Below are 72,089 nucleotides of genomic sequence, written 5' to 3'. Positions count from 1 at the left end.
CAATAGAATCATGATCAACAGAAGGCTAACATTATATAATTTAACTTATAGTATATTTCCAAAGATTATTTCAAATGTTTTCTTAAGTAACCAGGTATTCCTGGACATGAACTGTTCTATAGGTTAACATCTGTCAGCATCTGCAAAACATGGAGTTTGAGGTTTTAGAGGATTTGGTCTTCACCTATATTCTCTGCAACTTGTACTTTCTGGCAATCAAACTATGCCATAGCATTATTCTCTTTCTGTTTTCTCTGAGGGAAAAATGTGATGGTTAATTTTCTGTTTGGCCCCAAGATTCATTCTCTGCCCCACTCTGTGTCCTGCCTTGTTACCATGTGTGGACAGCATCCCCGGATGCCCTTGACCTCTGGCTATTGGTTGGTCAGTTAATGGGAGGTACTGGCAGAAGATGGGAGGGCGGGAGTAGGGGGTTGAGGTATTTACTTCCTCAGCAACTGGGCTTCTGTCTGGTCAGCAGCCGCCTCCCTCTGTGTGCACTGTCCCGAGGGTGGGCCCCTCTTCTGCAGGGCAGTTCTCTCTTACTCCAGTAACACTGTGGAGCCTGAGGGAGGTCAGGGTTCTCACTGGTGCTGGACTGTGTGCCTCACCTTCCTTCGTTGGTCCCTTAATCCTGGGACCCAAGTTATTTTTGCAAGTAACTCCTTCATTCAGTTTGCTTCAGTTAAACCCTTTTGGTGTACCATCTGTTTTCAGGGCCCCGTCTGTTACATGTGCATTTGGCTCACCCCAAAGATCAAAGTTAAAGATAAAAGGTAGGGTACCCTCCAAGACATCCTAGTTTACCCTCTCACAATATCATATCTGGTCCCTCTCTTGGTCTGTAACATGTCTCCAATGGTCCTGAACGGAGGCCATGACTGGGGACAGGCTTGCAGTGAGTCACTGAGCCTGTACTGAGCCAACGTGACTTAATGTGGTCCGTGGCTGGTTCCTGCCCAGAGCTAGACTGGGAGTGTGACAAAGTACCTCATGGAACTCCTGGCAGATTTCGCCGCAATATGATATATACAAAACCACAGCCTACAGTGGAATAGCTTGCCCTAAAACTCACTGGCTCCTCATATAGAACACGGATCTGAGAAGCAGGGTTTCAATTTATCATGGAGGAGTTTTAGCATATTTATTATTATTAATTTCTTCTTATATTATTATTATTGATCTATTATTATCCAGAAAGATCTTCACAAATAATTATAGCATCAATTTATACCTTGACTTCTTAAAGTAACTCTCCTAAAAAACAAACAAAACCCATTTCAAATTATCAAGAGAAATTGTCAATGATTTTAAGTTGGATCCTTAGGTGATTAGTTTTGTGCAAAGGTATTTTTAATAAGGGAATTTGTTTTTTCCCATAGAGAAGGAAACAACAATCAAAAGTAAAAAAAAACCAAAAAAGACCCTTAAATACTAGATTTACCTTTGGTGTGGTAGGGGAAAGTGAATACAGAAAAGTACATGGGGAGTTATAATCACCTGGGTTTTCATAATTAGAATAAATGTTAGCATTTTGTCATATTTACTTCAGGTCGATGTTTTAATTTTTTTTTTTTTTTTTTTTTTTTTTTTTTGCGGTACATGGGCCTCTCACTGTCGTGGCCTCTCGCGTCGCGGAGCACAGACTCCAGACGTGCAGGCTCAGAGGCCATGGCTCAAGGGCCCAGCCGCTCCACGGCATGTGGGATCTTCCCAGACCGGGGCATGAACCCACGTCCCCTGCATCGGCAGGCGGACTCCCAACCACTGCGCCACCAGGGAAGCCCTACATAGTAATTATTAATTTTAACTTCTATAATTTAAAATTCTGTTATTCTGTTACACAATTATATCACAATTTATGCATCTAATTTCCTGCTGATGAGCTTTTAGGTTTTTCCGAATTATGCTACTACAGACAGTGTTGCATGAACATTCTGTCACCTCTTGTTGTACATGTATTTTTCAAGGTTTATACCTAGTCCTGGCATTGGTGGATCATGGGAGTCTTCTCATTTTCAGCAAGAACTGATTATTTTCGTCAACTGATTTATGGGCATCGCCTCGGCTGAGCCCCCAGATTGCTGTTGGATGGATTTCTGAGGTTTCTCAGCAAAGACTGGCATTTATTAGAGTCACTGTGCCACTTCAGTTCTAAATGCATGCTCATAGACGCTGGGATGACTAGAATGAACAATTTGTAATCCCCTGCAAGAATGAGAGTAGGCAGATTTTGATAGTATTTTTGTGATGTAGTATTTCTGTGTCGTATTTGAAAATAATTTTAGAATGTCAGAAATATGAAGGTGTCATACCTCTTTCATTTATTCAAGAAATATCTCACCAAATATCAGAGTTAAACAACAACACTTTTATGCACCTTTGGCATAAAATCACTAAGCCTGGTCTAAATAAACCTCAGAAACAGATGGTGTGAAGTCCCTAAGAAGAGTGACTTTATATTGGAACAGAAGCACAACTGGTCAGAGGGCAGACAGTCATAAATGGTTTGACTCCCAAGACTTTTCCTGTTCTTTTGGTTCCTTTTGAACAATTTTGCTGAGTTTGGTTGCAAACAGGGAACTTCATCAAAGTCAGCTAGTTCCTTGGATCAGATTATGTAAGGTGTGCACAGTGGCACTTTTTAAAAAAAAATTTTATATTTTATTTTACTTAATTTTTATACAGCAGTTCTTATTAGTTATCCATTTTATACATATTAGTGTATACATGTCAATCCCAATCTCGCAATTCATCACACCACCACCACCTGCCGCTTTCCCCCTTGGTGTCCATACGTATGTTCTCTACATCCATGTCTCTATTTCTGCCCTGCAAACCGGTTCATGTGTACCATTTTTCTAGGTTCCACATATATGCATTAACATATGATATTTTTCTCTTTCTAACTTACTTCACTCTGTATGACAGTCTCTAGATCCATCCACGTCTCTACGAATGACCCAATTTCGTTCCTTTTTATGGTGGAGTAATATTCCATTGTATATATGTACCACATCTTCTTTATCCATTTGTCTGTTGATGGGCATTTAGGTTGCTTCCATGACCTGGCTATTGTAAATAGTGCTGCAATGAACATTGGGTGCATGTGTCGTTTTGAATTATGGTTTTATCTGGGTATATGCCCAGTAATGAGATTGCTGGGTCATATGGTAATTCTATTTTTAGTTTTTTAAGGAACCTCCATACTGTTCTCCATAGTGGCTGTATCAATTTACATTCCACAGTGACACTGTTTGTTTAGAAACCTCAGTACATAGTTAAATGGATATTAATGGAAGGTATTTATCTGCCTTTAGATGGCTTAGTGTTTTTTTCTTTTCCATTATGTTTTATTACAAGATATTGAATATAGTTCTTAGTGCTGTACAGTAGGACCTTGTTTATCCTTTCTATGTATAATAGTTTGCGTCTGCTAGTCCCAAACTCCTAAGCCACCCCTCCCCCACCCTTTCTCCCCCTTGGCAACTGCAAGCCTGTTCTCTATGTCTGTGAGTCTGTTTCTGTTTCATACATAAGTTCATTTGTGTCATATTTTATATTCCACATATAAGTGATATCATATGGTATTGGTCTTTCCCTTTCTGTCTGACTTCGCTCAGTATGACAATCTCTAGGTCCATCCATGTCACTGCAAATGGCATTATTTTTTTCTCTTTTTATGGCTGAATAATATTCCATTGTATACATGTACCACATCTTCTTTATCCATTCTTCTGTTGATGGACATTTATGTTGCTTCCATGTCTTGGCTATTATAAATAGTGCTGCTATGAACAGAAGGGTGCATTATCTTTTCAAATTATAGTTTTGTCCAGATACATGCAGATGGCTTAGTGTTCTGATTTTCTGACAAGAGGTTGGCATTATTTCTCTTCACTCCTGATCATGTTCTATACTAAGCAGCTGCACTAGATACAGTTTTTAAATGCAGTTAAGATTTTGTTTTATATATGCTGCAGTTCCTTTCTTGAACCACAGTGTAAGGCAAATGAAAGTCCCACTCCTTATTTCTGCTTGTGTTCTTTTTTTTTTTTTTTGCGGTACGCGGGCCTCTCACTGTTGTGGCCTCTCCCATTGCGGAGCACAGGCTCCAGACGTGCAGGCTCAGTGGCCATGGCTCACGGGCCCAGCTGCTCCGTGGCATGTGGGATCTTCCCGGACCAGGGCACGAACCTGTGTCCCCTGCATCGGCAGGCGGACTCTCAACCACTGCCCCACCAGGGAAGCCCTTGTGTTCTTATTTTAAAAGAAAAGCAACAGGGCTACTTTTAGATTGCAGTTTCTATTTTGAGTGGAAATATTTTCACTGTTTTGTTCCAGCCCTGAGAAAGAAACCAGATCGCCTCTAGTTCAGGGTTCTTGGTGAATCCTTCCAGATTTTGGGTCCCTGGCATGCATGACTGGGCCACTAGAATCTTCATGAGCAGTTAGCTTCTGGGAGTGAAATAGAGCTGCTGAGACATGTGAAGCAAAAGTCCAACATGGAAAATTATCCCACAAAGAAGTGACTTGTAACTTAAGATATGATGTCACCACCTAATTTTCCATAATTGCATTTGTGATTGACCCTGTATAAGGATTCTCTTTGATGTTTTTAAGGGTTCTGCTCTCTGTCTGTCTGTCTCGCTCTTTAAAAAGACTTTTCCTACTTTGTGAACAATGACTACAAATAAAAATTATTGATGATCACAAACTATAAAAGTGATCATGAAGAATGACATCTAGGAAGCTGCTGTATAACTCAATATTTGTGTTTCAGAGTCATTCTTTTTTTTTAAAATTTATTTTTATTTTATTTTATTTTTGGCTGCGTTGGATCTTCGTTGCTGCACGCGGGCTTTCTCTATGTGCGGTGAGTGGGGGCTACTCTTTGTTGTGGCGCGTGGCCTTCTCATTGCGGTGGCTTATCTTTGTCGCAGAGTATGGGCTCTAGGTGCGTGGGCTTCAGTAGTTGTGGTGTGTGGGCTCAGTAGTTGTGGCTCACGGGCTCTAGAGCACAGGCTCAGTAGTTGTGGTGCATGGGCTTAGTTGCTCTGCGGCATGTGGGATCTTTCTGGACCAGGGCTCGAACCCCTGTCCCCTGTGTTGGCAGGCAGATTCTTATCCACTGTGCCAGCAGGGAAGCCTGTCAGCATCATTCATGAAGGACTCATCATAAAAGCAAATTTCCCAGACACCAATAATAAAGACAAATCTTGAGGAAATCAAAATAAATAAACAAAAACTTATTTTTTTATAGAAAAATGTTTTATTGTGGTGAAATATGCATAACATAAAACTTGCCATCTTAAGCATTTTTATGTGCACGGTTCTGTGGTATTAAGTACATTTTACATTGTTCTGCAGCCATCACCATCATCCATCTCTAGCACTTTAAAAATATATATTTCTTTGTTTGGCTGTGCCAGGTCTTAGTTGTGGCATGCAGGATCTTCATTGCTGCGTGCAGGATCTTTAGTTGCGGCATGCAGGATCTAGTTCCCTGACCAGGGATTGACCCCCGGCCCCTGGCATTGGGAGTGTGGAGTCTTAACCATTGGACCACCAGGGAAGTTCCCATCTCTAGAACTTTTTCATCTTGCAAATCTGAAACTCTATCCATTGAACAATAACTCCCTACTCCTCCCCCTTCCAGCCCCTGGCAACCACCATTCTATTTTCTGTCTCTATGAATTTGACTATTCTAGTCAAATTTATATAAGTAGAATCATACAATATTTGTCCTTTGCTGACTCATTTCATTTAGCATGATGTCCTCAAAGTTCATCCATGTTGTACATGTATCAAAATATCCTTCCTTTTAAAGACTGATGTTACATTGGACGTATGGACCACATTTTGCTTATCTATGTATTTATCGATGGACACTTGAGTTGCTCCTACTTTTGACCACAGTAAATAATGCTGTTGTGAACATGGCGTACAAATATCTGTTGGAGTTCCTGCTTTCAAATATTTTGGGTATACACACAAAGTGGAAGTGGAAATGCTGGATCATATGGTAATTCTATGTTTAAGGTTTTGAGGAATCACCATACTGTTTTCCATAGTGGCTGCATCATTTTACATTCCAACAGTACACAAAGGTTCCAATCTCTCCACATCCTTGCCAACCCTTATTTTCTGTGTGTGTTTTGTGTGTGTGTGTGTTTCAATAATAGTAATTCTAATGAGTGTGAAGAGTCATGGAAATATTTAATGTCAACACATGTATAGGTATATTATCCTCTTGAAAGACATTTAGTTTTTCACTGTGGAAACAAAGCTATATCAATAAAATCTTTGTAGGTACATCTCTGTGGTTGTGATTGACTGTGAGCTTGTATTATACTACCAAAAGTTGAAGTACTGAATTAAAGGTATATATATTTACAGTGTTTACTGCCATTTATACTCTGAGAGTTTCTAATCCCCACTCACTGAACAAGACCAGATGTTACCAATAAAAAATTTTATTTTGCCAATATCATGGTCAATAAGTGATATCTCATTGCTCTTATTATATTCTTTAGTTTAAGAGAGAGAGAGTTAATATCTTTTCATCTTTTTACTTCAACCTTCAATCAAATGGATTAAATATTGCTGATGAGTGGTTTCCCAAGGAAAACTGGGGTTCTTTCACCAAGATAAGGATGAATATATACTGCATAGGCAAAAGCAACATATAGTTTTAATTTTCACATTCAGTTAATCTAGAATTTATTTTAATGGCTTCGTTTTTTTCAAATGGTTAGCTAGTTGTCCCAACATTATTCACAGAGTAGTCCCTCTTTTCCCCACTGATTTTAAATGCCATCTCTATTATATTTTAAATTGTACAGACGACTCTTTTTTGGAGTATGTATTTTGTTCTATTGATTTGTCTGTCAGTTCTTGTGCTCATAATATACTGTTTTAATTACTATAGCTTTATAATATATTTCAATTGCTGATAGGACAAGCCTGCTCGTTTTTCTTTTCTTCCCCAGAAACTTCTCGCTAGTCTTTTTTTTTTTTTTTTTTTTGTTGCGGTACGTGGGCCTCTCACTGTTGTGGTCTCTCCCGTTGCGGAGCACAGGCACCGGATGCACAGGCTCAGTGGCCATGACTCAGGGGCCCAGCCGCTCCGTCTTGCTAGTCTTACATATTTATTCTTCTAGAGAAGTAATTCTCAATCTTGGCAGCACATCATAATCACTCAAGGGGCTCAATAAACACTTTGTTCTACTCCCAGAGGTCCTGGTTTAATTGCTTTGGGGTTCATCCTGGGAACAGAGTTGTAAAATCCCCCCAGATGATTCTAATGTGTAGCCAAAGTTGAGTACCACTTTACAAGATGAAATTTAAGACTGCTTGATTCCATTTCTGTTATGGTATTGGTGTGTATTGTATTATAGATTAATTTAGAGGTAATTGACATCTTTATAATAGTATGTATTTCTATTTGATTCAGTTATGGTTATTTGGTTGGAAAAAAATCAGGTTTTGACTGACTTAAAGAAAAAAGGTAGGGCTTCCCTGGTGGCTCAGTGGTTGAGAGTCCGTCTGCTGATGCAGGGGACGTGGGTTCGTTCCCGGGTCCGGGAGGGTCCCACATGCCGCGGAGCGGCTGGGCCCGTGAGCCACCGCCGCTGGGCCTGCGCGTCCGGAGCCTGTGCTCCGCAACAGGAGAGGCCGCGGCAGTGAGAGGTCCGCGTACCGCTAAAAAAAAAAAAAAAAAAAAAACCAACATGATGAATTTCATTAATAGAATTCCTATGTTGAACCATTTTTAAAATGAACTCTACTTGGACTGGTACACTATTCTGTTAATCTAATGCTGGATTCTGCTTGGTAATGTTTTACATAAGATGTTTGCACCAATATTTATACTTAGGGTGTTTTTGTGATTGATTTGTGATTTTTTTGTGTGTGATTTTTCCCTATCTTTGTTTTCAGTATTAATGCTGGCTGTTAAAAATATTTGGAAAGCATGCATTCTTTTACTATGCTCTGGAATGTTCAAATAGCATAGATAGAAATGATTTTCTTGTTGATTTCAAGGAATTCACATGTGAAATCATATGGACCTGGAGCTTTCTAAAATGCTTTGTCAGGATTCTCCATTCATTCCACCATTATTCACTGGAATAAAATTTATTAATTCATATATTCCTAGAAAATTCTTAGTTGCCTTCAGGTTTTATATATATTAATAATGTTAAATGAAGTATCCACCTACAAATATTTTTAATTTCCTTTGTGCTTGTGCCTTTTTTTTTCCTTTTTGTCTTCCTAATTTCATGTATTTGGGATGAATCTAACTTAAATGTTCCCAGGATGTCCTTCTGAAGGACAGTTTTGGTGGATCCTTTGTGAATGAGGTTTCTTGCAGGGCTGTTTAAAATCTTACTATACACCATTCTCCTTCTTAATTTAGAAAAGTAACATGTAGTGTCTCATAAAATGTTGCTTTTTAATTTGTGAATCATTTTTAGTATTTATGAAAATGAGGTCTAGATATTCCTGACCAGTACTAAAACATGTAAGATACTGACTGTGACAATTAGTTTCCTTGCCTCTTTGTGGTTTCAAGGTCAGCACAAATGGGGAACAAAGCTGAACTGGATAAGTGAGGCCTCATGTTAAGAATTCATTCTTTGGATTATCAGGATAAGGCTTCACCTGTTTTGTTCCAGTGGTATAAAAACAAACTTTTCGGGCTTCCCTGGTGGCGCAGTGGTTGAGAGTCCGCCTGCCGATGCAGGGGACGCGGGTTCGTGCCCCGGTCCGGGAAGATCCCACCTGCCGCGGAGCCTGCGCGTCTGGAGCCTGTGCTCCGCATACGGGGGAGGCCAAAACAGTGAGAGGCCCGCGTACCACAAAAAACAAAAACAAATAAACAACAAAAAAAATTTTTCTTTTTTTTTTTTTTTTTAGGTACACTGGCCTCTCACCGCTGTGGCCTCTCCCGTTGTGGAGCACAGGCTCCGGACGCGCAGGCTCAGCGGCCATGGCTCACGGGCCCAGCCGCTCCGCGGCATGTGGGATCCTCCCGGACCGGGGCACGAGCCCGTGTCCCCTGCATCGGCAGGCGGACTCTCAACCACTGCGCCACCAGGGAAGCCCCAAACTTTTCTTTAAAAAAACTTTTATTGAAGTATAATTGATTTTCAACATTATAGTAGTTTCAGGTATATAACAGTGATTCAATATTTTTATAGATTATATTCCATTTAAAGTTATTATAAAATGTTGGCTATATTTCCTGTGCTGTACAATATATTCTTGTAACTTATTTTATACATAGTAGGTTTTGTACCTCTTAATCCCCTATGCCTATCAAAACTTTTTTAATTGAAATTTTTAGTGAGATCAAGTAGATTCATATGCAGTTGTAAGAAGTAATACAGAGTGATCCTGTGACTTTGTCCAGTTTCCCCAATGGTAATATTTTGCAAAACTATAGTATTTTCCATTGCATATATATATACCATATCTTCTTTATCCATTCATCTGTCGACGGACATTTAGGTTGTTTCCAAGTCTTGGCTATGATAAATACTGCTGCAATGAACATTGTGGTGCACATATTTTTTCGAATTATAGTTTTCTCTGCATATATGCCCAGGAGTGGGATTGCTGCATCATACGGTAACACTATTTTTAGTTTTTTAAAGAACCTCCATACTGTTCTCCATAGTGGCTGCACCAATTTACATTCCCACCAACAGTGTAGGAGGGTTCCTTTTTTCCCACACTCTCACTAGCATTTATTATTTGTAGACTTTTTGATGACAGCCATTCTGACGGGAGTGAGGTGATACCTCATTGTATGTTTGATATGCATTTCTCTAATAGCGATGTTGAGCAAATTTTCATGTGCCTGTTGGCCATCTGTATGTCTTCTTTGGAGAAATATCTAGATCTTCTGTATTTTTTGATGGGTTTGGGATTAATATATACACACTACTATATATAAAATAGATAAGCAACAAGGACCTACTATGTAGCACAGGGAACTATAGTTCGTATTTTGTAGTAACTCAGCTCAGCAAGTTTTGTGCTTCTTTTGGTATTGGGATTCCAGGTGCAATTATCTGGGTTCCTGGAAAACCCAGTTGTAGGATGAGAAGGAATCATTAGAGTAAATCCATTAGCCTAGCTTGATAAGGTTGTCTTGGTTCAACTGTCTACATAACAGGAAATTCTCATCTCCGAATGTCAGAACTTTCCAGATGGTCTTAATCAGAGCTCTCACTTCATAGGAGAAAGAACTTTGTTCCAACAGAGTTTAAGTGACTTGCCCAAGGTCAGTCAGCTGTTCTTCCCTGGGCCAATGCTACAGTCTTCTGGCTACTTGAATGAATGGCTCAGTCTTATATTTTGTCTTGCAAGTGGAGTCTAGCTGGATACAATCCTGAGCAGGACTCTGATGGGTCTATCTTGAGTCAGGTTCCCATCACTGGCAGGATCACTGACCACAGAAGGGTAGAGTACTCTGTGTTTCACCCAGCCCAGCTCACATGCCCACCTCTGGTTTGGGAGTACAATCAGTTCCCAGAGAAGGGGGGAAGATAAGTAGGACCAACAATGACCGTAAACAGTGTATGCATTAATCAGCATGAGTAAAGGTTTGGCTGTGGTCCAGAGTAAATATTTTGGATGATATGCACACTTGGTTTTCAGATGGGAATATTGTGGTTGGCGCTATAGATAAGAAAGCCGTGATCTGTAGAGGGGCTGTCTGGCTGCTCCTGTGGAGACTCACAGGGGGAATGGTATGTTCTTGGGCCCCTATGTCCCAGGCTTACTTCCTTCACCACACATTTTGCTCATCAGCTCAGGGGGGCATCAAACACACTCACCCAAGGTTACTGTGCAAACCAGTTACTTCATGATAAAGGAAATATCGCTGCACCAGTTGTACTTACGCTAACCAGAGGATGAATGATTCATCAGAATTGTCATAGGGTGAGCAGAGGATCAAGGAATCAAAAGGCAGGGAGGTGGCCCTAGTGGTGCTCAGTGAACTTTCTGTGCTTCTCAAACGGCACAAGCTGCTAGCAAGTAGCATCCCAGCCTCTTTCTCTCTTCAGGATCTCTGGCCTCGGCACAGTATGGTTTTAATATTGGCCATCCAGGCCTCTCGCCTTCTGAGATGGCCCACACTCTGTCTGTGGAGTTTCTCCCAAGGCTGTTCTCGCCTTTTGAGACGAACCACAATCTGTCTAGGGAATGTGTATCTCTCTAAATAAATCGACTTCTTACCTAAAAAAACAAAAAACAAAAAAACCCAAAAAACTACTGGCCACCTAATTCCTGCTTTGTGAGCTCTGCTTTTGTAGCTCCCATGCTGACGTTATCCTTTTGTCAACAACTTGGTTAGGTGAAGGCTTGATTTCACAAAAGCTTCAGAAGCAATGTAATCCTGATTTTCTTTCTGAAGATTATTCTCACTACATAATAATATTAGCGAACATTTACCGACTGCTTACTGGATAGCAGCACTTTTTTGCTTCTAAGGCTACATTAAATTTTTTAATTGAAAAAATTAAACATAATTTTTTATTCTTGACAAAAATAAATGTATATATATATATATATATATATTTTTTTTTTTTTGCGGTACGCGGGCCTCTCACTGTTGTGGCCTCTCCCGTTGCGGAGCACAGGCTCCAGACGTGCAGGCTCAGCGGCCATGGCTCACGGGCCCAGCTGCTCTGTGGCATGTGGGATCTTCCCGGACTGGGGCACGAACCCGTGTCCCCTGCATCGGCAGGCGGACTCTCAACCACTGCGCCACCAGGGAAGCCCCGAAATGTACATATTTTTAAAAGTTCAGTAGTTCTGTGGGCTTTGTTATCAAAATAGTCTGTTCTCTTCCTTCCCCATCCCTGTCCCCTATTCCTATACCCGAGATGAAAATAAAACGAACTAACATCACAGTGCTTAGGAAAAATTAGAAGTGATAGTCTTTCCTATTCATAAATATACCTTTATTTCTTTTTTACAAAAACAGATTTTGTTATATATCCTATTTTGTAAACCACTTAAAAAACTTTAAGAGTCACCCATGCTATGGGTTAGCTAAATTTAAGCTACTTCAAAATTGTCTATAAACGATTGAAAGTCAGGCTAAAACTGTCTCCTTCATCCAGATTTCATGATCGTATTTTTTTTTTATTACTTTTTATAACCTTTTGCTCTTAGAGGAGAAAATAATGTGTTATTCACTTGGGTTATGTTCCTTCAGAATTCCCATTCTGGCAATTGGTTTCTGGGAAAGGTTTCAGAGTCTTTTGTGGCCATGGTGATCTGCACTTTATGGGGGAGCCAGGAAGCCCTGCCAGATGGAGAGAATAGCAGAGTGAGTGATAGCTGTTCTCCTACAATATTCTCCTACTCTGCTTTTCCTTTTCCATTTACTTCTAATATCATTATGTTCATGACTCAGACCATAGACTGTGCAATGGACATTTGTCCAAAACAAGGGGAAAAAAAAGAGGAGAGCGGAGAATTGTGACCAAGCAGCCCATCTAGGGTATGCAGCCTGCCAACATAGTAGGCGTGAAAGAAAAGCAATTCTTTTAAATGAAGTTTGAGTCTGCAAAGGTAATTATGACCTTGTTGCATTTTGTTTATTGGTTCTATTTTTCACATAGACAAACCATATCCCAATTATTATCCTTTTGAGAGGGCAAAGGCTCTGTCTCATTCATCCCTTAGATCCCCATACCACCCCGTTCCATGTCTTTTACCTGGTAAACACTCAGTATATATTTGTTGTTGTTTGTGACGATAATCATGACAGGGTGCATGCACTACACAATATGGAACCTCAAAAAAAAGTCAGATTTGAATAATTCTCAGTTGATGTGATTGTATACAAAGAAAACTCAAAAGAGTTAACAGGTACTTATTAGATTTGGTCATAAAATACAGCCAGGTTGTTGAATTTATTTATAAGAGTAAACTGATTTCCTATAGATTTTGTCACCCTCCCCACCCTCCATTTTGATAAGCATTTTTGGGTGGACCAGAAAAGGACGTGTGCTCTGCCTTTCCCATCCACACTTTGGCAGAGAATCACCAACAGTGTGATAAAAGATGATCATTGTGTTAGCTGTGTGCGAGGAAAAGAAAATGTTGAAACAGATGATCCAGAAGAAAGGATGATACCCTTTCCCTTAAATGTTTTCTTTTCTCAAATGGATTTTAGATTGGAGCTGAGTCACAGCCCTGGAATAGAGAAATTTGATGTAGAACTTTAGGGCGGTCTCTAAGCTTGGAATATGAGAAGGTTTATAAGAGTCACTGCCCACAGGCAGAATCAGATAACCCTTGGGGAGAATAGCTTATTTTTCTGGTGGTCTATGGGGAAATCTCACCCTGTGTGGGGACAGATATACCAGTAAGGGCCTCTGGAGACTCTGTCTGGATGTTGCTTTGACTGCTCATGCACAAGACCTCCCCGAGCCCAGATAGTTCGAAACCTGTGCCTCTGTAGCGGCAGTGATTATAACCACAGCCAAGCACAAAGCCAACTGCATCGCCAGTGAGGCCATTAAAATATTGGGAAATAGATTTTAACATTTATGGAATCTCTGGCCTAATCCCCCAAATTACATATTTCCTCCAACTGGAAAATTTAGCATTTAAAAATTGAAAACAAAACCAAGGCTAGAAATGTAAAAAATTATATTTTTACACTTAATATAAATCCAAGAGTTTCTTTTTCTTTTTGCACCAGAACATAAATATTTTTTATACTTAATCATGTGAATTGAAGATTGTTCAATTTCAGCGCACCAATGAGGAATGAATGGGATTTATTGAATTCATGTTCTGTACTATACTTTTATACTGCTAGGGAAAGAACTGACAGGTTGAGAGAGTTATTAACTTCTCGTGTGTATTAAAACAACACTTGGGGCTTCCCTGGTGGCTCAGTGGTTAAGAATCCGCCTGCCAATGCAGGGGACAAGGGTTTGAGCCCTAGTCTGAGAAGATCCCACATGCTGCAAAGCAACTAAGACCATGCATCACAACTACTGAGCCTGTGCTCTAGAGCCTGCAAGCCACAACTACTGAGCCTGCGTGCTACAACTACTGAAACCCGCCTGCCTAGAGCCGGTGCTCCGCGACAAGAGAAGCCACCGCAATGAGAAGCCCGCACACTGCAACACAGACTTGCCCCCGCTCGCCGCAACTAGAGAAAGCCCAAACGCAGCAACAAACACCCAACGCAGCCAAAAATAAATTAAAAAAAACAAAAACACTTGAAAGCAAATGTCTTTAGATAAGACAAAAATAATCAGTATAGATTGTGATATTACTTTAGTTTAAATCCAGGTTGTCCTGAAGCTCAAACAGGTAAAGAGCAAGAATAGGATGAATGTTTTCACTGAAGTTGTGACTTCAAATATCGCGAAGTTCTCGGGAGGTTATCCAGTCTATTCCCAGTCTTAGCAGGATTATAGTCAAATCAGCTCAGGAAGATGGCAGTCCATTTTATTTCTAAAATTGTCCACTCAAATTCCACATGATAACTTTCTCTAAGCTCTTTCTATAACCTTACTTTTTCTTCAAGCCCTCAGGGGATATATACATACAATAATGGAATGCATAAGGCAATGTGCATATGTCCCCCGACCCACCACTGTGTCAAAGGGGGCAGAATTATCTTTTAGTATCTATGATGATTTGTACACAATACCCAGTCATATACCAATCCGTCTTCCTTCTCCATCCAACCTCACAAACATTCTGCCTAAGTAGCCCTTGTCCTTTTTACTTCTCGTTTCCCTTGACTGCCTCCTTTCTCTCCTGTCCAGAATTCCCCAGGAGGGTTTGTATAAGACACTTTAGTGCCCCAGGAGGAGGAAAAGCCACCCTGCCTCAGCCCACAGGGATGCTGTCAGCACCACGGACAGTGACACACAAAGCAAGTCTTTTCGTGAGGGTCCATCTTGCAGTATCTTTGTTTTGTTTTGTTTTGTTTTGTTTTGTGGTATGCGGACCTCTCACTGTTGTGGCCTCTCCCGTTGCGGAGCACAGGCTCCGGACGCGCAGGTCCAGCGGCCATGGCTCACGGGCCCAGCCGCTCCGCGGCATGTGGGATCTTCCCGGACCGGGGCACGAACCCGTGTCCCCCGCATCGGCAGGTGGACTCTCAACCACTGTGCCACCAGGGAAGCCCAGGAGATACACAAATTTAAATTATACTTACATACCGTTTTTCACATATCAGATAGACAAATGTCCAGATATTTGATAAAACTTTGGGTTGGCAAAGCACTCTTTATATTGTTGGTGGGATATGAATGGGTACGACATCTATGGAGGCCAATTTGGCAGTAACTGTCAAAAGTTGAAATGCACATCTGTTTTTTTTAACAGAGCAATTCATTTTAAAGAAATTAGCTTATAGACATACCTGGGTGCATGCAAAATTATGTCCATACAGTGTTAGTTATTGTACTTCTTTTTTTTTTTTTTTTTTTTTTTGTGGTACACGGGCCTCCCACTGCTGTGGCCTCTCCCGTTGCGGAGCACAGGCTCCGGACGCGCAGGCTCAGCGGCCATGGCTCACGGGCTTAGCCGCTCCACGGCATGTGGGATCTTCCCGGACCGGGGCACGAACCCGTGTCCCCTGCATTGGCAGGCGGACTCTCAACCAGTGCGCCACAAGGGAAGCCCTATTTTACTTCTTATAACAGCAAAAAAAGGAAATGACCTACATGTTCACCAATAGGGGACTGGTAAAATCTATTATGACCTATCCATGCCATGGAATACTGTGCAGCTATAAGAAGCAAAAATCTCTTTTTTAAAAAATTTATTTTTGGCTGCGTTGGTCTTTGTTGCTGCACGCCAGCTTCCTCTAGTCGCGATGAGCAGGGGCTACTCTTCATTGCAGTGCGCGGGCTTCTCATTGCAGTGGCTTCTCTTGTCGTGAAGCACAGGCTCTAGGTGCACCGGCTTCAGTAGTTGTGGTGCACGGGCTTAGTTGCTCCGCAGCATATGGGATCTTCCCAGACCAGGGATTGAACCCGTGTCCCCTGCACTGGCAGGTGGATTCTTAACCACTGTGCCACCAGGGAAGTCCCGCAAAAAACTCTTTATGTTCTGATATAGACAGATCTTTAACATGTATTATTAGAAAAAAGACAACTACAGGGATTTTACGTGTCAATTTGGCTGGGCCATGATGCCCAGATATTTGGTCAAACATTCCGGATGTTGCTGTCAGGGTGTTTTGTGGATAAGACTAACATTTAAATCAGTGGACCCTGAGTCAAGTAGATTGCCTTTCATAATATGAGCAAGCCTCATCCACTCAGCTGAGGGCCTTAAGGGCACAGAGACTGACCTCCCCTGAGCAAGAAGTAATTCTGCCAGCTGACAGCCTGGGAGTTGAACTGCAACATCAGCTCTTCCCTGGGTCTCCAGCCTGCCAGCCTAGCCTGCACATGTGGACCTCCGAATCATGTGAGCCAATTCCTTAAAATAAATCTCTTTTTCAGGACTTTGAATATATCTTGCCACTCCCTTCTGGCCTGCAAAGTTTCTGTAGCGAAGTCAGCTGATAGCCTTATGGGGGTTCCCTTGTAACTGACACTTTTTCTCTTGCTCCCTTTAGAATCTTCTCCTTAACTTTTGCCATTTTAATTTTTTAAATTAAGTTTTATTGGAGTATAGTTGCTTTACAGTGTTGTGTTAATTTCTGTTGTACAGCAAAGTGAATCAGTCATACGTATACATGTATCCCCTCTTTTTTAGATTTCCTTTCCATTTAGGTCACCACAGAACATTGAGTAGAGTTCCCTGTGCTGTACTGTAGGTTCTTATTAGTTATTTTATACGTAGTAGTGCATATATATCAATCCCGATCTCCCAATTCATCCCACCCCCTCGGTATCCTTGCCATTTTAATTTTGATATGTCTTAGTGTGGGTCTGTTTGGGTTCATCTTGTTTGGGACCCTCTGGGCTTCTTGTACCTGGATATCTGTTTCCTTTTTTAGGTTTGGGAAGTTTTCAGCCGTAATTTTACCAAATATTTATATTTTTGGTCCCCCTTTCTCTTTTGTCTCCTTCTGGAATCCCTATTATGCATAGGTTAGCACGCTTTATATTAGCCCATAGATCTTCTATGTTGCTTTCATTTGTCTTTCTGTCTGCTGTTCTAATTGGGTGATTTCCATTATTCTATCTTCCAGATCACTTACTCGTTCTTCTGCATTATTTAGTCTGCTATTCATTGCCTTTAGCTTGGTTTTATCTCGGCAATTGAGTTGTCTAATTTTGATTGGTTCCTCTTTATAGTTTCTAGTTCCTTGTTACAGTGATCTGAATTGCTATAAATCTTTCTCTTTATATACACACCCTATTGGTTCTGTTTCTTTGGAGAACCCTGACTAATACATTAACCACGCTCATTTTGGGGGGTATAACTAGCATTTGAAATTATATACTATTTTTCAAGTGAAACTACTTCATGACTTAATTCTGTATTAGGAGCAGAAGTTATTTTTGTTTTTTGTTTTTTGTTTTTTTTTTTTGCGGTTCGCGGGCCTCTTACTGTTGTGGCCTCTCCCGTTGCGGAGCACAGGCTCTGGACGCGCAGGCTCGGTGGCCATGGCTCACGGGCCCAGCCGCTCCGCGGCATGTGGGATCTTCCCGGACCGGGGCACGAACCCATGTCCCCTGCATCGGCAGGCGGACTCTCAACCACTGTGCCACCAGGGAAGCCCAGGAGCAGAAGTTTTGTCTGTATTAGTCTGTGAGCTTCAATTTCTTTATCTGTAAAATGAGAATGGGTTTGTGGAAATTGTTAGTCGCCCACTAAAATCCATTCTCCCCTTCTTCGTGGGCACATTATCCTACATTTCCCAGCCTCCTGGCAGTCAAAGTAGCCACATGACCGTGTTTTTTCCAGTGGAATGTGAGCGAAAGGGGTGTATGTATGCCCCTCTGAGCCTAGGTCTCAAAATAGTGGATGTGCTTCATTTGTGCCATCGTCCCCTTTCTGCGAGGGATGGATCTTTGACCGCTCAGCTCTGACCATAAAAATGCCTGAGGGAATGGCAGAGCTACACGATGGAAGGAACCAGAATCTCTCAGTGACTCTGTGGAAGAGAACTGTAGCACCATCCTGCATTATTTACCTCGACACTGTTATGTGAACCAGAAATACATTTCTTTGCTCTGAGGCACTGTCTCATTAGTCTGTTTGTTACAGTAGGTTGGCCTTTGCTGTAACTAACACAGATGTTCATAGCAACTGTCTTACCTACTTCATGGGATTTTTATGAGCATTAGGTAAAGAAAATGGTAAGGCTCTGCACAAATTTTTATCATACTTGATTATCCAACATTATGCTTCCTCCAGGCCTCCACAGCACCTCTGTAAAATGAGAACAGTAGACCTGATAATCTCTAGGAACTGCCCTGTGCTTTCCCTGACTGGAAAGAGATTACCTTGGGATAAATAACGGCATGAAAAATACAAAATGGCTAACAAGTTTTGTTAATTACCACCAACCACATCTGGCTCGTATTTAGGAACTAACAGCTAAAATAAGCAGTGGGAAATGAGTAGCCATTGAAAGCATCTGACACATTAGATAAACCTTAATTTTATAGCTGTTTCAGAAGCTAGTGGTGATCCCTAGCTATGCCCGGATAAGCTATAATATATTAAATATCCTTAGTTCTCTAGACTCTACCAGAAAACCTGTTTAGAGTGACAGGGTTTATACTCCCATGAGGGCACAAAATCCACTGACCACATTAGTTTGGTGAGAGCAAAGTATTACTCTTAGTTGTTTCTTACTTTACACGTGATAGAATAAGTCCACATTTGAAGCAGATATGAGCAGACATTAAAAAAAAAAAAAAGAGGAATGGAAAGAAAATGGTTGACTGCTTTAAAAGACCACATGTGGCCTCAGAGCTTTTGTTTAATTCTTGCATGAGGAGAAAATAGAATCTTTCCTGCCCCTTCATATCGGCAGAGCTAGGTCTGAGGTGCTTGATGAAGTGGTTTATGAGGCCTTGGGAAGGAAACATTTTCACAGTCTCATTGACACTGCTTTCATCTGGTTATCAAAACTTAGCTGGAAAGAAAAACCATTAACAGCTCCCGCTAGGAAAAGTGATTTATTAGGAAAAACCCCAGGAGACACTTTCAGATTTGAAGAGCATTGCCATGGACTGAAATCCAGCTATGAGCCTAGAATGATGAGAAAGGACATTCTGGAGAAAAGAGGTACAAATGTACAACTTGTAACAGCAGAGTATAACACAAGGGAGTTTCTTTGGAATCACACCACCTACTTACTCTAAATAAGAAAGTTTCCAAAACCATCTGTTTCCTTTTGACACTGGCAGCTGCTTCTCCCAGCAAGAGAGATTTTTAGGTTTTCTGGCCTAAACAGAAAACCAACAGGAATCATTTTGGGAGGAAAGAGGGATCGTCTTAGGTGTTTAATGAGAGAAAAGATCTGAGCTTGTTTGTAAAAAGAAGTAAATGTTAGTGGTTCAGGGCACATTTGGGAATTTTCATCATGCTAGTAAACGTCAAAGGGAAACACATTCTTCCTTTATTATTAGAACTTAGACTAATTTACCCAAATACAAAGTTGTCTTTGCCCAATGCGAAAGAGAAAAATAAAACTAAATGAAGTGACTAATTAAACAGAGGAAAGAAAATGAGACTGTATTTTACATATGGTTCATGAGGTTCTCTTTGGGCTGAGGAGGTTTAAGTGTTATAAGGATTTTATGCTGTGGGGAGTTGATGGGATGGATCTGTGACTGATGCGAGAAATGGGGATGAATGTGCAGCTCATTCACACGTCTCCAGTTTCTTGTTTACTGTCTTGGAGAAGATAAGGGTATGAGGTAAGATGTCATAGCAGAACTGAATCCCATAGCTCTGTATGAAGAATCACAAAGTCTGGAGTGAAATATACTTTCACTCGATCTTGTTCCTGTTGGTCTGATTTTTGTGCATTTGAGTCATTGTATTAGTCAGGGTTCTCCAGCAAAACAGAACCAAACAAATAGGATGCTTTTGTGTGTGTGCATACATTACATATTATGAGGAATTGGTTCACATAATTATGGAGGCTGAGAAGTGTCAAGGTCTGCAAGCTGGAGACCCAAGAGACCCAAAAGTACAGCTCTAGTCTGAGTCTGAAGACAGGAGACTGATGTCCCAGCACAAAGACAGTCAGGCAGAGAGAATGAATTGTCTCTTACTCTGCCTTTTGTTCTTTTAAGGCCCCAGTGGATTGGATGAGGTTCACCCATATTGGAGAGGGCCATCTGCTCTACTTAGCCCATCAGTTCAAATGCCAATCTTATCTGGAAGTGCTTTTACAGATATACTGAGAATAATGTTTAACCAAATATCCAGGCACCCCATAACCCAGTCAAGATGACACACAAAATTAACCATCACAGTCACATTATGCAAATACTGAATTTAGGAACTCAGTACATACTTTGTTGATGACACAGCACCTTCCATCCTCCTCTAAATTACTCCTTTATGAAACTGGCATCATTACCAGACTAGCAGAAACAATGGCAGTTCTGGACAGATCAGTCTTTCATTTATGTGTCCTCCTGGAATTGAAATGTTTTATGGATTCTGCCTGGATAGTAAGCCCCTTTATATCATTGTGATCCTTTTCTCCCTACCCTCACCACAGCTGATTGGACCTGGGTAGGAAGCAAATCCCTAGGCTGACCAGCAATCCATGACCTGACATGATGAGTTGAGTCAATCAATATGTTTCCCTAGAGAATGTGAAACAAATTCTGAAAACACTTCCCGCAATTAGCAGCAGACCTGAGGGTTAAGTAATGCCATAATGTAGGACCTGGGTCAAGCAAACAAAGGTATGTGAAAGAGCATAAAAGAATGAGGGAGCCAGCCTATAAAAAAGTAGAGGTCAGGGGCTTTCCTGGTGGTAGAGTGGTTAAGAATCCGCCTGCCAACACAGGGGACACGGGTTTGAGCCCTGGTCCATCCCACATGCCATGGAGCACCTGAGCCCTTACGCCACAACTACTGAGCCTACACTCTAGAGCCCATGAGCCACAACTACTGAAACCGGCACGCCTAGAGCCCGTGCTCTGCAACAAGAGAAGCCACCGCAATGAGAAGCTTGCTCAATGCAACGAAGAGTAGTCCCTGCTCGCCGCAACTAGAGAAAGCCTGCGTGCAGTAACGCAGCCAAAAAAAAAAAAAAAGAATAAATTTACTTAAAAAAAAAGAGGTCAGATAATTGCAGAGAGAAGCAGAGCTGTTGAGAAGGTCCTGCCCTCAGAAGTTTTTTGCTTTCTAGGATTTCCAGTTCCAGTTCCCAGCCATGTGGTTCCTCATGTTAACCTGTTTCTCTTGAGGCAGATCATGTAGGTCTCCTCCATACTTTGCACAGACGAGCTCCCCTTTATTTCTCATTGCTTGTATGAGGGCCTGTATGAAGATTTTACTCAGTTGTGTTCCCTCAACTTTCCTTTTACAAATTCAGAAATCGAAACACAGAAAAGTCATTTGGTCTCTGAGGCCACCTTGACCTCTGGGAGCAAGTCTGAGCCTGTTAGTCACAGCTTATGCATATGCAGCACTGTATTCTTTTCAAGTTGGCCATAGAGGTTAATATTGATAAAGTCCATTTTTTTTCTTTTATGATTAGTGCTTTTGTGTCATATCAAAATAATCTTTGCCTAAAGATTGTGTTTTGTGCCCAAAGATGCAAAGATTTTTATCCTATTTTTTCTTCTGGATGTTTTATAGATGTAGCTTTTACATTTTGGTCTATGATTCATTCTGAGTATTTTGTGTGTGTGTGTGTGTGTGTGTGTGTGTGTGTGTTTGTGTATATGCTATGAAGTATATGATTGTCCAATTGTTCTAATACCATTCATTGACAAGATTATCCTTTCTCCATTTAAATACATTGGCGCCTTTCTTGAAAGTCAACAGACTATATAACTATGGGTCTATTTCTGTTCCATTGCTCTATATCAGGGGTCAAAAAACGATGGCCCGAGGGCCAAATCTGTCCCACTACCTGTTTTGTCAATAAAGTTTTACCAGGAACTCAGTCAAGCCTATTTATTTCTTTAAATATTGTCTGTGACTGTTTTCGTGCTACAAAGGCAGAGTTGAAACAGATTACAAAGCCAAAAATATTTACTATCTGACCCTTTACAGAAAAAGTTTGCTGACTCCTGATCTAGATCTTTATCCTTGTGCAATATCACACCATCTGATTACCTTTACAGTAATTCTTGAAATCAGGTAGTATAAGTTTTCAAACTTTGTTCTTTTTCAAAATTGTTTGGCTATTCTATGTCCTTTGTATTTCCATATGAGTTTTAAAATCAGCTTGTCAGTTTCTACAAAAATGTCTTCTGCAATTTTACTTGAGATTGCTTTGTATCCATAGATTGATTTGGGGAGAATTGACATCTTAACAGTATTGAATCTTCTAATCCGTGAACATGGAATGTCTCTCCATTTATTTGTCATCCTTAATTTCTCACAAAGATGTTTTGAGGTTTCAGTTTACATGTCTTGCATATTTTTGTTAAATGTGTCCATAAATATTTCACATTACTGGTGTTGTTTTACTTTATTGTTTTTGAATTTTATTTTTCAATTGTTCATTACTATTATATAGAAATATAGTTGATTTTTATATATTAACCATATATATTCCATCTTTGCTATATTTATTAATAGGTATTGGGAAAATCAATCTCTTAGGATTTTCTGCATAGATGGCTCATGTCATCTGTGAATAAAATTTTCCCTTTCCAATCTGATACCTTTCATTTCTTTTTTCTTGCATTATTCTACTGGCTAGGACCTCCAGTACAATGTTGAATATAAGTGATGAGAATGGACATTCTTGCCTTGTTACTACTCTCTGAAGGAAGGCATTTAGTCTTTCACCAGTAAGTGATGTTAGCTGTAGGTTTTTCTTAGTTGCCCTTTGTCAGGTTGAGGAAGTTCACTTCTAGTCCTAGTTTGATAAGAGATTTTATCATGAATGGGTGTTGAATTTTGTCAAAGGCTTTTCCAGTATCTATTGAGATGATCAGGTAGTTCCTGCTCCCGTGAGCTTTCAGTCCATTGGTAAAGATAGACACCAAATAAGTGAAAACAAAGAATGTGATGTATGAAAGATAGGGAAAATCCAGGAGCCTAGTCCAGCCCAGGGTCAGAGAAGGTCTTTTTCAAACAGTGAAGTTTATATTATATACAGAATGGATAAACAACAAGGTCCTATTGTATAGCACAGGGAACTATATTTAATATCCTGTAAATAAACCATAATGGAAAAGAATATGAAAAAGAATATATATCACTTTTTTGTACACCAGAAACTAACACAACATTGTAAATCAACTATACTTTAATAAAAAAATTTAAAAAGAGGTGAAGTTTAAATTGAGGCTAAAAGAGGAGTAGGAAATAGGTAGCTGAAAGGAGGTGAAAAGCAAACAGGAGTTGACATCATATGACCTGATTCCAAATCTAGTTCTGCTGCTTTCTGGTTAAGTGAGAGGGGAGGGTTTCCACAGAAAGGCTTCCTGTGAATTTTGCTTTGGAGTCATCCTTTTGGCATCTACAAGAGACAGGTTCATGGATTTTTCTCTTGATGATAATGTAGAGGTGTTGCTACCACATCTCTCCTCCACCACTCTATGAAGGACCATAAGGGATTTATCTTTTAGAGATAAGAACCACAAGAACTTTACCTTAGCAATTGTTGCCTTCTCATGGACGATGAGAATCTGGTAACCCACCTGATTTCCCTTTCCTCTTTGGGTGCCTGGAAACTCAGAGACAGATCTAAGCTTGCCGTTAAGTAACTGAGTAGGACCTTATGTGGACATGTATTCTAACTTTCTCCTAATCATGACCTCTTTTAAAAATTGACATTTTCCTGCCCCTGACTTTATATCTTATTGCATACTTTTTTTTTTTTTTTTTTTTGCGGTACCCGGGCCTCCCACTGCCGTGGCCTCTCCCGCTGCTGAGCACAGGCTCCAGACGCGCAGGCTCAGCGGCCATGGCTCACAGGCCCAGGCACTCCGCGGCATGTGGGATCCTCCCGGACCAGGGCACGAACCCGCGTCCCCTGCATCGGCAGGCGGACTCTCAACCACTGCGCCACCAGGGAAGCCCCATACGTTTCTTATATTTCTTATTAAGTAGCTTATATTCCTATAAGCTACTTAAATATTTTATGGAATAAGGTAGGTTATAAACCAAAAATGCATAATGACATAAAAATAAAAGCTTTAAAGAAACCTTAATTGCTAAGTTTCTGGGACACCTAACAGCCAAAGCTGCTGCTCCTTCCTCCTTCTCAATATAGCCATCTGCCCTTCCCAAAACTGCCCTAATTACCCTAATCCTCCAGGTTGCCTTCTTGGGCTGCAATACCCCATGACTAACTGTTGCTCTCAAAGCAAACACAGAGACGCCTTTTGTTTTAAGTGTTTTAAAAGTCGTGCTACCAGGAAGGATAATAGAAAGATAACAGAAGAAGCAAACATGAGGAAATTATTAAGGTTCCAGAACGTTTCCAAGGTCTTACTTACTCTGGCCCTGACCTATGCGTTCTGATTTCTTTTGGCATCTGAAAATTTCTTTTGATATCTGTTCAGCATTTTCATCCCCTGTGTGACACTTAATAACTCTCTTCCCCATTAGGCAAACTCAGCCCCTTTAAAAGCTGGTCTTCTACCCCAGAGGTCCGTGAGGATAGTCAAGACCATACAGTGTGTTCCTCCCAGCTTCACAGTAATCTGCTTTTAGGAAGGCCTCAGAACTTGGGTTACCTCTACAGGAATGAGCTCCACCGAGTATATCCTTGTATCCTATACCTCTCATTGTAGTCTGTTTGCCTCCCCCAGAGTCAAGACCCTGTATATCTTAGGTGCAAAATGATGGTAGCGTTGTTGCAATGGTTTCTGGAGGCACTGTTGTCAGAAGTGTAGCAGTGCCAGAACCTAGAAAATGTGCTGAGGTGGGACCGTGGGGTGAGTGGGGAGGATGATGCCTGCATTGCTGGGGCAGGTGAGCTGGGGACCTTGCTGCATAGTTATATGGAAGACCTCTTCTACCAAGAACTCAGGGCCATGGGTGGAGTGGCGTAGTTTCTGGCTCCTGCCCCCTTCTCCTGGGACATGTTCAACTCTTTTCCTTTGGCCTGGCACCCCTCCCCAAGCCAGTCTGTACCTGGATATGGCTCCTTCTAATCAGATCATGCTTCAAAAGTGACTTTCAAGCAGCAGTTTTTATCCCAGGCTTTCAAAGATATATGACCAATATGACCAGTGACTCCACCCAAAGAAAGCAAGTAGTCTTTCTCCAATAATTATTCTGTGTAGAAACTTATGTTTGCCCTTGAGTACTCCATCTCTAGAACACTAAATCTTTCCCGTCAGCTCCTGAAAAATCTTTGTGCTGCGTGACACTTTAAGTAAACCCTTTGTAGTATTGCCAGGGGAAGTGAATGTCCCAGGGGAATTCTGACTTCACTATTGTTTCTTCATGCTATGTTTTATTTTTTTAAAGACCCCTAATTTCTTTTCCTTGCCAACAAATTCCCTTCCCTTGCCTTTCAGTAATGACCAAAACTGAACACAAAATGGAGGATTTGCCTTTAGAGAAACCCTGTGGTAAGATTCCTATTATATTAAGATACCTTCCCTGCAGTCCCTCACTAAATATTAAGTGAGTATTGAATTACTAAGAAGGAGCACATGTACCTTGAAACAGCAGCATCTGGCCTCTATCTACTTCCCTAAGATGGAACTAGAGGGACTAAGACTTCCTGGGGAGAATGTGGTGTCCTGGGTGAGTCATCCATGAGTGCCCCATCTCATGTTTGTTTCCAAGTGACATTTGGTTAGAGTAGACACTTGGGGGGAAGTTTTCTTTTAATTGAGGTATAGTTGATTCACAATACTATATAAGTTTCAGGTGTACAACACAGTGATTCACAATATTCAAGGTTATACTCCATTTATAGTTATTATAAATTATTGGCTATATTCCTTGTGCTGTACAATATATCCTTGTAACTTATTTATTTTATACATAGCAGTTTGTATCTCTTAAATACCCTACCGCTATCTTGCCCTTCCCCGCTTCCCTCTTCCCACTGGTAACCACCACCTTGTTCTCTATATCTGTGAGTCTTTCTTTTTTGTTATATCCACTGGTTTTTGTTTTTTTTTAATTCCACATGTAAGTGATCTCATACAGTATTTGTCTTTCTCTGTCTGACTTATTTCACTAAGCATAATACCCTCCAAGTCCATCCATGTTGTTGCAAGTGGCAAAACTTCATTCTTTTTTATGGCTGAGTAATATTCCACTGTATATTTATACACCACGTCTTCTTTATTCATTCATCTGTTGATGGACACTAAACAGAATGACAATAAAAACATATATGTCAATAATTACTTGAAATGTAAATGGACTAAATGCTCTAATCAAAAAACATAGAGTGGCTGAATGGATACAAAAAACAAGACCCATATATATGCTGCCTACAAGAGACTCACTTCAGATCTAAAGACACACATAGACTGAAAGTGAGGGGATGGAAAAAGGTATTCTATACAAATGGAAATCAAAAGAAAGCCAGGGTAACAATACTAATATCAAACAAAATAGACTTCAAAACAAAGACTGTTAAAAGAGACAAAGAAGGCCATTACTTAATGATCAAGGGATCAATCCAAGAAGAAGATATAACAAATTGTAAATATAGATGCACCCAACATGGGAGTACCTAAACACATAGAGCAAATATTAACAGACATAAAGGGAGAAATCAACAATATCACAATAATAGCAAGGGAATTTAATGCCCCCACTTACATCAGTGGACAGATCATTCAGATAGAAAATCAATAAGGAAACATTAACCTTAAGTGACACATTAGACCAGATGAACTTAACAGCTATATATACAACATTCCATCCCAAAGGAGCAGAATACATATTCTTTTCGAGTGCACATGGAACATTCTCCAGAATAGATCACATTCTAGGCCACAAAACAAGCCTGGGTAAGTTTAAGAAAACTGAAATATCAAGTATCTTTTCTGACCACATGCTGTGAGACTAGAAATCAACTACAAGAAAAAGAACTGCAAAAAACCCCCCCAAACACGTGGAGACTAAACAATATGCTACTAAACATTAAAAAAAATGGATCACTGAAGGAAAAAAAAAAGTATCATTGAAGAAATCAAAAAGGAAATCAGAAACTACCTGGAGACGAATGAAAACAAAAAACACAATGATTCAAAATCTATGGGACACAGCAAAAGCAGTTCTAAGAGGGAAGTTTATAGCGATATAAGCTTACCTCAGGAAACAAGAAAAATCTCAAAAAAACAACCTAACCTTATATCTAAAGGAACTAGAAAAAGAAGAACAAACAAAACCCATAGTTAGTAGAATGAAAGAAATCAAAGATTACAGCAGAAATAAATGGAATAGAGATGACAAAAAAAGAAAAAATAGAAAAGATCAATGAAACTAAGAGCTGGTTCTTTGAAAAGATAAACGAAATCTATAAACCTTTAGCCAGACTCCTCAACAGAAAAAGAGAGAAGGCCCAAATCAATAAAAATCAGAAATGAAAAGGGAGAAGTTACAACCAACACCACAGATATACAAAGGATCATATATGCCAATAATACGAACAACTTAGAAGAAATGGCCAAATTCCTAGAAAAGTGCAATCTCACAAGACTGAAACAGGAGAAAATAGAAAATATGAACAGAACAATTACCAGTAATGAAACTGAGTCAGTAATAAAGTAACTCCCAATGCCAAAATCCAGGATTAGATGGATTCACAGGTGAATTCTACCAAACATTTAGAGAAGAGTTAACACATATCCTTCTGAAACTCTTCCAAAAAATTGGAGGGGAAAGAACACTTCTGAACTTATTCTACGAGGCCAGCATCACCCTGATTCCCAAACCAGACAAAGATATGACACAAAAAAGAAAATTACAGGCCAATGTCACTGATGAACATAGATGCAAAAATCCTCAACAAAATACTAGCAAATCAGATCCAACAGTATACTAAAAGGATCATACACCACGATCAAATGGGACTTATCCCAGGGACGCAAAAATGGTTCAATATGTGAAAATCAATGTGATAAATCACATTAACAAACTGAAGAATAAATGGTTATATGATCATCTCTGTAGGTGCAGAAAAAACTTTTGACAAAATACAACATTGACTTATGATAAAAACTCTGCAGAAAGTGGGCATAGAGGGGACTTACCTCAATATAATAAAGGCCATATATGATAAGCTCACAGCTAACATCATACTCATTGGTGAAAAGGTGAAAGCATTTCCCCTAAGATCAGGAACAAGACAAGGATGTCCACTCTTGCCACTTTTACTCAACATAGTATTGGAAGTCCTAGCTACCGCAATCAGACAAGAAAAAGAAATAAAAGGAATTCAAACGGGAAAGGAAGAAGTGAAATTGTCACTCTTTGCAGATGACATGATACTATATATAGAAAATCCTAAAGATGCCACTAAAAAACTACTGGAGCTCATCAACAAATTCAGTAAAGTTGCAGAATACAAAATTTATATACAGAAGTCTGTTGCACTTCTGTACACTAACAACAAACTCTCAGAAAGAGAAATTAAGGAAATAATCCTGTTTGTAATCACATCAAAAAGAATAAAATACCTAGGAATAAACCTACTTAAGGAGGTAAAAGACCTATACTTGGAAAACTTTAAGCCACTGATGAAAGAAATTGAAGATGACACAAGCAGATGGAAAGATATACAGTGTTCATGAAGATGAAGAATTAAAATTGTTAAAATGACCACACTACCCAAGGCAATCTAAAGATTCAGTGTAATCTCTATCAAATTACCAATGGCATTCTTCACAGAACTAGAACAAATAATTTTAAAATTTATATGGAAACACATAGACCCTGAATATCCAAAACAATCTTGAGAATGAAACCCAGAAATGGAGGTATCACACCACCTGACTTCAGACTATACTACAAAGTTACGGTAACCAAAACACTATAGTACTAGCACAAAAACAGACACATAGATCAATGGAACAGAATAGAGAACCCAGAAATAAATCTATGTACTTATGGTCAATTAATCTACAACAAAGGAGGCAAGAATACACAATAGAGAAAAGACAGTCTTTTCGATAAGTGGTGCTGGGAAAACTGGAGAGTTACATGGTAAAGAATGAAATTAGAACACTTCTAACACCATATACAAAAAACACACTCAAAATTGATTAAAGACTTAAATGTAAGACCAGAAACCATAAAATTCCTAGAAGAAAACATAGGGAGGATACTCTTTGATGTAAATTGCAGCAATATTTTTTTGGCTCTGCCTCCTAAGGTAAAGGAAACAAAAGCAAAAATAAACAAATGGGACCTAATTAAGCTTAAAAGCTTTTGCACAACAAAGCAAACCATCAACAAAATGAAAAGACAACCTACTGAATGAGAAAAAATATTTGCAAATTATATGACTGATAAGGGATTCATATCCAAAATATATAAACAGCTCATACAACTCAACATCAGGAAAACAAACAACCCAAGTAAAAAATGAACAAAGACCTGAATAGACAGTTTTCCAAAGAAGACATACAGGCACATGAAAAGATGCTCAACATCATTAATCATCAGAGAAATGCAAGTCAAAACCACAATGAGATATCATCTCACACATGTCAGAATGGTTATCATCAGAAAGACCACAAATAACAAATATTGGAGAGGATATGGAGAAAAGGGAACCCTTGTACATTTTTTTTGTGGGAATATAAATTGGTACAGCCACTGTGGAAAACAATATGGAGGTTCCTTAAAAAACTAAAAGTAGAACTACCATATGATCCAGGAGTTGTACTCCTCAATATATATCCAAAGAAAACAAAACCACTAATTAGAAAAGATACATGCACCCCATTGTTCATAGCAGCATTATTTACAATATGTTCTTGTTTGTTCCTTCTTTTGTTCTCTTCTTTTGTGATATGATGACTGTCTTTTGTGTTCTGTTTGGATTCCCTTCTCTTTTTTTGTGTGTGTATCTATTATAGAATTTTGGTTTGTGGTTACCATGAGGTTTATACATAGCAATCTGTATGTATATGTGATTGTTTTAAGTTGCTGATCTCTTAATTTCAAATGTATTTTAACAACCCTGAATTTGTACTCCCCTTCCCTCAATATTACTGTTTTTGACGTCATATTTTACATCTGTTTTGTGTATCCATTAACTGCTTATTGTGGATATAGATGATGTTACTACTTTTGTCTCCTAACCTTCCTACTAGCTTTGTGCATGGATAATTTACTACCTTTACTGAATATTTGCCTTTACTGAGGAGCTGTTTCCTTTTGTAATTTTCATGTTTCTAGTTGTGGCCCTTTCTTTTTTTGCTTAGAGAAGTCCCTTTAACATTTCTTGTAAAGCTGGTTTGATGGTGTTGAACTCATTTAGCTTTTGCTTCTTTGTGAAACCTTTGATCTCTCCATCAAATCTGAATGAGATCCTTGTTGGGTAGAATATTTTTCATTGTATTTTTTTCCCTTTTATCACTTTAAATATATTGTGCCACTCCCTTCTGGCCTGCAGAGTTTCTGCTGAAAAGTCAGCTGATAGCCTTTTGGGAGTTGCCACGTATGTTATTTGTTGATTTTCCCTTGCTGCTTTTAATATTCTATCTATCTTTAATTTTTCTCATTATAATTACAATGTGTATCGGTGTGTTCCTCTTTGGCTTAAGCATTCCCTGTGCTTCCTGGCTTGAATGTCTGTTTCTTTTCCCAGGTTAGGGAAGTTTTCAGCTATTATGTCTTTAAATATGCTCCCAGCCCCTTTCCTTCTCTCTTCTCCTTCTGGGACCCTTATAATGTGAATATTAGTGCACTTTATATTGTCCCAGAAGTCTCTCAAACTGTCCTCATTGCTCTTCATTCTTTTTCCTTTTTTCTGTTCACTCTCAGTGATTTCCACTACTCTGTCTTCCAGCTTGCTGGTCTACCCCTCTGTATCATTTAATCTACTGTTGATTCCCTCTAGTGGATTTTTCATTTCAGTTATTGTATTCTTCATCTCTATTTGGTTGTTCTTTATATTTTCTAACTCTTTGTTAAAAACTTCTAACTTCTCACTCTGTGCATCCATTCTTCTGAGTATTTGATCATCTTTACAATCAGTACCCTAAACTCTTTCTAGGGTAGATTACCTATATCACTTATTTGTTCTTCTGGTTTTTATTTTGTTCCTTCATTTGGAACATGTTCCTCTATTGCCTCATTTTGCCTAGCTTGCCGTTTTTATTTCTCTGTATCTGGTAGGTTGGTTATGTTTCCCGACCTTGGAGAAATGGCCTTTGTAGGAGATGTCCTATGTGTGCTAGCAGTGCACTCTCCTCTCATCACCACAGATATATGCTCTAGGGGTGCCCCCTACATGGGCTCTTTGGGTCCTTCTGTTGTGGCGGGCTGACTACTGTGGGTGGTCTGGTAGGCTTGGTTGACCCCTGGTCTGGTTGATTGCCATACAATAGCCACGATCGGGGTGGTGGGGGGAGTTTTAAGATGAAAAGAAAGGAGATGTGACAAAATCTCAATGGGCAGGCTTTCTCAGGGGTGAAAGGACTCTACATGACTTCTCTTCATTTAGGCTCCTGGCATCTTTTTAACGGTGAAGAAACGAGGAAACAGGATTGCAAACTGTTTACGCTTAGCAGAGGAACATTTTCACACACAGAAACACAATGGTGTATGTCTAGTTTCATTTGACAGCGATGTCAAAAGCAGAACTGCATGGATGTGAGGTCTTGCAGTTCTGTCTTCATCCCCTTTCCTCGCCTTCCCCACCTCCCAGTGCTGTCATCACTGTGATGGGTTCTGGAAGGAGTGTGTGGAGGATTTGTGCAGTCTGGAAACCATACTATATGGGTGATCTGGGTCCTCTCTCCTCCCCTTATCCCCTTCCTCCCCCGCTGTCCCCAGGCAGATTTTGTTTTTAATTTAGTTTTTTGAGTAGGTAACACATTCACATGTTTCAAACATTAAAATTACAAAAAGCTGTAAAACAAAAGACTCCCTCCCACCTTATCCTTCTTTATTTAGTTCCCATCCTTCTCAACATATAAGCACTGTTATTTCTTTTTTATATTTTTTATTTTATTTATTTATTTTTTTTGCGATACGCGGGCCTCTCACTGCTGCGGCTTCTCCCGTCGCGGAGCACAGGCTCTGGACACGCAGGCCCAGCGGCCATGGCCCACGGGCCAAGCCGCTCCGCGGCACACGGGATGCCCCCGCATTGGCAGGCGGACTCCCAACCACTGCGCCACCAGGGAAGCCCTATTTCTTTATTTTTATCCTCTCAGATATTTTTATGCATAGAGACATATTCCCCCTCCTCTTTTTTTTTTACACAGTGACAGCCTGCTTTACATATAGATATGGTATGTATATTTGCATTCTTCTGCATGATTTTTCTTTATTGATTTATTAAGACCTATTTTGTTCTTACAGAATATTTGAATGTATGGATTTACCACAGTTGATGAAATCAGCTCTTTTTTGATAAACACTTAGGTGGCTTCCAATCTTTGGCTATTACAGGCAATGTCTCATAAATAGCTTTTGTACAGTGTGTTACTTCCCACGTGTGAGCATATCTGGAAGATAAATTCTTAGGGTCGAAGGGTGTATATATTTGTAATTTATAGAGTTGCTGCTAAATTGCTCTTCATAGACATTGAACTATTTTATAATCCCACCAACAATGTATGAGATTTAGTGTTTGCTAGTCTAATAAGTGAAAAATGGTATTTCATTATAATTTTCATTTCTTTTGTAATGGGCATTTTAAAAAGTGCCCATTACAAAAGAGGTACTCATTATTTTCCTTCAATAAATTCTCTGCTTAGACATTTGCAACTTTTCTATTGGGTTGTTGATATTTCTTATGGATTTTTAGGAGACATCTTTATATAGGTTAAAAAAAGAAACAACAGGCCCCCAAATGAAGTCATATTTGCCAAGCCCCACGTCACCAAACTGAGAATTAATACCTAACTAAGTACAGTTTCAAACTCTCCCAGGAGTGGAATCTTAAACCAGTCAGTCTGGAATTACCTGGTCAGCACTAGTGAGGTAATCTGCCTGCTAGACCCGTGCTGTCCCCTAAAGGAAGGTGACCTTGCCACAAACAGTCCACTCTTTGCTAGTAACCTCCTTGTTCCTGCTTCCTTCTGCCTATAAAAACCTTGCATTTTGTACAGCTTCTTGGAACTCCTTTACATTTGCTAGATGGGATGCTACCCGATTCATGAATGAAGCCTGTAAGGTCTTTAAAATACATTCAGTTGAATTTTGTTTTTTAACGTATATTAGGGTGACGAGTGTTGTAAATATTTCCCCCAATCTGTCATTTATCTTCTGACTTATGATATTTTTGGAGAGGAATGCATGTTTTAACAAGTTTTAGTTTTTATATAGTCAAAGGTATCAATCTTCTCTTTTAAGGTTTTTGGATTTTGTGTAATAGTTAGAAAGACCTAATCTATTTTGAAGTTATAAAAAATTCTTCTGTGTTCTATTCTAACATTTTTATAAATTCATATTCATATTGATCTTGTAAGGGGGGAAAACAATCTTCCCTCGACATTTCTGAATTCTTGGCTGGGACTCCTGTAATAAAAGATAGATTAACTGGAGAAAGACAAACAGAAGTTTATTAACATGTGTACCTCACGTGTATATGGGAGACACCCAGGGAAAAATGAGGAACTCCCCGAAATGGCTTAGAATTTAGCATTGAATGCCGTCTTAATAGGGAAAGGGGACAGGGGATGGAGGCCTCCTAGGGTGGGTAAATGATTTTCAGGAAAGATGAATGGGCTCTCGGAAGAGTACATGTCCGACAGTTTGTGACAGTTTGTCTGGGTGCCGTGTCGATGTCTAGTCTCATCTCCTGGGACGAGTCACTCTTCCCCTGGTTGATGTGGCTCCGGGGTGGGTATATATGACAACTGAGTTCCTTCTGGAGGATCGGCCATTAGGCAGGTAAGGGGAGTTCAGAAAAGCCTGTCCCTGCGTTTGCTGTTTTTCAAGTGCCTTCAGCTCAACATAATCAATGTACCAAATCATCGTATTTTAACAAAGCCGTATGTTTGGGGGTGGCATGTCCTAAACTCTCATGGTCATATTTTTGGGTGCATATTCTGCTGCCTTTCAGTGTTTTTATTTGTATGGAGTTTATTTTGTGTCAATTTGCTTCCAGATGGCTATCCAGTTGTGCTGACACTGTGAATTGATTAGTCCTGTTTTTTCCTTAAATGTTGGGGATACTGCCTCACAGATTGTGGCAGTCTCATTCCCGAGCAATGCGGGGTGCGGGAGTGGAGGTGCTGACAAAGCAGAGGCCCCAGGGCAATCCTCCCGTTTGCTGTAACAGCAGAGCAGAGGCTTCTCCCAGGCCTGTGACTCAGAGACAAGAAGAGTAAGGCCTTCTTGACTCAGAGACAGTCTGCTGTCCAGGGAGGTGCTTGCAGGGATCCCAAGTGGTGGCCGCCCTGCCCCCTCCCCCCTCCACGGAGAATGTAGCAGGTCAGAGCCACTGGCACTCAGGGGTGGAATTAGGCTTTGGGCCTGAATAAATAATTAGAAATTGGCTGCTGAGAGAATGTCCCTGGTGATTGCTTCCTGTGGAATTTTGCTGGGTGGCACACAGAGTTTTATTACCCAATTAAAATACAGCAGATTAAATCGTGCAAAAGGAAGATGGAGTGGGCAGTAAATCTACCTTGGAATGGGCTGTGGAAGGCCCACTGAAAGGCATGAATTGATGGGTCAGAGAGAATCAAGAAAAGGAGTAATCAGGTTTTGCCAAAAGAAATGACTAGCCTGGTGTATTCTTGGGAGGGAGACTGAATGTTTGCCTTGGGGTGGGGCTGGGGGTGTTGGCACTGGGAAAAGAAAAGTTTTTCAAGTTTCCTCAGAAGACCCTGGGTGGAAGAGAAATAGAGGGCAGGTAAAGGCAGCCAAAGGTAACACCAACAATCTTTGCTGGTGAAGTGACAGCTTTGTGTAACATATAAACACTGACTACATATGGGTGATTCGGTGATACCCATTGCCCAGTGCTACGTACTTGAATGCAGGTCACAACAAGTTCTAAAATTTTAGTGATGTAAGACGAGGCAGGATTATCATATTAACTACACGTTGAAATGTAATTTCTTGTTGTATTAGTCTGCTAGGGCTGCCAACAAAGTACTGCAACTAGTTGGCTTCTACAACAGAAATTTATTATCTCACAGCTCTGGAGGCTGGAAGTCTGAGATAAAGGTGTCCTCAGGGTTGGGTTTCCCTGGTGGTGCAGTGGTTAAGAATCCGCCTGCCAATGCAGGGCATACAGGTTTGAGCCCTGGTCTGGGAAGATCCTACATGCCACGGAGCAATTAAGCCCGTGAGCCATGACTCCTGAGCCTGTGCTCTAGAGCTCTTGAGCCACAACTACCGAGCCCGTGTGCCACAACTACTGAAGCCCGTGCAGCTAGAGCCTGTGCTCCGCAACAAGAGAGGCCACCGCAGTGAGAAGTCAGAACCACAACAAAGAGTAGCCCCTGCTCACCACAACTAGAAAAAGCCTGTGCACAGCAACGAACATCTGACACAGCCAAAAAAAAAAAAAAAAGTGTCAGCAGGTTTGGTTCCCTCTGGGGGCTGTGAGGGAGGGATCTGTCCAAAGGTCTCTCTCCTTGTCTTGTGGGTGGTCACCTTCTCCCTACATCTCTTCACATCCTCATCCCTCTGTGCATGTCTGTGTCCAAATTTTCCCTTTTATAAGGACAGAAGTCATATTGGATTAGGGTCCACTCTAATGACTTCATTTTAACTTCATCACCTCTGTAAAGACTCTATCTCCAAATGGTCACATTCTTGGGTAGTGGGTGTTAAGAGTTCAGCGTATGAATTTTGGGGGCACGCAATTCAACCCATACACTTGTCTATCTTGAAAAATAGCCATTTTCTTATTTATGTGTGTAGCTCCACCTTCCCCACCCCGCAGCATATTGATGCATCTTTTTCGTGGTTCTCACGGAGCTGATTTGCAGAGGTAGGTTTTAGCTCGCTGGTGAGACCCTGTGACTGCAGTGATGGATGCATTTGCTCCTGTTTGGTACTGGATGAAGGGGGCAAACATTGGTTGTTCTTATGGTAATGGTGAGGAAGTAAATATTTCTCTCTGGAAAAGATGGAGAGATCTGTGAGCCTCCCTCTGGCTTCCCTTTCCACCTTGCTTAGGGCTGCCAGATGTTGGATTTTTTTTTTTTTTTTTTTTTTTTTTTTACGGTACGCGGGCCTCTCACTGTTGTGGCCTCTCCCGTTGCGGAGCACAGGCTCCGGACGCGCAGGCTCAGCGGCCATGGCTCACGGACCCAGCCGCTCCGCGGCATGTGGGATCCTCCCGGACCGGGGCACGAACCCGTGTCCCCTGCATCGGTAGGCGGGCTCTCAACCACTGCGCCACCAGGGAAGCCCAGATGTTGCATTTGAGACCAATTGGTCTGCCGTTTGTACCTAAAGGAATTTATCAAGTGTATCCATATATGAGTATATCACATATATCCAAGATTTTAGTTGAAACCATCCAGCTGCCCTCATCTGGCCTGGACCTTGGGCCTGCTGCATGTCTAGCCATTGAATAAAATGGAGCATAGAAACGGTAGGAGTTGTCTTTGAATTGTGTCAACACTAATGTCCTTGCCTTTGTCCTGAAGCAAAGCAGATTAATAATGAAGATAAAAGTCTGTGTGCCAGACGGCTGGGTCCCTGGAGCTTGACTCTGAAGCTCAGCCTGTATCTGTCAGTAAGGACAAGGCTCACTCCCCAGCTCGTGAAGGCTGCGTCTGGCATGGACAGTTCCCCTTGTCTAGAAGCCATCCTCGATTGCCTGTTGGTGTAAATGGATTCCATTCATTCATTCAGCAAATACTTATTGAACAGCTGCTCTGTGCTAGTCACTCTTGCAGGTGATAGGGATGTGGCAGAGATCAAAACAAAGACATCCATCCTCATGGATTCATGGACTTTACAATCTGGTCAGGCTAAACAGTTAGCATCATAGATAAGGTGATAAATTCTAAAAACGATAAAGCAGGGTGAGGGGATTAGGAATGTGGGGCTCAGGACAGACCTGCAATTTTTTATAGGAGTAGGTCTCATCAAGAAGGTGGCATCTGCGCAAAGATTTGAAGGAGCGGAAGAAGTTAGCCTCATGGCTTTTGGGGCCGGTGTTTCAGCAGAGAGAGCAGCCAGTGGCCCTAGGTTCCTCATCTGGAGTGTGCCCAGTGAGTGTAGACAAGAGCGAGGAGGCCACTGTGACTGCAGGGGAGTTATCCAAAGAGAGGAGAGTAGGTGAGGCGGGGTGGGTAGGGCAGAACGCATCCTTCTAGGTCTTTAAAAGAATTTTGGCTTTTATCTTAACCATCTTATCTTATCTTAACCATTCCAGCATTTTAAGCATTGGAGGTAAATGGGCTAAATTATTTTTACCTTATTAGAAGGTACATAAAGATCATTCTGGTTTCTCTGGTGAGAATAGGTCATAAGAAGGAGGGCGGAGAAGCAGGGACACCTGTTGGGAGTCCCTGCTGTAACCAAAGCTGACGGATGCTCCACCTGGGAGGAGCCGTGGTCGGGGCAAGTGGTCAGGTTCTGGAGGTATTTGGAAGGTAGAGCCTAGAGGATTTCCTGATGAATGGGACACTGCAATGAGAGAGAAGTCATGGAGGACACTAAGGCTTTGGCCTGAGTCTGTGGAAGGATGGAGTTGCCATCAGCTGAGAAGCAGTGGGCTGTGGGTAGAGCAGATTGTGGAGGAGGATCCGGGCTTCAGTGCTGGACATGCTGAGCGTGAGATGCTCATTTGTTCTCGTCAGAACCAAGTAGAGATGAATAGGTACACTGGGACCTCATCACTCAGTCCTGGAGGGGTGTCGTATTTAAATAAATACTATCCCCAAAGGTGAAGGAGAGAGATAAGATGGTGCTATGGTCTGAATGTTTGCATCCCGCCCCTGCCCACCCCCACCCCCCCGCCCCCCGCCCCAACCCAATTCATACATTGAAATCCTAACCCCCAAAGGTGATGACCTTAGAAGGTGAGGCCTTTCAAAGGTGCCTAGGTCATGAAGGTGGAGCCCTCCTGAATGGGATTAACGTTCTTATAGAAGACACCTCACAGAGCTGCCCAGCCCCTTCCACCGTGTGTGGACATGGCAAGAAATTTGGGCTCTGATTCAGGGGAAGGCCCTCACCCGTCCGTGCTGGCGCCTGGTCTCTGACGTCCAGCCTCCAGAACCGTGAGCACTAAATTTCTGCTCTTTGTAGCCACCCTTGTGATCTGGTATTTGGTATATTCGTTACAGCAGCCCGAATGGACCAAGGCAGGTAGATGGAGAAACAAGAAGTTACTTTCTTTATTCTGGTCTCTCCAAGGACATCAAAGATCTAAGTCATGGTCCCTAGCATGCCTTCTCCTGTCCCTCTCCTTTCCTCCTCAAACTCTGTTGTCATCCATGCTCCCAGATGCCTCTCGCTGGCCACTGCATTCTCTCGAAGCACTCTTTCTCTCCAGCCTCAGTGTGTTGGCTCCCAGCTCTGGAGTCTCTTCAGGTTGTAGAGTGACTACATCTCTTTGAACCTGAAGGGGGGCAGAGTACGCCACCCCAAGCTGAACCACTTTGGCATAAGGATTATTTTGAGTTGAAGGCATTTGAGAAGAAGCAGGTACAAGAAACGTTCTCTGGCCTCCCCTTATTTGCCTAAAAGTAGGACATAAATTTGTGAAGATGTTCCCCTCCCCACTCTACCAGGAAGGACAGAAGTTAATCACCAGAGACCCCTATCAACCCAGAGGTGGCACCAAAGGGATCTGCATAACAAACCTTGCTAATACTAGCACTCATCTATCGTTACTTTCCCCATATGTTTGCCTTTCCACGGTTTGCCACCCCTAAAAACTCAAGGTCCTTTTCCTTTGTCCTGTCACTTCTTTAAAATGTATTGTTCTTTTGTTAAGATGCTATATAAGCCCAAGTTCTAACCAGCGCTTTTAGTTAGTTATTCATCACTGAGTGTTCCCATGTGTACGCGTGAAGCTCATGGTCATAAACTTCTGTTTTTGTTTTTGTCTTGTTAATCTCTCTTTTGTCAGTCTAATTTACAAGGCTCCAGCTGGAGAACCTGGGAAGTAGAAGAAAGACAGTTTTTTCCTCCCCCACAAACTCTTTGCCTCCTTCTTTGGCTTCCCCATCACACAATGTCCAGAAAGAAATGTGGCAGGAGTGGCCTGTCCTCAGAGGCTGGGGTACAGCTGAGAAGGGACCAAAAATGTGGGGATCCTCACTGGCAGATTAAGGGAGCAGAGAAGTTGGCAAACTCACCAGTGTTAATACATGTTGCCCTCCCATACGTGCATATGTGGATGCGTGGTGGTCCTTGGCCTGGCGAGGTCGTCGCTGGTCAGGATCATCTCAGGTCACCTTTATAGCCACATCTGGATAAGATCAGGAGAAGCACCCACAAGGTTACATAAATGTGAACTATTTTACACGTTTGCACTTAACAAATAATACTTTTAAGCTCCCTCACCTCCACTCTCCACCAGTAATGAGTACTAATTCTCATGAATTCATCATTATTTAGATTCATAGAGTGAGTCTCACATACTCGACAGAAGGCAAGGACCTGCAGTCCCGTTACTTATCAGCAAACAGTTCACTCAGCATTATTAAATGTATTTTCTGGCCCAGGCCCTGAGCCAGATACCAAGATGACTAAGTGAATTGGACATACAGCTCTTGGGGTATGTGGGGAGGCAGGTCATGTCAATATCCAGTAGTAGGGGCTGTGATGGAAGGGCTTCATCTGCTGCTGGGGGCTATGCTCCCCCCAGCCAAGGGGTGGGCCAAGAAGACTTACTCAGGAATTTGCATCTTTAAAAAAATTCCTAATTCTTGGAAATTCTAAGCAAATTCATCAGGCCATCATCCAAAGAGATTGTCCACTCCTTACAGCTGCCCCTCTCTCTACTCTCTGGGTTCTGTGACTCCCAGTGTAATTACTCCAGATGGCCTGTTTCGTTGCTGCCATTCATCACCAGTCCTCTAGCTTCAGAGTGGCAGATGGGCTTGTCTTATTCACCGCTGCTTCCCCAAGACCTCAGGGGGCTCAGGAATTGGATGACTTGTTGAATGAATGGATGGAGAGATAAATGAGTTGCCTATTAACAGAACTACATTATGCATTGTTTTGAGTACATCTACAAGTATTGAAAGTACTACATGCTCACTACTGAGTTTTTTTTATCTTTCTTTTTTTCAGTGCGACCACATCGTTAATTTTTTAGTGAGAGTCAACTGGAAATAAGATTTGCATCAGAGAAATAGTCCTTATAGCTACTTTTTGGGGAAAAAATATTGTGTCAAACCAAGGCTATCCTATCTTCACCTTGATCCAAGATATGGTAAGATGTTTTAAAAAGAAAGATAATGTTCTGTGTTCAATTTATTTAACGAAGTAATTGCATTTTCCCATTATGAATATTAACTCACACAGAAAAATTAAAAAGAAAACATATATTTTAAAAATTTAATTAATTTATTTATTTTTGGCTGCATTGGGTCTTCATTGCTGTGCGCAGGCTTTCTGTAGTTGTGGTGAGCGGGGGCTACTCTTTGTTGTGGTGCGTGGGCTTCTCATTGCAGTGGCTTCTCTTGTTGCGGAGCACGGGCTCTAGGCGCGCGGGCTTCAGTAGTTGTGGCACGTGAGCTCAGTAGTTGTGGCTCGTGGGCTCTAGAGCACAGGCTCTGTAGTTGTGGCTCACGGGCTTAGTTGCTCTGCGGCATGTGGGATCTTCCCGGACCAGAGCTCGAACCCGTGTCCCTTGCATTGGCAGTCATATTCTTAACCACTGTGCCACCAGGGAAGTCCCAGAAAACATATTTTGATGTATTGTCTTTCAATAATTTTTCTATGTCTAGGGTTTGTTTGTTTTTGTTTTTACAACCACACTCATTTTAAATAAAATTCTTAAGTGTGAAGTGTAAAACCTTGGGAACCGGCCTGATTGCCCTCTAAAATGCCTTCTTAAGATTTGGAAAGATTTATCCAAATAAGAAAGTTAGGCAATATAATTAAATGGGCGTTGTAACTGGGTCAAATCAGGGTAATGAAATCCTCCACACAGTGAAAATAAAGCCTAAAGTGATACTCAACAAAGAGAACATAAAGAGAGGCAGTTACGGCTGGTACTGGAGGTGAAGGAGAAACCAGAAGGCCCACTGGGCCTTTTAAGTGTATCCCAGCTAAGAGCCACCTTCACTAGTCTGTGGGAATCAGCAAGATACCCAGGTAGTAGAGCGAAGCATCAGAAGAGCAAAGGTACAGTGGAGGAGTTAATGATTTATTTGCATCACATTAATACATGGAAGTGAATTAAAATAAATCCCTGAGACTGACAGCATTTATCTTGGTGTCAGCAGGGAATCAGAGAGCCAAGAATTTAAGCTGTTCGTCAAATTAAGTCACTGGTCACAGGAAACGGGCTATGTTAGAAATGTGGTCAGTGCTACACCTTCCTCTGTCAGTCCATGTTGAGAATAACCCAGGTATGTGTATGATAGCAAAGCTTCTGAAAAAGGAAAGGAAAATTGTGTTTCGGTGGCCACCGTTTTCAGAGCACCGCCTCCCCTGTCCCCCTCCCCCTCCCCTCCCATGGACTTTATTAGGGTTTGTTAAGGAGACAGAACTTTTCCTTTACCTCCTTAGTGACTCTGGCTGGGCCTGAGAATTAAGTTGTCATAAGACAGATACACAGGAGAAAAGCATACACATTTTATTTTATTTTTTATTTATTTTTTACACATTTTATTTTTATATGTGTACATGGGAGCCTTCACAGGGAAATGAAAACCCCCCAAAGCAGTTAGGCCTAAGTGTTCTATATATTAGGTGGAGCAAAGAGTAGTATTTATGAGAAAGTAACTAAAATATACGTGGAGACTAAAGGAAGATAAAGGTTATTTTAACAAGGTTTCCTTGCACGAATGCTTCTTGGCCTCCCCTTGCTGTCTCCAGGTTCAGGGAGGGTGCGTTTCATATAGGAGTTTTGTCTTCTGTCCTCAGGAAGAAAAGGGTAGGTCAGAGTGCCTTTCTCACACCTACTGTTTTTCAAGTGCCTTTAGCTCAAAATAATCAAAAAGTCAAATTGGCATATTTTGGGGCGGCATATTCTGAACCCACTCACTCAACCCTGTGTTACCGTCTGTCTCACTCTAGGGAACCCAGGTGGGCTCTAGGGGGGCGCCTGAGGTGATGGTTATGGCCTGCAGTGTGAGGGCCAAGGCAGTCAAATGTGCACAGAATAAGAATCACTCAGGGAACTCCCTGGAGGTCCAGTGGTTAGGACTCTGTGCTTTCACTGCCGAGGGCATAGCCAAAAAAAAAAAAAGTAAGAATCACTCGAAGTTCTACCCTTTGCACCTCTCCTGATTCATTTACCACGTGGCCTTCTGGGGGGTCTGATCCTTGAGGAAGTTCCCTGGGTTCCACCAACTCTGGCCTGTGTTAACAGGTATGGTTATAGCCTTGATATATGTGGCCATCATCACTCATCCCTCTGCTGCCATATAACTTCCCCATCTCTCTTGTAAGGGAGTACAGACTTTATTCATCTCATAACTTAAAAACAAAAAAACTCCTGTAGATATCATGGCAGAAGTGTTCATAGAAGCCAATTTTCCTCCTGGCAAGCAAGGACATTCTCTTACATAACCTTAGTACAACCATCAAAATCAGGAACTTAACGGAGATAGATCATGTGGGAAGGAAGATTTTCTTTTACCATTTTATATGGTAAGGGGGGGGATGGTCTGTGAATTAACTCACACAGATTAACAGGATAAGTTTGTTTATGCATGTGGGAGCCTTCAGATGAAGAGACAACTTGAACAGCTGAAGGTAGAGGTTTATGTATCAACTTAACAGCGGGGGGTGGGGGTGGGGGTGGGGGGGAACGTGGGGGGGGGTGTTAGTGCTGATTAGGGCTTCAAAGGATGGAAGGCTGGGATGAGCCTTGTTTACACAATCTTTTGGAATGTCCCGGTGCCCAAGGTCAGGCTTCTCTGATTGGAAATCTTGGAGGGGCTGTGGCAGCGGACTCTCATGAAGCCATGGTAAGGAAAGTTCAGATAAGAGCTCTTTCTGCATCAGTTGTAGCTTAGTTGTTTCCACCTTGAAGTTATCTTTGTGTCGTTCAGGTGCGTTATCAGTCCCATGAATCATACCATCTAATCCACAGTCCCCATTCAGACTTTACCGGTTGCCCTAATAGCATCCTTTGGAGCAAAAGGTTTCAATCCAGGATCACGCATATGCATTTAGTTGTCATATCTCTTTGATTTTCTTCAATCTAGAAGAGTTCCTCGGGAACAGGTTTGAAGATTACAGGCCAGTTATTACGGCACCTATTTTGTTTTTGTTTTTGTTTTTGCGGTACGCGGGCCTCTCACTGTTGTGACCTCTCCCGTTGCAGAGCACAGGCTCCAGATGCGCAGGCTCAGCGGCCATGGCTCACGGGCCCAGCCGCTCCACGGCATGTGGGATCTTCCCAGACCGGGACACGAACCCGTGTCCCCTGCATCGGCAGGCGGACTCTCAACCACTGTGCCACCAGGGAAGCCCTACGGCACCTGTTTTAACCCATTCATCCATTCATCTGTAAGGGAGGGAAAAAATTCTTGTCCCTCTACCCTTCAAAATTCTTGGCTGGGGCCCTTGTAACAGAAGGCAGATTAACAAGAGAAAATACAGAATTTTATTAACATGTATATCTCGTACAAGGGAGAGACTCAAGGAAAGAGTAACTCAGGGAGGTGGCTTAGAACTCTGGTTTATAATAGCATCTTCAACAAAGAACAATATATTTGTAGAGAAATGACTGGAAAAAAGAAAGTGGTTTTAGACTTCCAAGGGTGGCAAACTGTGGGAAGGTAAATATATGGGAGAAAACTACTGGAGGGAGTTAGTTTGCAGATTCCTCTAGTGCCATCTGTTAAGGGTAGAGAGACCTTTTTCCTGTATTTGCTGCTTCTTAAATGCCTTCAGCTCAAAATAATTTTTATGGCAAAGAGGTGACACACTCTGGTTTCCTTCAATCCATAAATTCATTCATTTGGGACAAGTAATTGATCATCTACTATGGACGGAGCCCTGTCAGGCATTGGGATCTATGGTGAACTAGATGGATGCAGACCTTCCCTTGGGAGAGGCCCTTATAGCCTCTGTAATGGGTAAGAAAGCAGAATTTCGATTGAGTATAGCTGGGTTCAGGTCCCAGATGTACTTACTTCCATTAGAATCTTGGGCATGTTGCTAAACCTTTACATGCTGCACAGAAGGAGGCAAGGTGAATAAAAATACCTACCACATAAGATAGACGTTTGCTTGAAATGAGTTCATATTGTCATGGTCCGAACGTGGGTTGGAAAAGAATTTGCAGACACAAGGCCGAATGTAAAGAAGATAGAATTTATTAGAGGGAAGGGTCGCTGCCAGAACAGCAGGCTGACTTCCTAGTAGTCTGGGAGAGTCAAGCCCAAACATGTGCTATTGATCAGTTTTTATAGCCAGAAGACAAAGGAATGGTCCGAGGTGAACATTTTGTTTACTGATTGGTCGAGGCACATATACCTTCCTTCTATAGGGTGGGAGTGGGTCAGGGCAGATGCCTTTCCTTATTTGGAACAGGTCCTGTGGCCCAGGTGGACATCGCCCAGGTGGGCTCAGGAATTTCGTAAACATCGCAATAGGGTGGGGAGGGCGATTAAGAGTCCGGGAGGGGGCGTAAGGCTGACACTCTTTCAGGCAGGGTCGTCCTCTGTCCTCGCAGCACCACAATACTGACATCTCAGTAAATATTAGTAATTTGCATCTGAAAATTAGATTTTCTGTGTGAAGATGCTACCTGGGTTCTATTTCACATTATCTTTAAAGGGAAAAACTATAACACATTACATATCAACCCTAAACCCCCAACCAACTTCCTGAGGCATAACTAAAGTATACTAAAACGTCTGAAGGGATCAGGAGAGGTCACCCCAAAATATGCCACTTTGGCATAAGAATTATTTTAAGCAAAGGCATCTGAGTTCCTGAACTCTCTTACCTGCCTAAAAGCAGAGCCTCACAAAAGAATTCAATAGTCATAAATTCCCTCCCTGGAGCAACCCTGATTTTCTCTTCTTACAGATAAGAAGTCAGAAGTTGTACCACACCCAGACAGACATTGTCACAAACTGTCATGCCTTCCTTCTATCCTCCTTGAGGGCACATTTATTTTTCAAAAATGGTGTTTGTATAAGAGCCCTTTCTCCCCTCCTTCTAAGAAGACATTTGTTCTCCAAAAAGTGCTGCTCTACTCCTCCCATCTTTTACGAAGATGATATATAAACTATTCTAACCACCTCCTTGAGTCACATTTTTCTGTGAACTCCCACATACACATGAATAAAAATCTTTCTTTTATCTTACTAATCTGTCTTTTGTCAGTTTAATTTACAGGTCCCCAAGAGAACACCTAAGAGTAGAGAAAAAGTTTTTTCTCCTTGACACACCTAGGTATTATTAACAATGGTCATATTAGGGTGCAAAATGTTTAAAACATTGATCACCAGAAAATTAAAACAGTTGCTTTATGTATAGTAACATCTCTTCCATTGTAAGTACTATTTTTACTCCTTTAATTCCTTATCCATCATGCTCTCCAAAATTTCTCAACGTTTCTGGTACTCACTGTACAGCTCTGGGCAAAACACAATGGCTCAATATGGAAAGCACTGGTAAATGCATTCAGGACAAGCGCCAGTGACAGAGCATGACTCACTCTGAGCATGGTGCTCTGAGGTCACTGGAAGCGTCAGCAACATCCAAAGACTACCTCCCCTCTGTGGATACTTGCTGTGCTTTTCAAAATGTCTACGATTGTTCCTGCTGTTCTACCACTTGAATTTGGATGGTAACTGGAAAACTTTCCTCCATGTTGTTTTGCTAACGTGTATTACATTTTTGGAGACAAAGATATAAAATTTAATACCAGCTTAAAATAGACAAACTCTATTGAGAAATACATACATTCTATGAAGTTTGGGTATTAAAAAAACAAAAGGTGTTTTTCTGGGAGATACTTGGCAGGCTATGCTTGCATATATAAAGCACTTAGGACAGTGCTTGGCACAAAGAAAGTATTAGCTATTATCTTACCTTTATGAACACAACTTTCTGGTGGGGAAAACAGACAAGTAACCAGAAGATGGATAAGATCACTGCAGGCTGTGATGAGTTCCTGAAGAGGTTGAATGCCGTAATAGAGAATAATGGGGGAGGGACCTTCTTCATGTAGGTGGTCAGCGTGGACTCCCTGGAGAGGTGATGTCTAAAATTCAAAAGCATTCCAGGCAGAGGCAAGAGCAGATCTCAAGGCAAAGGTGAGACAGAGCTGTTGGAAGGACAGTGAATAGAGAGTGGGGAGTAGGGAGAACTCTGTGACATGAGGCCAGAGAAATAGGCAAGACCCAGGTCTTGCAGAATCTCGAAGGCCATAGAGAAGAGTTTAGATTCTATTCTAAGAACAATAATAAATTATTTTAAAGATTTAGGTGGAAGGGTGAAATGATCTGATTTATGTTTTTAGATCACTTTTGCTGAGGAGATTTGGCTAATGGAGATTTCAAGTGGAAGCTGGGAGACCAGTTACAAGGTTTCTCCGTTAATTCAGGTAAGAGATGAGGTGACATTGAAGATGGATAGAAGTCAGGAATGAGGGTTATTTTGGAGGAAGAATGATTGGACTTGATGTTGGGTGAAGGAAACAGATGACTCAGGGATGACACTTGGATTCCTGGCTCTGATAACTGGGTAGATGGTGGTGCGTTGATATAGAGAGGAAACTCTAGATATAAGGATGTTTGCAGAGTTATCTCTAAAGTCTGGCCACATACACACAAACCCATAAAGGTAGAATTATGTTTGCCATGTCTTTTGGGAGGTATCATTATTTATAAGTGGCAATGTGGCTGCAAAATGAATAGATGGTGTAGAGGTTCCTCACAACATGGCACAGGAGAAGAAGCCTGAATTATGAAGGTTTGCTTCAGACCTTTTTCATAGCACCTGGTGACTTTTGCTTGGGTCCTTCCTTGTAGTATCTGTTGTGATACATGGCTTTTTGTTTGTTTTGCCTTATTGGTTGGAAGCATGAAACTAGTGGCTATTTTGGTTATATAAGCTAAACATCAGAGAGGTCTGCCATTATTCCCCAGTAGGCCACAGCTGCAGTGTGTCTGTTCCCTCTCTCCTTGCATATTAATAGAGCTATGGTGGTTAGGAATAAATGACCATTCTGAAGAGATTAAGTGTAGGATACTTTGGGGTGAATGACCCAATGAAAGTTGTAGCCCACCCCCAAATGTACCACTTTGGAATAAGGGTTATTTTGAGCTAAAGGCAATTGAGAGAAGACAGATACAAGAAGAGCTCTCTGGGCTTCCCTGGTGGTGCAGTGGTTGAGAGTCTGCCTGCCGATGCAGGGGACACAGGTTCGTGCCCCGGTCTGGGAGGATCCCACATGCCGCGGAGCGGCTGGCCCCATGAGCCATGGCCCCTGAGCCTGCGCATCCGGAGCCTGTGCTCTGCAACGGGAGAGGCCACAACAGTAAGAGGCCCGCGTACCGCCAAAAAAAAAAAAAGAAGAGCTCTCTACCCTGCCTCTATTTACCTAAAAGCAGGACATACATTTGTAAAGTTGTGCCCCTCCCCTTTCTACCAGGAACGACAGAAGATAACTACTGGAGACAACTCTAGACCCTTACCAGCCCAGAGATGGCACCAGAGGAATCTACATAATAAACCTGACTGACTCTTATCTTCCATTAGTTTCCCCATATGTTTACTTTCTTACAATCTGCTGCCTTAGAAACTCAAAGTCCTTTTCCTTTGTCTTGTCAAAGCTCTAAAAATTTTTTGTTCTTTTGCTAAGATGTTCTATACGCGCAAGTTCTAACCACCTCTTTGAGCTACTCATCAACTTCTGTGTTTATTTTTCCTCTTGTTAGTCTGTCTCTTGTCAGTCTAATTTGCAGGGCCCCATGCAGAGATCCTAATAGGGTAGAGGGAAAAAGATTCTTTTCCCTTCCCTACATGACAAAGAGCAGAAAGCGTACACTGAGAACCCCAGAAACAGAGTAGTTCTGATGTAGAGAAGACCAAGGGCTGGCTGCCTCATTTACTAGCTGTGTGAGCTTAGCCAGACCACAGGCGTAACTGAGCCCTGGTTTCCCCATCTGTGAAATGTTTTCAGGGGAGATGGGAAAGTGAAACAAGAATTGAATAAGATAGATTATGGTGATAGATTGTTACAGAATCTAGAGTCTGTAGATTGTTACAGAAACAACCCCTGAAACTCAGTGGCTTAGCGCAACCAAAGTGGATTCAGATGTGAATCAGTGGAGGTTCCCCTCCTTCTGAAAACCCTGAGATCCTTATTTTCATCATCTTCTGATACAGCCTGAACATGTGGCCTCCAAGATTATTGAAGAAAGGGAAGAAAGGATGCAGGACTGCATGATATATCGCTAATGTTCAGATGTAGGAGTGGTTTATGTCACTTCCATCCATTCCCTACCAGCCAGTACTGAGTCACATGGCCCCAAAGAACAGCAAGGTATGCTGAAAAATGTAGTTTCCCAAGTGCCCAGTAAGAGAAAGATAAAATGAGATTTGGTAAAATAATGGCATTGTCTCTATCATATGTAGGTAAAGGTGTTTTATAAAATGTTATCTCTAGCTTTTCTCTAGTAATGATAATTTGAAATGACTAAAACAGGAAAAGAAGTTAATGAGCAAAGGGTATAAATGAGCCATAAGATGGATAACCCATCTCTGAATAATGGGGAGATAATTGCCCTTTTAAGATGGCACAGAAAAGAGGTCTGAGGAGTAAGAGTGGAAGGTGGAGGGTTGGAGACTGAGAACTGGAAAAGAGATAAAATGTCTTAGTTGGTAAAGTTCACAATTGTGATGAAAGTGTGCCTGGAGAAGAAAGTTTTATGTCTGAACTAAAAGCAAACGACATTTTTATGAGCCAACAGTTGTGTAGCCAGCAGAAAGGTAAAGTTTACAATGTTCATCTGAGGGCAAGAAGTTCCAAAGTGAAGATCTTTTCTGCAAATAAAAAGAAAGAGCTATCACTGGAAAACAATTCCAAGTTAAATGTTAAGGATGAAAGACACCAATAAATGGAGATTTGCAGGGTGACTTATGCACGTTAGAAAAATTAAACCATGCCTCATCTTCTGATGTTGGAAGACATGGGACAAGAACACTGGCCGTCAAGGCTCTGCTGTGAGATGTGTGTCACCTTTCTAAGACCGTCTTGTCTCCTTTAAGAAGGAGAAATCAGAGTCCTTATGTAGGGGAGAAAAAAATTTTTCCTTCTACCTTTCTTAGTTCTCAGCTGAGGCCCCTATAACAAAAGACAGATTAACAAGAGAGGAAACAAAGAGAAGTTTATCAACATATCTACCTCACGGAAGCATGGGCGACACCCAGGGAAAAATGAGGAACTCCAGCTTAAATACTATCTATGGGGAGGTTGGTTAGGAGGAAGTTACCAGGGAAAGGATGGTCAACAGGGTAAGCTTTTGCTGTGAAGTTTTCAGTGATGCTTTCTCCATTGACAAGAGTCTACTGTGATTTAGTGAACCTTCTCTTCCTGGTACAGAAAGGGACACACCCTTACACAGGGAAATTTTCTTTCTCCATGTAAATTTCCCTTATGTAAGGGGAACTTCGACTCTACTTTCTGAGCTTCTCCTGTGTCTGCTGTTTCTCAAAATAATCAGCTCAAAATAATCCTTATGCCGAAGAGGCATGTTTTGGAATGACACATTCTGCCATCCTTCTCTAATATACTCCCCATCCACCTCTCTGAGCATCTCTCTGCTCACCCTACCCCAGCCACAGTGGACGTTCACTGGTTCCTTGAATATTCTGGCTTTGCTCCAGCCCCCCCGACATTCGCTCCAGCTCTTCCCTCAGCCTAGAAAGCTTTTCCCTGCGATGTGGTGTCCACTCTGCGAACTCCCCCAGCTTCTCAACGACGCCTACCCTGTCCATTCTATTTAATACCTTCAAACATACTGAATAGTTACTGTTTACAATGTTTACTGTTTGTTTTCCCCACTGGAATGTAAGCTTCCCAAGGGTAGAGATTCTTTATGATTGCTTATTTCACTGATGTATCCCTAGTAGATGCACAAAATATTTGTTGAATTGAATCATTCACACAAATTACTAACTAGCTCCTAATGGGTTAAGTGACATAGAGGTTTGTTTTCCCCTGAAACAACTGCTGTGAACAGAGAGTGTTTGTGTTGCCCTAAATGAAGAGGCAGGAGTAGGGGTGGAGAGGGTACGGCAGGGAAACCAAAATTAGGGGGGAAAATCAGTGTGAACATTTAAAGGGTCTTTCTGTGTCGCTGATTTTGTATTTCAGGCTATGACCGATGGAGATAGCATTATTTAGACCATAATTTTTAGTTTTTAGAGTAATTTGTTTGGAATGTTTTCCTTTCCTTCTAAAACAAGTGAACTCTGTGAAGAACATAAGCTTCAGTTTCAGCCTAAGACAGAAACCTTTAGGTGGAGATAAAATAGAAACCAGCACCTTTATTCAATCTTTCACTACCTGGTCTGTTTGAAGAGCGGACGTGTTTGGACAATGATGCTTAATGAGATCATTTCTGTTACTGTTTGTGAAGGGCTTAGCTTTGCCTTGTTCTCCTTTGGGGCTTAAGAACTTGGACATTTTAGAATGCTTTCTTAAAATTAAATATAGAGTTTCAGTTGCTTTGATGTGGTACAAGGGGACAGCAAAAAATGCTGTTGAAAACAATCTCAGAGCTGTACTTGAACAGCTCCCGAATCCTTGTGAAAACACAAATACATATGAAAAGTCAACATTTTATGCATAAATTACATTTTATACAAAAGTACATTTGAGCCTGTGGTGGGGTCTGTGGTGGTTTTGTAACATTATCTCTGTTCTAGAAACTGTAAGCTTTCCTTTGAATGAATGCCCGAATTCTTACCTTTGCTGCAGTGATTAGCTAGTCCCAGTATTTAGGGTGGAATTTGCATGCGTTTAGCATTCCTTTAAATTCCTCAGCCTGAAGAAGAACCCCTTTATCCTCTAAGCACAGGTGCAGTGGACACTTTTGCATCATTCAGCTATATTCCAGAAGATTTGGAGGAAGTTAGCTAGGAGATATGTCTGGGCACTATGGTCTAGCCTCAGGCTCTAAGTCCTAGAGCTACCAGTCTGTACTGTTTACCATGCCCTACACTGGGCCTTATATCAAAATTAATTGCACCACCAGATCCTAGCCATTAATTTTAGTATATCCAAACTATGTAAGAGCAGTGAGACATTTATTTATAATTTTGCTTCAATTTGAAATTCTTTACCCAATAACGTTGGGAGATTAGCTCCCTGATGCTGCTTTATTAGAATGTCAGCTGGAATAAATAGCTCCTTCACTACGTAATTACTTTGTCGCAACAATCAGAACTTTAGTAAGCACGTTGATAAAAGTGAGAATTAGATTCATCTTATGCTAAGTCTGATTATTTTGCCCTATAGTTTTTTTTAATTTTTATTGGAATATAGTTGATTTACAATGTTGTGTTAATTTCAGGTGTATCGCAGAGTGAATCAGTTATACATATACATGTATCCACTCTTTTTTAGATTCTTTTCCCATATAGGCATTACAGAGTACTGAGTAGAGTTCCCTGTGCTATATAATAGGTCCTTATTAGTTATCTATTTTATATATAGTAGTGTGTATATGTCAATCCCAATCTCCCAATTAATCCTCCCCCTCATCCCCTGGTAGCCAAAAGTTTGTTTTCTACATCTGTAACTCTATTTCCGTTTTGTAGGTAAGTTCATTTGTACCCTTTTTTTTGTTTTGTTTTTGGCCACACCGTGTAGCATGCGGAACTTCCCCGACCAGGGATCAAACCTGTACTCCCTACATTGGAAGCATGGAGCCTTAACCACTGTACCACCAGGGAAGTCCTGTACCCTTTAGATTCCACATGTAAGCGATATCATTTCCCTATAGTTTTGGGTACAATTGATCCCTTCTTCAGCGATGCTAGCGGTGGTCGTGAATATATTCTCTAACCTTGGGAAGAATAAGCTGAAGGGTTTTTCCTTGAGGTGAGTGACGTGCGGTTGGTCATCTGTGATGGGGGAGTCACCTTGCATTCTGAATTTAAACAAAATTGTCCCTAATTGTCAGTAAAAGATCTGTCAGGCAGAAAGAAGTCTCCTAAAAAAAAAAAAAAAAAAAAAAAGAAAGAAGTCTCCTAACTTGTCTTGCTCAGAATTTAGGCAGGGCAGTGCCTGAACCAACCTGTTTGTTAGGCAAGAGAATTATTTCTGAAAGGACCTCCAGGGAGAGAAATACCCACCTCTCCTGTGCTAATATAGATTGTAGTTTACCTTCAAATTCTCTGAAGGAAGAGAGAGCCATGCATTGATCACCCCCTGGGATGACTGAGAGGCCTGGAGTGTGAATGGCTCACGGCTCCCAAGATAGGAGATTGTCAGCCCTCCCTGTGAGAACTGTGAACAGGATAAGAGAAGGAAGGAGAAGAAAGCAGTCAGATTAATTGGAAAAGCAATTTAAAGGTTAAATCTTGCCAGAAAAAAGAAATCTCAAGGTTGGATAGAAAATTAGTATTTCCCAATCCTGAAAGTGTCCAAAAGTTGATCTTTTTAAAATTTCACGTTTTACTGGGAGTTCCCTGGTGGCCTTCTGGTTAGGATGCTGGGCTTTCCCTGCTGTGGCCCATGTTCAGTCCCTGGTTGGGGAACTGAGATCCCACAAGCTGTGCAGCGCAGCCGGGAAACAAACAGACAAACAAAAAACCATTGTGTAAAATTTCACATTCTACTGGTCAAATGGCAAAGAAGCCAGAACACGTGACAATTCAGTAGTATTTACTAATACATAGATATAAATGTTTTATTGTCAGCTACCTGGAAGAAATGTCTAGTAACAGGCAAAGAAAACCCTACGGGGCTTTGAAATACCCTTCCTTCCTCAGCCACCATCAAATTAAACACCATGTCACCACAGTACGTTGATTTAGTTTGTGATAGAAAAGGTAGGGCAGACCATAAAAAATAGCTAAGAATTAATGATGTCTGTCAATAAGTGATCTTCTTCAGGACTTTTTGACGATCCCAGGACTGGGCTGGACCATTCTTGGGTTTGGGGTAGTTGTCCAATGGAACCCAGGGCGTAGCTGGACCCTATCATGTGGGATCATTCAAGTCAGCTACACAACCTGTGATGAGGTCACCAGCAGCGGCAGCAGAGAGAAAAAGAGAGAGATTTTGGAAAGTATATATTATTTGATGTACAAATAAAAAAGTGTTGATGTAGTCATCATAAGAAATAGAAAAATTTTAACTCTGACATTTATTTTGTAGTTTAATTTTATTTTGAATTACGCTGGTGAGGGACAGTTCACCTTTTTTTTTTTTTTTTTTTTTTAAGTGGGATCTTCCTGGACCAGGGCACAAACCCTCATCCCCTGCATCAGCAGGCGGACTCCCAACCACTGCGCCACCAGGGAAGCCCCAGTTCACCTTTTAGGTGACTCTTCTTGGCCTTTCTTGCCCAGCCCGTGGCCCAGTGAGAGTGGCTCCATTACAGCTGATTTTATAGGTGCCTCTTCTTAAACTGTAAAAGGGGTTATTTTTTCCCATTCCATGGTGCCTAATCGAGAGAGCCTGGAAAAGGCAAGAGAGTAAGTGATCAAAACACAATTCCTGGCTCCGGCTTTTGTCGGAGCGCCGGGAGAGGACTGAGGTTGGCGGCGTAAACACAGCCTGTGGGGCGTTGGTGCGCCGCGGCTGGCCGGGAGAGAGTCCGGGGAGAAGTCTGGAACTGCCGAAGAGGCAAGAGACTTTTACGTCCCTCTTTGTTTCCTGGTGCATGAGGAGAGGGGATTAAGAACGCTACTTGAGAGAGCTCCAGCCCCAGAGACGGGCGCGAGCCGCGGCTAAGAGTGCGGAGCCCAGAGAGGGACATGGGACGCTAGGGCCGCTGCTGCCGCCGCCAGGAGGCCTGTGTGCGAACGCAGGTCACTAGCCACACGCCCTTCCGGGGAGCCTGTGCAGCCCGCCACTGCCAGGGTCCCGGGATCCAGGGACGGCTCCCCCGGGAGAACGCACGGCACGCCTCAGGCTGCAACGTCACGCCGGCCTCTGCCGCTGCAGGCCCGCCCCGCACTCCGTGGCCCTCCCTACCCCCCGGCCTGGGTGAGCCAGAGCCTCCGAATCAGCGGCTCCTTTAACCCCGTCCTGTCTGAGCAAAGAACAGACGCCCTCCGGCGACCTACACGCACAGGCGGGGCCAAATCCAAAGCTGAGCCCCTGGGAACTGTGAGAACAAAGAAGAGAAAGGGAAATCTCTCCCAGCAGCCTCAGAAGCAGCGGATTAAAGCTCCATAATCAACTTGATGTACCCTGCATCTGTGGAATACCTGAATAGACAACGAATCATCCCAAATTAAGGAGCCCTGTGGATGAAAGGCTCTTGGTGCTGCAGCCAGGAGTCAGTGCTGTGCCTCTGAGGTGGGAGAGCCAACTTCAGGACACTGGTCCACAAGAGGCCTCCCAGCTGCACATAATATCAAACAGCAAAAATCTCTGAGAGATCTCCATCTCAAGGCCAGCACCCAGCTTCACTCAACGACCAGCAAGCTACAGTGCTGGACATCCTATGCCAAACAACTAGCAGGACAGGAACACAACCCCACCCATTAGCAGAGAGCCTGCCCAAAATCATAATAAGTCTACAGACACCCCAAAACACACCACCAGACGTGGACCTGCCCACCAGAAAGACAAGATCCAGATTCATCCACCAGAACACAGGCACTAGTACCCTCCACCAGGAAGCCTACACAACCCACTGAACCAAACTTAGCCACTGGGGACAGACACAAAAAACAACAGGAACTACGAACCTTCAGCCTGCAAAAAAGGAGACCCCAAACACAGTAAGATAAGCAAAATGAAAAGACAGAAAAACACACAGCAGATGAAGGAGCAAGATAAAAACCCACCAGACCTAACAAATGAAGAGGAAATAGGCAGTCTACATGAAAAAGAATTCAGAATAATGATAGTAAGGTTGATCCAAAATCTTGGAGATAGAATGGACAATAGAATGGACAAATTGCAAGAATCAGTTAACAAGGACCTAAAAGAACTAAAGATGAAACAAGCAATGATGAACAACACAATAAATGAAATTAAAAGTACTCTAGATGGGATCAATAGCAGAATAACTGAGGCAGAAGAACAGATAAGTGACCTGGAAGATAAAATAGTGGAAATAACTACTGCAGAGCAGAATAAAGAAAAAAGAATGAAAAGAACTGAGGACAGTCTCAGAGACCTCTGGGACAACATTAAACGCACCAACATTCGAATTATAGGGGTTCCAGAAGAAGAAGAGAAAAAGAAAGGGACTGAGAAAATATTTGAAGAGATTATAGTTGAAAACTTCCCTAATATGGGAAAGGAAATAGTTAATCAAGTCCAGGAAGCACAGAGAGTCCCATACAGGATAAATCCAAGGAGAAATACGCCAAGACACATATTAATCAAACTGTCAAAAATTAAATACAAAGAAAACATATTAAAAGCAGCAAGGGAAAAACAACAAATAACACACAAGGGAATCCCCATAAGGTTAACAGCTGATCTTTCAGCAGAAACTCTGCAAGCCAGAAGGGAGTGGCAGGACATATTGAAAGTGTTGAAGGAGAAAAACCTGCAACCAAGATTACTCTACCCAGCAAGGATCTCATTCAGATTTGATGGAGAAATTAAAACCTTTACAGACAAGCAAAAGCTGAGAGACTTCAGCACCACCAAACCAGCTCTACAACAACTGCTAAAGGAACTTCTCTAGGCAAGAAACACAAAAGAAGGAAAGGACCTACAATAACGAACCCAAAACAATTAAGAAAATGGGAATAGGAACACACATATCGATAATTACCTTAAATGTAAATGGACTAAATGCTCCCACCAAAAGACACAGATTGGCTGAGTGGATACAAAAACAAGATGCATATATTTGCTGTCTACAAGAGACCCACTTCAGACCTAGAGACACATACAGACTGAAAACACAATTCCTGGGGGCTTCCCTGGTGGCGCAGTGCTTGAGAGTACGCCTGCCGATGCAGGGGACGCGGGTTCGTGCCCCTGTCCGGGAGGGTCCACATGCCGCAGAGCGGCTGGGCCTGTGAGCCATGGCCGCTGGGCCTGTGCGTCTGGAGCCTGTGCTCCGCAACGGTAGAGGCCACAACAGTGAGAGGCCCACATACCGCAAAAAAAAAAACAAACCACAATTCCTGGGACTTATGTTTGGCAACAGTAAAAAAACCAACAAATGGGTAAAACCTACCCAACGAGTTCATCCTGTTTCCACAGGGTAATCAGGGCAAATGTGAGACTGTAAAGTTTGGAGAAGATATTTCAGGCTTCTCTTTGGAACCACCACTTCTTGGACCTCTGTTATTTAGATTACTTTCTTGGTCTTTCTGAACCCTCGCACTCATGTGCACATGTGATCCTGCCCATGGAACCCCTTCCAGTGGTCTGGGTTGCATTAGATAGTACCATCAATTTATTTGATAGAGTCCAGAGCTGAGCCAATGTGGAAAATAATGAACTTATCATTAAGATGTAACCGTATCCGTTTTTAACTCTCTTAGATTTGATTTATTCCTTCTTTTTGCACTCAGTGTTCATGGGCTGATGAGGGTCAGCTAGTCGTGTACTCATTGGAGTGTTCTCTCTCTCTTTCTCTCTCGGGCAGTTAAAAATCTGCAAACTGCATCCAGATTCTTTTACAATGCTCCATCCTAGGTTCTACGGAGGCAGGAGCAGGTTTTATTTCCTGGGCTCAGTTCTGTGGCTGTTAGGAGTTGATTCTCCTTAGGACTCAGATTGCCAGGTTGTTTCAGGACTCTTGGGTTTGTTTGACTTCCTTCATAGGACCTCGGGAGTTTTGATATAGAACTGTACTTTTCTCCAGTTTTCAAGAGAAGTTTTCTTCTCTTGACAAAGAGAAGAGTTTGTCAAGGAGACAGGGTGGCTAAGGAGAGAGAACACATTGATTTAGAAAAACAGATGGATCTTTAGGAGAATGAAAAGACAAGCCACAGGCTGGGAGAAAATATTTACAGGCTTGGAGAAAATATTTACAAAAGACACATCTGATAAAGGACTAGTATCCACAATATATAAAGAACTCTTAGGACTTACCTGGTGCTCCAGTGGGTAAGACTCCACGCTCCCAATGCAGGGGGCCCAGGTTTGATCCCTGGTCGGGGAACTAGATCTGGCATGCATGCCACAACTAAGACCCCGTGCAGCCAAAATAAATAAAAAGATAATAAATAAATATAAAAAATAATAAGAGCGAAAGTGTTAATTTAGAAGAAACCGAAAAACAAAAAAAACCCCAAATATATAAAGAACTCTTAAAACTCAGCAATAAGGACACAAACAACCAATTGAAAAGTGGGTAAAAGATTTGAGCAGACACTTCCCCAAAGAAGATGTACAGATGGCAAATGAGCATATGAAAATATCATTAGGGAGTTGCGTATTAAAACAACAAGATCTAAAAGAATGCACATCTAAAAGAATGGTTAAAATCCAAAACACTGACAATACCAATGCTGGCAAGGATGTGTTGGAACTCTCACTCGTTGCTGGTGGGAATGCAAAACGGTAGAGCCACTTTGGAAAACAACTTGGCAGTTTCTTCCAAAACTAAACACACTTGTACCCCACGATCCAGCAGTTATGCTCCTTGGTACTTACCCAAAGGAGTTCAAAAATTATGTTCACACAAAAACCTGCCCAAGGATGTTTACAGCAGCTTTATTCATAATTGCCAAAATTCGGAAGCAACCAAGATGTTTTTCTGTAGGTGAATACATAAACTATGAGACATCCAGACAGTAGAATATTATTCAGCGCTATAGAGAACTGCGCTATCAAGCCGTGAAGAGAAATGGAGGAACCTTAAATGTATATTGCTAGGTGAAAGAAGCCAGGCTGAAATGCACGTGTACTGTATGATTCCAACTATGTAACATTCTGGAAAGGGCAATATTCTGGAGATAATAAAAAGATTAGCGGTTAGCGGTTGGCAAGATTACCGTATGATTCCAACTATGTAACATTCTGGAAAAGGCAATATTCTGGAGATAATAAAAAGATTAGCGGTTGGCAGGTTGGTAGGGGAGGAAGTGATGACTAGGTAGAGATTAGGGGATTTTTCGGGCAGTGAATCTACTCTGCGTGATACTGAAACAGTGGTTACATGACATTATACATTTGTTGAAACCCACATGATGTACAACACAAAGAGTGAACCCTAATGTAAACTATGGACTGTAGTTAATAATAACATATCAATATTTGCTTATCAACTGTAACCAACGTACACTAATGCAAGATGTTAATAATAGGGGAACTGAGAGAGCGGGAGGGGGTATATGGGAACCCTGTACTTTCTGCTCAATTTTTCTATAAACCTAAAACTGTTTTAGAAAAAATGTCTACTAATTAAAAGAAAACAAAAAGACGGATCTGAAAAGAGTGTGGGAAGAATGATGCCATTAGAGGGTCAAGGGCAGTATGGCCAACACTGATCTGAATTTTTCTGAACCACCACAAAGACTGATCCCTGAGGTGGTGTTTTCACCACCAGGAGTCCAGTTGGTGGATTTAAGTTACTGGTCAGCTGAAGAGCACTCCACTGTCACCACCTTAGAACTACTGATGGTAGCACAGACTTCCATCTCAGAGAGACAGGGGAGGAAGAAAGGTACTTTTCAACTGAGTTTAAAGGCAAGAAGTAGATCCAGAGGCTTTTGTAGCCTGTAGCATTTGAAAGCTCTTCAAATAAACCATCTCAAGTACTGGAGTTGCAGAAAAACTTGAAATAGGATGTTTATGACCTTTGATTGGTAGTTTGTTCTGCATTCACAGAACAAACTTTTTACCCCGGTGTGTGTGTGTGTGTGTGTGTGTGTGTGTGTGTGAGAGAGAGAGAGAGAGAGAGAGAGAGAGAGAGAGAGAGAGAGAGAGACAGTACTTTCTTGAGAGCCAGAGACCAAAAGGAAGGAAGGAAGGATTTTCATCTTCTCTAATTCCTTGTAGTGGCAGAGTCTAACCTGATCAGGTCTTCCTTCCTTCCTTCCTTCCTTCCTTTCCTTCCTTTCATTTTTGGCTGCATTGGGTCTTTGTTGCTGTGCGTGGGCTTTCTCTAGTTGCAGCGAGCGGGGGCTACTCTTCGTTGAGATGCCTGGGCTTCTCATTGCGGTGACTTCTCTTGTTGCGGAGCACAGGCTCTAGGCACGTGGGCTTCAGTAGTTGTGGTGCATAGGCTTAGTTGCTCTGTGGCATGTGGGATCTACCCAGACCAGGGCTCGAACCCGTGTCCCCTGCATTGGCAGGTGGGTTCTTAACCACTGCGCCCTCAGGGAAGCCCCTGATCAGGTATTTCTTTTTTTTAAATAAAGCATTTTATTTTATTTTTAAATATTTATTTATTTATTTATTTTTGGATGTGTTGGGTCTTCATTTCTGTGCGAGGGCTTTCTCTAGTTGTGTTGAGCGGGGGCCACTCTTCGTCGCGGTGCGCGGGCCTCTCACTATCTTGGCCTCTCTTGTTGTGGAGCACGGGCTCCAGACGCACAGGCTCATTAGTTGTGGCTAACGGGTCTAGTTGCTCCGCGGCATGTAGGATCTTCCCAGACCAGGGCTCGAACCCGTGTCCTCCGCATTAGCAGGCAGATTCTCAACCACTGCGCCTCCAGGGAAGCCCTCAGGTATTTCTTTTACATTGATTTCATGCAGCTACCCACATGTCTTAATCAGCATGTCTCTATAGTTACATTCTTTGAGACCGCATCCTGCTTCTTCCTTTTCCCACCTTGCCACATTCTTTTTTTAAAGAAAATGCTGTTAATACGTTCAAGATCTTTCCTTTGTTGTCACGTGGCTGTTACACTGTTTATTACATTTTCTTCCCTCCCTCTTAAGGGTACATCTGTCCTCTCGGGATAGATGGTGTCTACTTCAGCCTCTTTGCTGCTGGTTTGGAGACACAGCTCTGGGGGTTTAATTCGCCTCAGTCTGAGATGACCCAAATATCTTAAGGGAGTAAAAACAATAGAATTATCAATTTTCACAGCGTTGTACTCGACACTTTTAGAAGGCAAAGGCTACTTTCTGAAGAAAGCACATGAATGTCGTCTTAAGGAGACAACATTAAGGCCAGGGGAAGACCTGGTTCTTGCCCCAGCCAAATGTGTGACCTTGAGAAAATTATAACCCGTCCAAGCCTCAAGGGCTTCATATGTAAACTAAAGATATTTTTCCTGCTGAAAGGCAGAGGACTTGACCTTTGTTTTCCTGAGGTCTTGTCAGATTTAAGGTTCTATATTAGAACCTAAGAAACACTATTCACCCGGATGGATGGATAGATCTTAAGTGTCTCTAAGGCGAGTTGGGTCATATTTCCCTTGAATACCCCACAGCACATAGCATGCTATTAGTAATCTTAACAGCTACCCTTTACTGAACAATTTATGAGCCACTTACCTGCCTTAAGCTTGTGGAGCAGTGGTTACTATGGGGAGAGAAGGGAGGGAGTGGGCCATGGTATGGCGTCAACTGCCCACCCAGGGACTCCAGCTTCTGAGGGCAGGCAGCCCTCCCGGCTTAGCAAGCTCTGCCCAGGAGCTGGGGGAGAGTGGAGGTGAAGGCTTGAAGATCTTTATCTCGTCTTTTGCTACCGTCCTGAGTCTGACACAACGCATACACAGCTTCAGGGCAGAGGCAGTCATGATCTGGAAATTAAGTGTCATCGGAAAAAAAGTTAAGTATTCACAGCATTTCCTCTAATGTGCCTGTGAAGCTGAGCTGCTAGGCTGTTTGGGTTATGAGTGGAGAGAAGCATCTGAAAATTATCCACATAAGAATGAAAAATGTGAGTAAGAACGACAGGCCTTGGCGAGAGTGTTGTCTAATGAGGATCCGAGAGTGTTTCTGACAGAGTGTAATCCCTCTTTCCAGGCTGCACCCCCCTTCCATCCGGAAATTTAAAATGACTCTTCAAGACGTTTCACATTCAGATTTTTTCCCCTGCCACCTGGTGCTGAGATGGGTCTACAGGTGGCCTTGGTTTAGGTTAGATTGGCCAGAGAAGCTTTTCTCTGCAACCAGAATCAATCAGTTCTTCAGGCAGCCCGTGGGTTTCAAAAGATCTTGCTGAGGGGAAGGATTATGCATAGCGATGGGCAAAGAGTTAACAGCAACAAAGACTTGCTGAGTGTTTGAAATGCAGGTCCAGTGGCTCTTCCTAATAAACACAAGGCATCTCTAATGGCTAAGAGTTTACAAAGTGTTTTCCAATCCATTGTTTCACCTTTATTCCCGTGCTAACCTACTAAGCCCAGCATAGTCAACTAGTGTGATCTTCACTTAGCGGAGAGGAAACCAGAGTTCAGCTCACTTCCCAGAGCTAAGAAGGGCAGGGCCTAAGTGAGAATCCAGCTCATGTGACTCAGTTTGTCTTCATTCTAGCCTGTTTACCACCAGCAGCCTCCCCTCATGTTACCTCCCTGCCCCCTCCCATCCCCCTGACCATCCTTGACTTGAATATGAAATTTGAGTTTATCGGGTTCAGGTGCAACAGAAAATGCATCACTGCTAGAAAGCCCAAGAGCCTTTTTGCATTTTGCATGTATCTTATGGAGAGAAGTACAGCCTTTTATTATCTATGGGACCCGAGCTCAGTAGATTCCAGGAAATCTGACTTACCAATACATGAGAAAACCCAGGAAATAAGCCACGAGATAAATAGCTTACCCTTCTCTCTCTGCCATACCTTATGATCAGGCTGTCATGGGAAAATAAGTGGAGGTGAGGTATTGACTGAATATATAGAATATTAATTTCTTCCTAACTGTATAAAACAAAGTTCTTCATAACTATAAAAGCATATTTGGAACTCCCCAAGCACATTCAAAGTAAGTATTCGGTTCCGGCCTGTTTAGTATTTCTACCAGCAACTTGAGGAGTAATGTAAAAGGAACGTTCACAGGTTGTTCAGCTGACAGAGGTGGGGAGGGACGGCTGATATGTCGCGTAGTGACAGAGGGGCGAGCAGCCGTGCCAGGAAGGGCAACCTCACACCTCGATGCGTCCGTGTCCCTGTGGACACCCCATCCAACACCCGCAGCCCTCAGATCCTGGGCCTATTCCTTCTAAGGAGTTTTGTCTTCTTTAATATCATGACCGTGTTCTGGACCTCGCTGTTACTCTGAGCTGCTCCCCCTGGTACCCCTCCAGCACCACACTCTCCAAGCACTGTCTTGCACGATTCCATCTCGCGCTCCCATCTCTTGCACTACACCTGTTCTGAGCTTATCATCTCCCTGTTCCTAACCATTCCTTTCCCGTCTGCATTAGCGAATGCTACCACTTTTCACCCAGGCTCCAAGCTGGAAACTTGGGCATGTCCCTACCACTCCCTGCACGACCCCTGACTTGAATATTGAAGGGAATCAGAATATGCCATCCCCAAACACGCCACTATAGCACAGGAATTGTTTTGAGCTGAAGGCAATTGAGAAGCCAAAATGCAGAAAAAGCTCTCTGCGCTCCCACTTGCTGTCTAGACGCAGGACATAAATTTCCCTTTGTGAAGGTGTTCACCCTCTCCTGTCCCATAACGGGGAGAACAACCCTTATCACTAGAGACAGACCGTTGTCACTGTCATCAGTCTGCACAAATAAACCTTATGAAAATAATCCTTGTCTATCATTAGTTTCCCCCATATAATTACCTCCTCACAATTTATAATGCCTAGAAGCCCAAACACTTTTTCCTTTGTCTTGTCACTTCTTTACATATTTATCATCCTTTGTTAAGTGGTACATAAGTCCCTGGGTCTAACTGCTTCTTTGGGTCTTCACTTCTTATCTATTAAGGCCTCCTGTGCACATTAAAAAAAAAAAATTAAATATTAACATCAAATAAAATTTGTATGCTTTTTCTCCTGTTAATCTGGTCTTTTGTCAGTTTAATTTGCCGGTCCCAGTCACAGAACATAGAGCTGAACACAGAGGGTAGAGGAAAGTATTTCTTCCTTTCCTACAATATGAAATTTGGGTTTGTCAGGTTCTTTGCTCTCCACACCGATTGGTTACCAGATTCTGTAGATAAATCTCTCTTCTGCACTGTCTCCATTCCCCTGACGGCCCCATGTCAACACTTTAGATGTAATTGCTACACCTCCCAGGCCTGCTGGAGGATCTCACCAAAAGCCACCAAGAGAATCTAGATTCTACTTTCAGAATCCCTCTTGACGGGCTCTCTGCTTTTGTGATTCTCATGATCGCTCAGCCTGGATTGTGGCACTACACCGACTAGCCAGCTGCCTGGAGTGGCCTTGGCATCCCCCAAGGTAGGGGGATCGAACACCCCCTGGCCCTGCCTGAGGTTAGACCTTCATTGCATCTTGCCTAGATTACAGCCAACATCCTCTGGTCTTCCTACCTGCCTCTGGTTTTGATGACCTCGCTCTCCTGCCTCAAACACCAGGAGACACTGGAGGTGGGGATTCGACTGAGCCAGAGTGAGGCTGACTGAGTGAAGTTCTAATCAGAATGGAAGAAAAATAATGGAGTCGAGAGTCTGGCAGTGGGGAGAGGACATCAGGTTAAAAACATGAGAATCAAAAGATTGCGGCGTCTAGCCTTGTGGGTGATGGATCCGCCTGGCTTCAAGGGACAGAGATGGGGTGAACTGGGGGTGAAATAGTAAGAATGTTTTTATTTTGTAGTATTTCTTTTATTTGGGGGACCCGTTTTGAAGAGGAATTGATGAATGGGTAGACAGTCTCTGATAAACGGCCCCCTTGCAAGCCTGTGCCTCCCTGGGGCTCAGGCTTCCTTGGAGGACCTATGATAGGAATGGCTTTGTGGTGTGTTAGCTAGACAGTGCCTCGGTTGACCCTCCAGCATTTCCCCATGACCACCTCAGAGAGGGTATGGAGGCAGGGAGATGGGGTAGGGGTGGGGTGAAGAATGGAGAAAAGGGGGGAGAGAGAGACTGAGTCCTAGGCCTTAGGAGCCCCGTGAGAGGAGAGGAACAGGACAGCTCAGCAGGTGCCGTGTGGGCCCGTAACTTAGAATCGGAGAGGCTAACAGCCATCTCAGTGGAGGAACACACACTTGACAGCAAAGTTCCCCCAAATTCCTTCTGGATGCCCCTAGAGACTCCCTGGGACCTAGACAGACACAACCCCAGGCAAAGGGCAAAGAAAACCCAAACTGACTGAAATTGAGTTTCTGCCACCCGGTAGAATGGGGTCTCCTACTGGAAAGTAAATTGAGACCTTAAAAAACCAAAGGGCATTTTCTTTCTTTTGTTGGGGATAGAGCTCTGTACCCACCTCAGGAATGACTGATTTGCTGGCAGCAAGCTCTCTGAGAGCAGGAGTGTGAGTCACTGATCTGCATGTGCCGGGCACCCAGCACAGCACTGGCAAGGGTGGGGCTCGTTGTCTTCGACCACATGTAAGAACTGCCCTTCATTCTGAGACATATATGTGCCCTCGGCTGCTCTCTGAAGGGCTGTGTCCAACTCTGAACACCTTGTTTCTAGAGGCTGAGAACATGGAGAGTATTCTGAAAAGGGTGGTTAGGATACTAAGAGGTTATGAAAATTTCCAACTCACACCTGTGCCCTGAGCTCCAGAAATTTATATCCACTGTCTCCTGGACAACTATTTTTGAATGTCCCATCATTCCCTCAAACCTAAGGTGTGCAAAAATAAGCTCAACACTTTATCCCAGGCCCGCCCCTCTTCCGGTCTCAGTAAATATTCTACCCTCCATTTAGTGGACCAGGCAGAACCTTGAACATCATCTTTGATGCCTCTCTTTCCCATAGAATCTTTAATTTCACAGTAGTAATAAGGACAGTAGTCACGGGTCACTTTCATTAAGCCCTTATGATATGGCAGGCATTGTTTTAAGAGTGTCACGTTAATCCCTTAATGACAATGCTATGAAGTAGGCATTGTATCTATCCCTTTTATGAAGGAATGAACTAAGGTCAGGAGATTAAGTAAGTCAAAGACATAGTACTAGTGAGTGGTGGAGATGGAATTTGGATCTAGGCAGTACAACTCTACATGTCCTGAGCTCTTCACCTCTGCACTCAACTGCAGTTGGTTTTTCCTTGTCTTTTCTACTTTAGAGTATAAACTCACGGAGCAAGAGTTTCCTTGTTTATTATTTTATCCCCAGAACCTAGTAAAGCACCTGCCCCCAAATCGATGCTTGATAAATAAATGATGATTGAATGAATGTTTGAAACACGAGCATATAAGGAAGATCAAGGAATGTCCTAGTGTAATGAATTGTATAGGTGGATAGGAACTTAGAGTTTTTCCAGTCCTGGGGATATTTGGCCTGGAGAAAAGATTCAGGGAGGACGTACAAAGTGTCTTCTAATATCTGAAGAGCTGCCGGATGGAGGAAGGGAGACACATTCCCTGGAGCTGCCAAGCAATGAACCTCAGTAGCTGTCTGGGAAAGGGGGTGGAGAAACTGTGTGTCATTGGAAAGAGTGGTACAGCAAACTACAAAACATTAAACTCAACGTATCTTTTGTCTGCTGGGAGTAAGTAGGTTTGGCAAGGTGGAAAAACAGAGTCCCAGGAAAGCTGATCTCAGCTGACAGTAGGGAAGAACTTCTCCATCTCCTGGGGAAAGGGTCACTGTAGAGGGAGGCTGCACTTCCCCCTCACTTTTGGATAGAGTCCGATGTCGGCTTGTGGGGTTGAAGCAAAGATCTGAAGGAAACTGCCTCATCCCAGCTTTCACCCCTTCCCAGGGGGCAGCCTCAATCCAACGACAGATGGATGCTGGAGGCCCAAAGGCCCTTTGCCTCCATTTGGGATGTTTCTGTAGGGTCTTTCCAACTCCAGAGCTCCCCCAAGGCTGAGCCACTTTGACAACTGCCCAGTCCTCCCTCCCTCCCTCCCTCCCTAGGGTGTAGCTCCCGAGAGCCGTCCCCACCTGTGTCTTTTTCCTAAGGCTGCCCTGGCATAAAAAGTGTCACAGACTTGGCTTAAAACAACAGAAGGGTATTCTCTCATGGTTCTGGAGCTTAGAAGTCTCAAGTCAAGCTGTCAGCAGGGTCATGCTCCCTCCTGTAGGCTTTAGGGGAGAATCTTTTCCATACCTTTTTCTTAGCTTCTTGTGATGCCAGCAATCTTCCGTGTTCCTTGTAGATGCATGACTCCCATCTCTGCCTGCGTCGTATCATGACATTCTCCTGCTGACTCTGTCCAGATTTTCTTCTTCTTATAAGGACACCAGTTATATTGAATTAAGGGTCCACCGTAATCCAGTATGTTCTCGTTGTAACTAATTATATCTGCAACGACTCCATTTCCAAATGAGGTCATATACACAGGTATGGGGGTTAGGACTTCAGCTTATTTTGGGAAGTGAGTGGAGCACAATTCAACCCACAACACCAACAAATTACCTGCTTGCAAATCTCTATCTATTTTCCAGGGAATCCGATCTGTGACACTACTGGTTTACTTATGATTCTGCATTCCAGACCTACCGTCATCGTCCCCCAGAGTTTCATGGCTAACTCTTAGTTTTCCCATATTTAGTGCCCTCCCCCCAGGGGAATTCTACTTCTGCCAGGATATCAAAACTTTTTCTTCTCTTCCACCACTGCCTGACTTTTTCTTTTCATGTATTATCCAGGTGCTAACTGTTCAGTGCAGTCCCTGGGCTGATGGTATCAGTCAGTAGTCATAGCCACTGACTTACATAGTATGTGGTTCATTGGTATTTATGTAGTCATTCATACATATTTGTATCCACAGAAATGTCTGTCTACTGCAGTGGGATAGGAGAATCCATGCATGCTTACACTCTTGAGTAAAAGCTAGGGTGGAGGATGGGAAGGGGAAAAACATTTTGGGGGGCCAAAGCAGACAGGAGAGAAAGGACTATACTATTTACAGGCTCAAGGATTTTTTGTTTAATCATAACAGTAATTCATGTTTATTAAAAGACATTTGGAGAATAGAGAATAGAAAAATAATTCTCCCCCAAACACAATTTTAAAATGTTTTCATATTTCATTTTTTTCCCTTTTAAATTTCCATGTAGCTGAGAGCATCAGTTTTATAGTCTGCTTGTTTTCATTTAGCATTATCTCAAAGTTCTTGAAATTTTATATAATCCCCAACAAATGAATATGCTGCAATTTATGTAACCATACAGCTAGGGTTGGGCATTTAGGTTGTTTCTATTTTTTCACTATTGTTGATGATGCTGCTATGAATATCAGTGTGCCTAAAAGTTTTTTCTTCATTCAGAATTTCATTAAGATTGATGCCCACAAATGCTAAAGGGCATGAACTTTTTCCAGAATAATATTTTTTTCTTTTTATAAAATAATAGACGATCATTATGAACATTTGGGGGGAAAAGTTGACTTTCTTTCTATTCCCAGAAGCTGACAGACTCCTTCCTGCCTTAGGGTCTTTGCATAACTGTGTCCTCTTCTGGAATGTTCTTTTCCCAGCTTTTTCCATGGCTGGATCCTTCTCTTCTTTCAGACTTCACTGTCACCACCTTAGAGGGATCTTCTCTGATGCTCAATCCAGAGGAGACTCTAGTCAACTGTCTACCAAATTATCCTATTTAAAATTTCCTGAAATGATCAACATCTGAATTTTTTCTTGTTTATTTGCCTATTTTCTCTCTCCTCAAGGTAGCAGGAACATGGTCTGTTTTGTTCAACATCATAGCCTCAGCCCCTGGCATAGTGCCTGGCACACAGTAGCACATAGAAGATGCTCCATAAACATTTGCAGGATGAATGAGCTTGGGTTCCAGATCCACAGGCTATTTACTAGAGGGTGGTCTTCCTCTTCTTCTTGGTGGGACTCAAAGCACTTGCTGGTGTCAAAGAAGTGAGTCTCCCCTCTCCATTCCCACCTTCTACGAGTTTGCTTTGACCGCACAAAGGCTGACTCACTCTGGCTATCAGAGGAAGAATACTGTATTTTCAGAATTTCACCAGATAAAAAAGAAACGTAGAATATGAGGAACTGTTCAAGGTACAGAACTGTTGTGAGTGTACTGACATACTCAGCATATGCTTCAAGATGAATTAAAGGACTTCCTTGGTGGCACAGTGGTTAAGAATCCGCCTGCCAATGCAGGGGACGTGGGTTCAAGTCCTGGTCCAGGAAGATCCCACGTGCCATGGAGCAGCTAAGCCTGTGCTCCACAACTACTGAGCCTGTGCTCTACAGCCTGCGAGCCACAACTACTGAGCCCGTGGGCCACAACTATATTGAAGCCCATGTGCCTAGAGTCCGTGCTCCACAGCAATAGAAGCCACCAGAATGAGAAGCCTGCTCACCACAACGAAGAGTAGCCCCCACTCACCACAACTAGAGAAAGCCCGCACACAGCAATGAAGACCCAGTGCAACCAAAAATAAATAAATAAATAAGTAAATTTATTTTTTAAAAAAAGATTAATTAAAAGTTAATTTGCAATTTTAATTGAAGATTAACTAGCTTCTTCCAACAAGGGTTGGAGTTGGTGGAATCCTGGTTGTTGTACAGGCTGATTTCTCTGTGTTGAACTGCTTTGGTCACACACATTTCCAAGTATGCAGAATGACTTTCGGTCAAGTCGACTAAAATAAGTTATGAATTGTATGATTATCTGTGCTGTACCTGGTCTGTTCAAAGATAAATACTAAATGCGGTAAAGAGTCAATTTTAACTGCTTAATAAACGTTTAAGCAGTATAACAGTATAACATTTACTAAAAATACCAAATATTGACTAAAGCTAAAGTAAATATGACTTGAATTAGCAGTGTACTGACCGGGCGGTCAAAAGAACTGAATAAAACAGGTGGTGATTATAGAGAGATTACAGAGTACATAAGAAGAAATTTAATAAACCTCTAACCTGAGTATCAAAATCCATTAATTTTTAAAACATCGTTTTTGAAGCCTGGGTTTCATTCCTGATTATCTTTACCAGAAGGAGGACTGCATGAAGGCTTTAGTGAAAAGATGAATTTCCTCTGAGAATCCTCCAACTCATAGCATTAGACATGGTAACTCAGTATGCTTAGTACTTGCATGTTTATAAAATTAGAAGACTTTTGTTATACACATTTCTGGGATCCCTTAATAAAAATCTTGTTTCCATATTCAGTGTCTTCGGAGGAGTTTAGTACTAGGACTATTTAAAGAAATCACTCAGCTGAACTAAAAGTTGGCAGTAAATTGGGAAGTCAAGTTGACTGTGCTGTCATCAGAGGCGAAGGCTGGCTGAAGTCTCAGCATTTAGTTTGTCGTGGGATTTCATGAATTATTCCCACTCTTGCATAGTGTTGCAAACACAATAAGCATTCAAGAGCATGTGTTTAATGATTAAATGGTTTTTATATGCACTCCCTGTTGATCTCTGACGTGAGGAATCATGCCCTATTTTAAGACTTTCATTTTTATGTCATTGCCATAAGAATTCTTCTCCGCCACCCGCTGCACTTAAGTCATACTATCATTCTCCCAACATCCATGCACACTTGCCCTCCAAAACGTTGCTCACATTGGGCCCTCCTCCTAGAATCCTTTCCTCCCTACTAGCCCTAATCTTGTCCACCTCTTAAGACGGCAGGTCAATCCCGAGATCATGTGACGCTCTCTTCTACCCACTGTGACTTAGACTATTTATCCATACCTTCCTTGCTTTTCATTTCTGTGCTGACTTCCCTGGAGAATCCCAGGAGAACTGTGGACTATCAATGTCAATCTAGCTCCCAAACACCCAGGAGCATCTACAAAAACTGGTTGTGTGAGTTTGCTAAGTTTCGGTAACCAAGTGCCACTTGAGAGAGTATAACGGGTTAAACAACAGAAATGTCTCATCTCACAGTTCTGGAGGCTAGGAATCTGAGATGAAGGTGTTAGCAGGTGTCAGAGTGTTCCTTCTGAGGGCTGGGAGGGAGACCCTCTTCCAGGCCTCTCTCCTGGCTTCTGGTGGTTTGCTGCCATCTTTGGGCTTCCTTGGCTTGTGGATGCATCACCCTGATCTCTGCCTCTTCATCTTCACTTGTTGTTCTCCCTGTGTGTGCGTCTGTATCTGTGTCCAAATTTCCCCTTTTTATAAGGACCCCAGTCGTGTTGTGTAAGGGCCCACCCTAATAACCTCATTTTAACTTACTTACATCTGTAAAGACCCTGTTTCCAAATTAGGTCCCATTCTGAGGTGCTGGGGGTTAGGACTTCAGCATATCTTTTCTGGGGAGAAACAGTTCAACCCATAACAGTGGCCCATGTGAGAAATGTCTCCATCGCAAATTTACCCTGGTGCATTGGAGCCTTTGCCCTCGTGGCTTTTTGTTTGGGGTTTAAAGGGAAAAAACACTGAAGGTTTCTCTCTATATGGATTCATTTTTTTTCAGTGCAGCTTATCTCTCTTCCTCTTTTATTGTGGTATAATTGATTTATAGTATTATAAATTTCAGGTGTGCAACACAGTGATTCACAAATTTTAAAGGTTATATTCCACTTATAGGTATTATAAAGGATTGGCTCTATTCCCTGTGCTGTACAATATATCCTTGTAGCTTATTTATTTTATACATGTTTGTATCCTGTGAGAAGTGCACTCCCCTCTCGTTATCAGAGCTATGGGGGCGCCCCCTATGTGAGTTGTGTGGGTCCTTCTGCTGTGGTGGACTGCTTATGTGGGTGGTCGATCTGGTAGGCTTGCTTGGTCCCCGGTCCGTTTGGTGCCAGGCCCTGCATTATGCAGAGGCTGCTGGTTGGCAGGGCTGGGTCATGAGGCAGCTGGCTATGGAATCACTGGTGGGGGGGCAGGTCTAGTGCTGGCTCACTGGTGGGTGGAGATGGGCTCCAGGAGACCTTGGGGCTGGTGTCCACCCACTGGTGAGTGAAGTCAGGTCCTGGGGCTAGTGGTGGCCCACTGGTGGGCAGAGCTGTATCCTGGCGTCTGGCTGCAGGGCCCCGGGGTCCCAGAGCTGCTGTTGGATTGCCGATGGATGGGGCCTGTGCCCGACACAGGTGGCAGTGGGGTCCTGGGTGTCTTGAAGCTTGTGCTGGCCGGCTGGTGGGTGGTGCTAGGGCCCAGCCAGTCCTAGGGCTGGTGCTGGCCCGCTGGTGGGGGACTGTGGCTGCAGTCATCCTGCCAGTGGGGTCCACCTGCTGGTGCGTGAGGCTGGTCACGAGGCTAGAGCAGGCTCACTGGTGGGTGGAGCTGAGACCCAGAGTCTCTGGCTGCAGGGCCCTGGGTGCCCTGGATCTAAAGCCTGCACACTGGTGTGCATGGCCGGGTTTGGGCCCTCTGTTGGGCAGGAGTGGCTGTGGGCTCAGAGGGTCTTGAGGCAGGCTGTCTGCCGGTGGGGAGGGACACAGCCCTACCCAGTTAGTTGCTTGGCCTAAGACGTCCAGGGCTTACAGGTGTTGGTCAAGGGTGAGGATGATTCTGGTACTAATAAGCTAAAGGGAGGATTCCAAGATGGCTTCTGCCAGCACCAGTGTCCACGTGGTAGAAGGAGCTCCCCAGAATGGCTTCTGCCAGTGTCTGCGTCTCCAGGGTGAGCTCCAGTTGCTTCCTGCCTCTCTGGGAGA

Source organism: Grampus griseus, assembly GCF_964374135.1.
Source record: "Grampus griseus genome assembly, chromosome: 13".
Taxonomy (NCBI): domain Eukaryota; kingdom Metazoa; phylum Chordata; class Mammalia; order Artiodactyla; family Delphinidae; genus Grampus; species Grampus griseus.
Note: the sequence above shows the minus strand (reverse complement) of the source record.